At 33.5% G+C, this 72089-nt stretch overlaps 2 protein-coding genes and 1 long non-coding RNA gene across 4 annotated transcripts in view; all 3 read right to left on the bottom strand.

The window, feature by feature from the left end:
• The window catches only part of LOC107991050 (uncharacterized), a 2311-nt gene extending 599 nt beyond the window's left edge, over positions 1 to 1712 (bottom strand). Inside the window, exons 1-4 of one of the 2 annotated variants that reach the window (XR_007821786.1) lie at positions 1486 to 1712; positions 1295 to 1379; positions 1110 to 1209; positions 1 to 9 (exon numbers count right to left, since the gene is read on the bottom strand). The exon at positions 1 to 9 is cut by the window's left edge and continues 599 nt beyond it. This is a non-coding gene — a long non-coding RNA (uncharacterized LOC107991050). Of the gene's footprint in view, positions 1210 to 1294; positions 1380 to 1485 lie in introns of both variants that reach the window. The other variant, XR_007821785.1, reaches the window with a different exon arrangement.
• A 32120-nt stretch (positions 1713 to 33832) lies between these two features.
• LOC103491814 (glutaredoxin-C1-like) lies at positions 33833 to 34505 on the bottom strand. Its single transcript, XM_008451918.3, has one exon. It carries the CDS (start codon positions 34426 to 34428, stop codon positions 34045 to 34047), a length of 384 nt encoding a protein of 127 aa, XP_008450140.1. The 5' UTR covers positions 34429 to 34505; the 3' UTR covers positions 33833 to 34044.
• A 10662-nt stretch (positions 34506 to 45167) lies between these two features.
• On the bottom strand, positions 45168 to 47932 carry LOC127149923 (uncharacterized). The gene is made up of 7 exons (XM_051086319.1): positions 47805 to 47932; positions 46746 to 46859; positions 46420 to 46655; positions 46093 to 46308; positions 45826 to 46017; positions 45390 to 45744; positions 45168 to 45304 (listed from the first exon to the last, which is right to left on the bottom strand). The coding sequence occupies exons 2-6, from the start codon at positions 46852 to 46854 to the stop codon at positions 45397 to 45399; spliced, it is 1101 nt and encodes a 366-aa protein (XP_050942276.1). The 5' UTR covers positions 46855 to 46859; positions 47805 to 47932; the 3' UTR covers positions 45168 to 45304; positions 45390 to 45396.
• Positions 47933 to 72089: the final 24157 nt, after the last annotated feature.

The following is a 72089-nucleotide window of genomic DNA, read 5'->3' as shown; positions in this document are numbered from 1 at the left end:
GATCTCTATCTGGAAAATGGGTAAAACATTTTGGAAAGGGTGAGCTCTGAAGCTCAGTGAGTGACTCAGTTTAAAATTTTGAATTTAAAGAGAAGAGCACGTGAAAACTTTACACATATAAATCTGTTTATACAAGTCGTAAATGTAAACATGTAGTAGTAAGAATAGCTTTCTAAAATACTCAGCATGTTCGTCATTGAATTCTAGCAAGGCATATCAAGTATATCGAAGCATTTTAACTAACATGACAAATCTACGTTATGCAGGGTACACCCAATACAACAACGTTTACAAGCTCTACGATGTAGTGGGGTCCGCCCAGCACTCTCATCATCTTTGTCATAGTGGGGCCTGCCCAGCACTCACGACAACATCGTTGTTACGGAGTACACTCAACGTCAACAACAGAATCTAACCAATGTACACACGAAAATCTCTAGCCTCAGGCTCAAGATCTCAATCATGTAGTTAATGAAAATTTCATAAATCATCTAAAAATATTAAAACATGCCTGCTTATAAATTTTACATAAAACTCGAACTTTACTCAACTTTTTCGTGGAAAACTGTAGTTCTTAAAACAAAACTTCTTGCTAATTCATGCTTTGCTTAAAACATTGTGGTTTAAATACTTTCCAAACATTTAATATCTACGTGCTAGCATAAATTTCTTTAAGAAATCTAGTCTCCAAATGTATACTTGAAAATAGTCATGAAATTCAAATACCTTTCATGACTTCGTAAATAAACATTTATCGCATTCAATCATAATAACAGTTATGGAAAATATTTCAAAGTTGGTTTTGTCACTCACCGTCTTGGGCTAGATCCTTGGTTTATAAGCTCGGTTTAATTCTTCTTGACTTGCCAACAACCGAACCGAGTATTAGAACTCTAAACATTCTGGTTTTCTAAAGATATACATAACATGTTGCACCAAAGATGACGCTCACGAAAACAAAGCTTAAGAAATAAAATCCTATTTCAACAACTCTCTGAAATTTCCAGATTTCTAACATAAACTTCAAATGACTATAACTTTCTCAATACTTAACCAAAATGAGTTTTTTTTATATTAAAATCTTTATTTTGAGGTTCTCTAAAACTTACCTGAAGACATGTAAATGTGATTCCCTGTGAATAAACTCAGATAACCCTCGAAACAGAATAACTTCTAGAATCGCGTGCACACGACCCCTTTAACTTGTCCCTACCATTTAACTTGTTTTAGTCATTTTTGATTCATGATTTCTTCATGAAAGTTGTAGTAAATTGAATAAGCTTCCCAACCATACCAAATAGAGATCCTAACTTCACCGATACACTCTGAAATACAAGAAAAACCAGAGACCTCTTGAATTCGCGTGAAAACCAACTGCCCTGTTTTCTTCATCAAAAAGCACCCAATGAATATCAGAATTTGCTCCAACTTTCTTCATAAAATTTGTTTGAAAATGAGTTAACTTTCAGTAAATGCAAATCTCACCTCTTAATTCCTTTTGAAAAGTTCAAACCAAATTAAAAATCAGTGATGTGCAGAATGAACCAAGATTCAACCATGGATACACTTTGCTTGAGTTCTCCTTCTCTTCTTCAACCTCAAAATTCTAGTAAAATTCCTCTTCTTCTTCCAAAATATCTCTTAAATGTTCTCTGAAAATTGAAGAAGGAAAAGAATGGAAGATGGATGAGAACTTTTCTTTAAAAAATGTTTGGCGGTGAAGGGAAAAGAAGAAGAAAAGAAAAAGTGAAATTTTCTTCTTAGTTTTTTCCATTTATCCTTTATTTTCTTTCTTTTCTTTCTTTTACTTAACAAACCATTAAATATATAAATATATATAAATATATATATATATATTTACACTTAATTTCCATTTTTTCCACATTTAAATAAATTAAACCAGGAAAATATCGGGTTTACAAAACCTCTGCTCAATCTCCCATAAACATACTTCCTTTTATTCTTCTGTAACTTTAGGTGGGAGCTTATAGTTGTGAGAGTATAAAGGGGACTACAAAATCTCATTCACCTAACTTTGCAAAAATAGATAACTATAGAGACGAGAAATAAAAGAGATTGCATTATGAGGCTTGGTGCATCTCTCTAACTTATCATCTTTTTCTTTTATTTATATTTAATTTTTATTATGAATTCAATGATTGAGAGGCCTAAATTTTTTAATATAAGTGAAATGCACTTATATTATCATTCTCTCACTCGTTTACTTACTTTGTATTTTAGTTTCTTACATTACGATTGATATAAAAAGCTTGAATGTTTTTTTTTTGTTTTTTTTGAGAAATTTGGATTGCCACAATATTTAGTTTGTTTAATTAGAGTTATATTCAACATCTACTTGTATTTGAGAGGAAGTGTTAAGTATTGGAAGTCAACCACTCGAGAGAGCAAGTAACTAAAACTTCATTAAATAAGTGTAGAAGTGATTTAAAAAAATAAAATTAGTTATACGGTTTAAACCTTATCATACATATCAGAAATGCAAGTGTGTATGACATTTAGAGGCCGAGAGGTTGCTTGACTTATATAAATGTTGAAACATGAATAACACGTTTAAAAGGATTTTGATACAAATCTTGTGTTTGACTTCAGTATATGGATACCGAAATGTGAGTATATGTAGCAAAGGTAGCGAGTGGTTGCTTGCCTTAACTTGAAGTTAAATATGAAAGTTGTACTGTCTGAAAGGAATCTATCTTCTTTTCATTTCACATTACTGCATAGTAACTTTTCCTTTATTATTTCTGAAGTCTCTAATCAATGAAGTTAGTTTAACAACATTAATACCTACCCATTTCCGTAAAATGTGCCATGGTTTATTTTAAGGATAGGAGAATAGTAGTTTCAGACTCCATTTCTAATCTCACGAATCTCGAAGCTTTCACCTAAAGTTTAACGAAAGGAGAAAATAAAGGGAAGGACAACGGAAGATTGGTTAGAGATTTAAGAAGATAGTCTTAACTCCAAAGATCTATGTCTAAATTGTTAACTCCAAAGATCTATGTCTAAATTGAAGCTTTGGATGCCTATTTATAGGCATTGAGGGTGTGAATGTCATGCCTTGCCCTGCACGCGTCTTCAACTTTGCTATTCGACACACGATACGACTTGAGTAGCCTTGATGCCTTAATATGAAAAGTTAGAATGCTCAATTTAAGTCTTTGAATCTTGAATTTATCGCCTAGTTCAACTTAAATCCTTTAACACAACTTAAAACTTAAAGTTAGGCTATAAGAAATGACATAGCACAATGGAAAATAACAAACAATTCATCTTTTATTAACTTAACAATATGCAATCTAAATACATTTACAAGCTTCCTTAAGTATATAAATTACGAAATAAAACTCTAAACGTCCGATCTAGCTTTAACGCTTAATAGTTCGACTTACTTAGCCCAACTTAGCCTTAATGTTTGGTGACTTGGAGGAGGGAAAACTTAAAGCATAAATAAAAACTTAGTGAGTGATGGTTTTTGAAAACCTTTTTGGGCATTCAATACATAAAACCATTTCATAAACATGGCTTTCATTGCGTCATTGCATAAAACAAAGATCTCACATTAGCCTTTCATATTCCTTTTGCCAAGAACATGAACCGTTCCTACACATGGACTACTATGATGTCCTTTACATCAACAACATCCCTTGGATAATTTCTTGATTCATTTCTCGTTGCTTAGGCCACTAAGCTCAACACACTTCTTTTCGCATTGGCCAGCTTCACTTCATCATGCAGTCATTTTCTACATGGTTGCCTTTACTCCTTATGTGCACATAATAGTTAGGTACTTTGAGAGGAATAAGACTAATGGTTTACATACAAACATTTCATACATTCAACATACATAAAACCTTTAAAACATAACACAAAACTTTCTTGAGAAATCATTCTCTTTATAAACATTAACATGTAAACAATTATTGGAAAACAACAAAATTTAGAAGAAAGCTTTAAAGTCTTAAAACATTTTTTATGCTAGTTAATACGTTTCTGGGGCTACATGGTGATGAGATGCTAGTTAATACGTTGAAAGGAGCGTGTTACACTTAGCAGCCTGAGTAACAAGGATGAATATGTAAATCCACGGATGGTGTTGTTACAGTAGTCTGAAGGCGAAGTTATATGACCTAGCGTAGAGGATGATTTGGGATCCTTGGCGAAAGGAATGTTGGTAACTAATGGGCGTTATGCAAAATGAATGTTTACATATGAAATTGTTATGTTTTATGTAAAGATGAATTTATATGTTTTGATATGATATGTTGGGCGAAATGATGGTTATAAAAGATATTTGCGAAAAGGTTTTCATAAAACCTCACCGAGTCTTGTAGACTTATGTTTTAAAATTCATCATCTAGGGGGCAGACGTTAAGGCCAAGTAAGGAAGGTGGATGGGCTAACTAGGCAAGAAGGCTGCCAAGGCGTTTTAAGTTAAATTTAATTTGTTGTAATTATGTTTATGTATGTAAAGATCTTGTATGTACTTGGACAAAGTTTAATAAAGATTAGTTTGGTTTACTTTTTCTATGTTATGTTTCATATCGCCTAAAGATGTGTTGAGTTATAAGTTAAGATTAAGAAAGGTCATGAGGCGATTACGCAAAGCTTAAGAAACTCAAGACTGAGAGTCTTGGCGTTTAGACACGTCAAGGATGCACATGTCGTATCATGTCTTGCGTACCAACCAAGGACGTGTGTGTGGTGGGGTGTGACAACTTCTGTTTGCGTTGGTTCTTTACCTACTCTAGTTTTTTCTTAGCATTCTCTTTTATAATGTCTTGTCTCTCCACACTTGAAAGAAACTATGCTCTTTCACCTACATGCCTGGGAATGTCTCTTGGCACATTCATTACACCTTTGCTTTGGATCGCCACTCTAACACGATCCTTGACTGAATTTTGGCTTGGACCTTTTACAGTACTTTTTCTTCTCTTCTTCTTCTTCACTAAATTTTGAACTTAACCTCTTTCCTCCCAGACTTTTCTCAACTCGCAGAACTGCAACTACTAAGTTCGGGTAAGCACATTGTACTGATATTGCTGTGATTGGTGTCTGATAACTTGTAAAAATACAAGTTATTATTGCCTCTTTTACAGAATAACGAGGTCAAAATGTAGAAGTGTATTAAAACGCCATGATTATATTGAAAAAGCATAAGCATTTAGAAATACACTTTATATAAATATCCATACCTATTTTACTGCATTTTTAGTGCCTTAACGCTGAAATAAAAACAAAAGAAGAGACTAGTGAATCGTAGAGGATCTCATGCTAGAGCTATCCGAGAAGAGCCTGTCAGACAAGAACAACTACTAGGCGAGGATCTACGTCATCACACGAGAAGGGTTCACTAAAAGACAAGAATAGTAGTTGAAGTTGATGTGACTTGACAAGGGCTGCAATTGGTGCTGACATTATCAGAAGAATAGAAGTTTCTCATAGAACGTTGCTTATGAAAGAACTCCTTCCCTACCAAGAAAGGAGGCTGACTGTGTGAAGAGCCATATATTTATGTCTGACCGAGTTCGAATGGGCCAAACCCTAGAGAAAGGGGCACCGTCTGTAAGAAATATTCTTCTTTTTCTTCGGTTAATCTGTAAGTGAGAGCTTAGAGTATAAGTGGAGAAGAGTCACTTTTCATTTTCCCTAACTTGTAATGTTCATTTCTATACTTGCCATTTCTGTATTTCTTTGCAATATATTTGTTTATATTGTACAGTGGCCTAAGGCCTACATTCTTTAATATATTGCATGATTATACGTTCTCAATCTATCATTTCTTTATTGCTCATCTATCAATGTGTTATTTGTAGTTTAGTCTTGTGATAAAATCTTGATAAAAAGCTTAACTTATAACTTTTATCGCATTACTTGAGCTGTAGTCATCACTTGGCAAGTGCTTATTGTCAACTACCCGAGAACAAGTGTTATGTGTAGCAATAATATTGCTAACGCACGCAAGGAGGAGTTTGGAAAAACTCCACCTTGGCGAGATAGCTTCCATCATTTCTATCCTAAGAGGAGAACAAGTGTGGGTATTGGGGCTCGAGAGGTTGTCACCCTTAAAAAGAGAATTTCTATGTGCCTTATAAGTGAACTTTCTAGATACATCTCACTAACCAAGTTTAATCATTTGCATCTCGAGAGGTGTGCAAGTGTGGCATTAAGACATCGAGAGGTACTTGCCCTAATCATAAGTTAGTTATTTGAGACATGTCCCATAAAGCCTCTCGCATAGTCTAGACGCCTAGTAACACGGAGAATTCCTACACTTTCAATTATACAGGTTAGTTCGTAATTCCATCTTGCCTCCATATTTATCATTTTTTACGAATTCTCTAGTGTAGATTGGTAAATGTAGTTTACACTTATACATCGTCATACTGTATAGATAATTCTTTTATACTGCCTGAATGATGAGTGAATCTTAGAACTAAGCTTTGATACCAATTCCCTGTGTTCGACTTTGGATCACCTAGATAAACCTATTGTTTTGCTTATACTTGGACAAGCAATAGAAAAACTTATAATCAACGAGAACTTAGTAATTACACGAGTCGTGAGACATAGAGAGCATATCGCATGCCATGACCATGTCTTATTGCGTAGAATAAGGAAGAAAACACACAAAACTACACTGAACGTTAAGTCTGAATCAATTGAACTTCAGTGTCCTTGTTGAAAGAAGTAAAACATGCGCAGTGGAAATAGGATCCAAAATATACCCTAATTGTATTTAAAAAACTAGAAACCCTAAACCGTAAAAACTTTTAAATTAGGATTTTTTAGAAAGCACCTATATTTGAAGCTCTGATTGAGTTTTGAACTACCACTGAGGTTGACTCGCTATACTTTGGATGAAGAATCGGGTTGTGGGACTCGAAAGAAGAAGAATTAGAGAGAGAGTTATGAAAATTATACAAAAGTAATTGGGATAAGCTTCGGTAATTTTAATTATTTTAGGTAAAAAAAAATGGCAAAAAGTTTTTGCAAAAATTGAAAAAAACTCATTTTATAAACAAATTACAGGCAAATTTTACATGTAATTGAACCACTAATGCCCAACACCTCACAATCCATTAACCATTAGTGAATTTATTCACCATTCCATTTTCTCTTAGTAGGATTGGTGTCATCATCATGAGTCTCCATTTAGCCCACTAAGAGTTAGAGGGATTATCCAACAAAATATTGGATTTTCCCACTAACTTTGGCCAAGGGGTAAAATGGTCATTTGACCTTTCTAGTCAAAGTGAAAAGTTAACATTTTGACTTTTTACTATTTTGACCTCCTTGACTAAATCAAACCTCTCGAGCATGAATCTACATTCCTTTTCCCAAGATTCAAATTACATTTGAATATATTGCCCGTCAAGGTTTGACTTTTCAAAGTCAAAAGTCAACATTTTGACTTTTTACAACTTTGACTATTTCATTCTTTTTCAAGCTTTCGAGTATGAATCCAAATTCATATCTTTAATATTTAAATCCTATTTAAACATACAGCTCGATCTGTAGTCTTAAATTCGATGATTATATCACATATACTTGTTAGTTTCTCCACTACAAGAAATCTGGCCTTTAATGTCGGTTTAAAACCGACATTAAAGGCCTTTAATGTCACTTGGTGATCGACATCTTTGCGAGCGTTATTAAAGGTATTTAATGTCGGTTGGGCTTTAATGTCGGTTTATAACCGACATTAAAGGCATCTTTAATGTCGGTTACAAACCGACATTAAAGCCCTTCAATGTCGGTTATAAACCGACATCTTTGAAGGTGTTATTGAAGGCCTTTAATGTCGGTTGATCTTTAATGTTGGTGGATAACCGACATTAAAGATATCTATAATGTCGTTTACGAGATATCTTTAATGTCGTTTTTCCACCGACATTAAAGATGTCTTTAATGTCGTATTTACACTAGTTTTTATGACGACATTATTTGGCTTGAATTATATATAATAAAATACAATTAAATAAACAACCAACAACTGTAAGTGAAAACTAAAAAATATAAAGATAATATATAAGATCGTGATTAATAACCAATGTATATGTACAACAGAAAGTTCCTCCACTAAATACATATTCATATTTGTAAATGTAGCGACCTCAAATTCAAGGACTAACAATTAAATACAGAACATCATTCACAAAAATGAACAAACATACAAAAGTACTCATCAAGCTGTTTCAATTCACGAAGCCTGCAATACAAAAATGGGTCAAATAATCAGACAACAACTTACAGAGTTCATCTTCAAAACTACCAAACAAGCCATGTCTGAACGGTTTTTCTCATATTTCTTTAGAATCTACAAATTCAATTCAATAATAAAATAAAAAAATCAAAATAAACACAAGCCAAAGGATATTCTCCTCCACAGTAAAGAAATATCACCACTCCATCGTCTCACAACAACAACAATAACAAACATGAGTCTTCTTTGAAAGCATACATATGTGAAAGGAAATGAATGGATTCTCACAAATGAAACAATAAATAAATAACAAAAGAATCATCCATATTAGTAATAATTAAGGAGTTGGATCATCTAAAACAAAGTATTACAAAACAGTTCACAACAAAGATGAACCAGAAAATGCTAAACAACAGTGAAACGAGAGACTAAAAGATCAAGAATATTTTGAGAATTACAAAAAAACATGGACAAAGGAAAGATATTTCTAGAACCAGAAATTTTAATTCAACTCAAGTACAGAAATGTTTTCAAGTTGAGAAACAATATCATTATATCATCACTGTGCTTCATTTAGGATGTAAGAAAAATTACCAACAACGTCAAATTCGTAAGCCGAGATTCTACCAATCCTTTTCAAGAGCACAGGTCGTCGGCATCAGCTGCTACTATATCATCTACTATACGACTGCACAAAATTTCATAGGAACATTCAATTAACATAACTCTCCCACCTCTCTAAGCTATCAATGCATTCAAATATTTAAATATATACAATTACGAAGGGAAAATGAACATGGAAAGCAGGAAGAAACTATTGAGGATTATATAATTAGCACACTCGAGTGTTTTGAAAATGGCCAAAGAAAAAACTTTTAGAAGTTGAAGGCGACCAAAATGGGATGAATCCCCTGAAAAAGACTAGAGCGGAGACATGACTTACCAATACATAATTTACCAATACCAAGACTAGAGCACAGTATATCTTGTTTACGACAAGAAGTATAGGAGTGCATGATTCATCTGATTTCTGCATTTTCAAAGCGTTTAAAAGAAATAATAATAATCAATAAACACCATTTTTTAATAATCTTTATGGTGGTGGAGCTTTGATTTTGACCAGTAACTCATTAAAGAATAATTCATAGCAGGAAACATGTGGTCGAATTTTGCTAAACCTTTTTTGAAAGTATCTTATTGAGAAGTCTGGTATCTTTTGAAAAGTCTCGTATCCAACACTAACAGAAGAAATAATGCATTCAGAGCATACGATGTATATTTTGAAAAAAACAAATTTTGCGTTGGAAATAGGTTTACTGAGGGGATAGCTAAAGTCTTCAGTTGGCAATTTCAGTTGAAAAAGTAATGAAGTATAAGGATTTCCAAAAGCATACCAATCCTTGTGCTCGCACTGGGTCGTTGCCCCAAAATGACTGGCTCTGTAGAAAGCAGAAAACCAGCAAACAACGTTTAAGATTCAGTTTCTAAAACAATCGACAATCGGCAAATACCCGCATCGATATATTTTCTTTTGAAGGAAAAGAAATGGATATGGTATATTCATCAAAAGAGCCAAAAAGAAAACAACCCAAGAGCAGAGCTAAGAATCATGAATATATCAAGAGAAGTCTAAAGAGATAAATGTAGACCAAAGAGATAAATGAGAAAGACTTTTTTAATTTCTCTCACTCGTCTCCCCTGAGAAAGGGAATTAAACAAAATTGATTTTCTTAGGTAATCAAAATTTAAACTTAAAAAGATTGCAATCCATCGATTTTTGTAATTAAATTTCAAAGATACTATGAGTATCTAATATTTTTCCCAAATATATATACGAATAAATAGTAATAAATCCATATTTAAATATGAAGATAACAATCGTTTCTTTTTTAAAGATTTGATGGATATCTAAATGAAAAAATATATCAAATTTAATCTCAATATATATATATTACTATATATGGGGGATCACAAGAGAACTCTTAATTTAAATTTAAATAAATTGAGTAAAATAATGCTGCCAAATAATCCTCATTTTTTCTTCTTAAAATCTAGAAAAAAGAAAAGATTTGTTTAACTACGAAATCTTGCTACTCTTAACAAAAATAATACATAATAATCACAAAATGAAACGGGAAAGAGGAGGAAAAATAGACCCAGAAATTTTGCATCATATCAAAAGCAGTTACCTTTCTACGACCCAGAAAATTTGCATGATGACTGTCACAGAAATTTGAATGAAGGAACTGAGCCATACACACTTTGCATACCTTTGAGGACGATGCTTGGAATAGATGATGCGCCAAGTAAAATGCTGACCCACCAATTGCTCCAGCCAGATACAATTTCAACAAAAACTCAGAACCAAATACACTACCGATCTGTTAAAGGCAAAACAGATAAGATCAAGTATCAATGCTAAAAAGGCTAGGGAAAGTTTCAGTTTTAACACTAATGGGGTATTATCATATTTTGGAAAAACCGAGGCTAAACAGTAAAGCTAACGTCATAAGTAACATATAAACTCACTAGACAAACGGAATGGATTGGATTATAGTTCACAAGTAGACTAAGTATGAGCTTGGGATGAGCAATTCCTTGGTGAAAATGAGAGTTTTTTTTTAAAATACTTTTGACTATTTAACCACTTAGCACTCTATGTCCACAACATATCGAAATTTTGAGGGAAAAAATCTTTTAACAGGTTTGAGCACATTTCACACATCCAAAAGCCATCTCAAGCTCACCTTATCAAAACCAGAATCAAAATGTATTACTCCAAATCCAGTATGAACTCTAAATTAGCATCCAAGAAACTCATAATGTTCGTTTATCAATATGTATTGAAGCAAAGCAAGTTCTTTCAAAAGTCTTTTTCAAAAGTCTTTCAACCAAAAAGCAATCACATTCCAAATATCCTGAGAATCTATTTTCTGTTAATCTTGTACAATATTATTGAATAATATCTTGAATAATCAGAATAGAGAGTTCCAAAATTATATACTTCCAATAATACAAACAAGGAAAATAACAGAAAAGGAAAATACTAGAAATGAAAATATTGATTTGATCATAAACCCTAATTATTTTAACAGCCTCCCTCTTTGCATTACAATCGAAACAGATCTGGAAAAACAAAAAACATACAGAATTAATCTAGCTCAGGATTAAGATTAAGTTACCCAGGTCATCAATAATCGAGATAGTCAGTTTTATATAGTAAACGACGTTATAACGTGAAAGTGACTATTTCATGGTTCAGTCTTATGTAAACCCTTTACATAGGATGTCCCCACTTTCATGTCTCTACATGAACAATTTAGGATTACCTCGTTTGTACTAACTATAAAGCGGGCCACTCCATAGTTTCTCTGAATAAGGTGCCCAACCTTTATTCATACATTATAGATTATTTAAACTATATACTCAAACTTAATACATGTTAATGTCTCTACATAAATTCAAGTTTACTCAAAATAGCCTCGGAACTTTAGTTTATTGGATTTAAGAATACAATACACTAAAAGAAGAATGGGGTATGCCGATGTAGAGATGCGTCTGCTGAATCCAGAAATGTGTCAGGAGTGGCAATACCGATGCAGAAACCAATGTCGATAAGGACATCGTGAGAAAGCGTCAACGTAGCCTCACCCGATGTGAGAACGGGACGACATCGACAAAGGGTTACTGCCGACATACTTTTCGTCAACATGGTCAACACGTCGGCAGTGGGAAACTACCAACGTGTTTGGCGATGTCGCAATACCTCACTGTTGATGTCGCCATGTACGTCGACATCGTCTAGTACGCGACGTTGGTAGTGTTATCTGATTTAATTTTTATTAATTAACATAAAATTAATAAAAAGTTATTACAATTCTAACTTTTATTAATTAATGTAAACTTAATAAAAAATTATTAAAATTTTAAATTGAATTAGAATTAACATAAAGTTTAAAATTACTAAAATACCAAATCGAATTTATTATTAATTAAAATATTTAAAAAGTACACGTTCATAGGTAATTCAACTATAAATTACATGAATAATACAAAGTAAAAATGAAAACTTAAACATAATTCAAAGCGCCAACGCTAGTTTCTCAACTTCTGCACATTGCCTCAACATCACTGTAGCTAGTATGATCATCAGGGCATAGGCAGAATATGCAAAGAGGAAAGTTGAACATGATTACGAGTTGATTAGAAGAAACACGAGGTTGCTTCAAATGGAAACAACCCTTCATTTGGTGGTTCTAGAAAATTGATTGCGAAGAGAGGAGCAGAAAAAGACAAGATTGAGAGCCAAACAGGTAAGTCATAGAAAATTAATATGCAAGTGAGGAACTTTTGATGGTTTACCTGTTAGGTTCTTAATCTTGTCATTTTCTGCTCATCTCTTCCAAATCAATTTTCTAAACCACCAGAGTTAGGGTTCATTTTGTTTCAAGCAAGCTTGTATTTCTCGGGATGTCTCTTTACACATGTTGCCCATGTCTCTATGATCATACTAGCTAAAATAATGTTAAACTTCCCTTCTTCTGTTTAAGTTCCTCAATTGCACATAATACTGAAATACCCAACAAGTTTGATATAAAAAATAGATACAATATACATATAACAGAACATATATTTGTAGGAAATAACATAACAACCATCAATAGACATTCAAAAGCATCAATATACATACAAAAGCATCAAAATACAGCCGACACTACAATAGAACAACCATTTAAAAGGGTACATTGGTTGAATATAAGATACAATATACTTAGAAGAGAACATACATTTGTAGGAAATAACAGAACAACCGTCAATATAAATTCAAAAGCATTAATATACATACAACATAACAATCAATATACAACCGACACTACAACAAAACAACCATTCAAAAGCATATGTTGGTTGAATATAAGATACAATATACATAAAATAGAACAACCATTCAAAAGCCTCAATATCTCTAATCTTAAAGCTGACACTGTTATTTTGTTGAATATAAGAAGAAATCTTACCAAACTCAATCATAAGATGTAGAAACTATTTTCGAAGATTTATCATTGGTTTGAAACTAAAATCTAAAATCTAAATTAAAATCTAAATGGTTTGAAACTTACAAAAAATGGAAGAACGACGGGAGGCAACGAGGGCAAGGCACGGCAGCCGCGGCAGACGTCTTCTCCTCTCCTCCTCCTTCTTCTCCTCCCTTTCTCTTTGAAATTTCAGTTCTGTCTTTTAGAGAACTAAAATGAAATATATATGGGAACTCCCAACGTCGTTATCAATTTGTCGGAAATAATTAGAAACAGCCCCGACGAATCGCTATCGATGTTGGGAGTAGGTAAACCATTCCCGATGTCATGCATGGATCGTCGAGAATCTTGCTCTAACACATAATAAATGTTCAAGTTTATCTCGAGGTCCCATGCAATCCGTCGGGAACTATATTTCTATTTTCGATGCCATGTATGGAGCATTGAGGATCTTGCTCTGACACATAATAAACGTTCGTATTTATCCATCAAGAACTATCTTTCTATTTTCGATTCCAGTTGAGAACCATCGAGACTGGCTTCTTTTTTTCGACGTTGTTCATGACATGTCGGGAAAGTTAATATTAAAATAATATTTTCATCGTGTCCTAACATATGGATCATAGAGTCGGAAATAGCCGTTTGTCCCGACATTTCGTCTTCCGATGCCGTTTTGTGCATCGAAAACCCCTTAATTTCTTGTAGTGGTATTCAATTTCTCAATGACGACTTTATTGAATAAAATATGATTACAAACTACGAGTTTTACGACATAAATTCCAAAAAACTCCCAGTTGGACTAAAATTCTTAGTGGGATAAATAATGTTTGAATTTAACTATGAGAGAGAATAATACATATAAGTACAATAAACATATGAATATAATAAACTAAGGCACATGCCCAATAAGTCTCCCACTTATCCTAGTTTACAAACATCATAGACCTAAACTTTGTAGGTGACTCTCAAACACTTTAGCCGTGAGGGCTTTTGTAAAAGGATCAACAATGTTTTGGTTAGAACAAATTTGGGTCACTACAACGTTACCACGACGTACAATTTTCCTGATAAGATGGTACTTGCGTTCGATATGCTTTCCCCATTTATAGCTTCTAGGTTCTCGTGAATCTGCAACTGCACCACTATTATCACACAATAAAGTGATTGACAGATGCATATTTTGAACAACTTCCAGATATGTCAAGAATTTTTTTAGCCATACTGCTTCCTTTGCTGCTTCGCAAGCTGCTATGTATTCAGCTTCCATTATGGAGTTGACTATACAAGTTTGCTTTACGCTTCTCCATACTACTACTCCTCCATTTACAGTGAATATTGATTTTGATGTAAACTTTCTAACATCTTTATCAATTTGGAAATTAGAATCAGTGTATCCAGTAAGGATCACACCCTTAGTACCATACATGAGCATGTAGTCTTTTATTCTTTTAAGATATTTTAGAATATTCTTAAAGGCTGTCCAATGATCACGTCCGAGATTGGATTGATACCTATTGACTATCTCTACTAAGTAACAAATGTCAGATTTAGTACGTAACATTACGTACATCTCCCAATAGCGGAAGCATAGAGAATATTTCTCATATCCTCAACTTCTTGAGGTGTCTTAGGACATTGTTCTTTTGACAAATGGATCCCATAACTGTACAACAACATACCCGTTTTATAATTCTACATCTTATATCTTGACAACATTTTATCTATATAAGATGCTATAGATATGGCTAGTGTTCTATTCTTACAATTTCGAACTATTTAGATCTCGAGAACGTATTGTGCATCTTCCAAATCTTTCATTAGAAATTGCATAGCTAGTCATTTCTTTATACTAGTAAGATAACCTACGTCATTTCTAATGAGTAGAATATCGTATACATATAAAACTAAGAATGCTACAATGGAATTGACGACCTTTTTGTAAACACAAGGTTCGTCAACATTTTGTTCAAAGCCATAAGACTTTATCGCAATATCAAATCTTATATTCTAGGATCTAGATGCTTGCTTCAAACCATAAATGGATTTTTGAAGCTTACAAATCTTTTGTTCTTGACCTTGTTTTATACACCCCTCTGGTTGAACCATATAGATACTCTCCTCAAGATTTCCATTCAAAAAGGCTGTCTTGACATCCATCTGCCAAATTTCATAATCATAAAAAGTGGCAATGGATAAGAGTATTCTAATCGACTTAAGTATGACAACGGGAGAGAAAGTTTCTTCATAGTTTACTCCCTCTCTTTAGGTATAACCCTTTGCCACAAGTTGAGCCTTAAAAAATTGTACTTTACCGGCTCGGTCACGTTTTCTCTTGTAAAACCATTTATAACCAATAGGTTTTACGTCATTTGGTTGATCTACTAGAGTTCAGACAGAATTCAAGTATATAGACTCCATTTTGAGGTCCATGGCTTTGATCTATTGGTCATGATCTACATCATTCATAGCCTCTTTATAGGTTAATGGATCCTCTACGTCATCATCAGGTCTAACGACTTGAGTTTCACTTAAACCCAAGTTGCGATCAGGCTGATAAACAACACTCCCACTACATCGAAAATTTCTCAACTCTTGAGAAGGATGTGTTTGACCAGATTTCCTAGGTTTATTTGTAGCACTTTTGGAAATCTCATTTAATACTAGTTTACTGCGAGGTTGATGATCCCTGATGTGTTCCTCCTCTAAGAATGTGGCATTTATCGATACAAATACTTTATTTTCTTGAGGATCGTAAAATAGACCACCTCTTGATTCCTTTGGATAACCTATGAATAGGCATAATTTAAACGATGTTCTAATTTCTTTGAATTTTGCACCAACACATGTGCCAGATATCCTCAAATTCTAAAGTGGCGTAAACTTCCTTTACGCCTTTTCCATAGCTCATAAGGTGTTTCTGAAACACTTTTAGATGGAACATTATTCAAAATATAGACAACTATTTCTAAAGCATATCCTAGAAAGGAATATGCTAACTGAGCAAAGCTCATCATAGATTAAACACTGTCTAATAAGGTTCAGTTTCTTCTTTCTAATACACCGTTTTGTCGAGGCATACTAGGTGCAGAGAGTTGTGACTCGATTTCATGTTCTGTCAAATAGTCTTGGAATTGTATGTCCATATACTCTCCACCTCGATCTGATCGAAGTATCTTTTTGTTTTACATAATTCATTCTCAACTTCAGCCTTATGTTCTTTAAACTTTTCAAGAGAATCAGACTTGTGTTGAATTAGGTAAACATGATCATACCTCGAATAATCATCAATGAAACTAATGAAATATTCGTACCTTCCTTGAGCTTTGACATTCTTTGGTCTACAGAGGTCAGAATGTACGAGGTCTAAAGGTATTTTGGCTTTGAGACCTTTTCCAGTAAAAGATCTCTTGGTCACACGTGTCTTGAACCTCACTATGTGACATGCGACGCAACTTAAGTAGCCTTGACTCTTCAAGATGAGACGCCAGAACGCTCAACTTAAGTGTTTGAATCTTGAATTTATCGCATAGTTCAACTTAACTGCTTTAATACATCTTGAAACTTAAAGTTAGGCGATAAGAAATGACATAACACAGCGGAGAATAACAAACAATTCCTCTTTTATTAACTTAACAATATGCGATCTAAATACATTTACATGCTTCCTTAAGTATAAATATTACAAAATAAAACTTTAAATGCCTGGTCCACCTTTAACACTTGATAGCTCGCCTTACTTAACCCAACTTAGCATTAATGTCTAGTGACTTAAAGGAAGGAAACTTAAAACATAAGTAAAAACTTAGTGAATGATGGTTTTTTAAAACAATTTTTGGCATTCAATACATAAAATCATTTCGTAAACGTGACTTTCATCAACAATATCTCTTGAAGATTTTTCTGGTTCATTTCCCGTTGTTTAGTTTGCTAAACTTAATACGCTCCTTTTACGCATTGTCCAACTTCACTCCATCATGTAGTCCTTTCTACATGGCTACCTTTACTTCTTATGTTCACATAATAATTAGCTCTTTGATAAGAATAAGACTAATGGTTTACACACGAACATTGCATATATTCAACACGCATAAAACCTTTAAAACTTAACACAAGGCTTTCTTTAGAAATCCTTCTCTTTAGAAACATTAATGTGTAAACAATCATTAAAAAACACCCAGAAACTGAGAAGAAAGCTTTAAAGTGTTAAAACATTTTGGACAATCACTCACAGACTAATCCTCTTTCTTCAGAACGCCTAGTGAGTCTTGCTTTCAGCAAAGTAACTTCAAGAATTTTAGCATGACTTTCTTTTCTACTAACCCTCCAACCCCATTTATACTAATCCTAAATTGGATTAATTGTCCTTAATTCCTTGAAGCTTGCCAGCTATTTAAAGTAATACACATGTAAGCCTAATAGCTTTTCAAACTATGCTTAGCTTAAACTCTGACACGTGGCCCATTAAGCACAATTAATAAAATTTCCAGCATTTTCCTAACTCTTAATGCATGGCTTCAGTTTGCCTTGCATCCAAAATGCCTTCCTTTTACCTGCGTCGCCTAACTTCTACGCGAGCTGCCAATCAGAGTGCCTACTTCCAAAATTACTCTTCTCAAAACACCTTTTTCAAAACTTAATAAACAAACACTTATTTGTAATTGACCCTTCTATTTCAGACTGGGTGTTACAATGAAGTAGTGCATGAGATCTAAAATTAACATTAAATTCATTTGCATCACTGTATCGCTATACTTTTTCTCTTCCGTCATTCTAAATGTCTTCTTGCATTTATGCTGACATCTTTTGATTGTCTTGTAGTGATTCTTATTAAAGGAATCTTTTTCGTCGCATGGTTGGCAGACACGAGCTACTCTTTATAGCCTACGCTACTCTTTATTTCATAATCTTTTTCTTTTTATATTATATTGCATGTAAAACATGAAATTATCATAATAACCAAATGTTTTCTCATTTGTATCTCTTAGATTACATCTATTATCTTTTTCACGAATTTTCTCATATTTTATCTCACTTTTCTCTCAACTTTTCCTCATTATTCAAAGTGAAAGGCTATTATAACTTTTATTTCTACAAGTTATCAACAACCGTGGTGAGTAGGCTAGAAAACAAAGGTAAGTTGTCAGCTCAACCTGACCATACTAATGTGAGTGCAATTACACTTAAAAGTGGAAAGAACGTTGTTATTCCCATGTCCATTGTCATTCTGGATCCGTATAAAAAAGCCACTCAAGCCAAGGTGAAAAGCTTGAAGCAAATGACCTACCAAACTCACCTAAAGTAAGTAAAAGTCCCTTACCCTTTATTCCTCATTATATTTGTAATACCTGTATCTTCCATTCCACTAGTTTGTTAAATGTTGAAAAATAAGTTAAGAGTTAGCCTAGAGTCTCGGGCTAAGCCAAGTATCTTGGAAAACCATACTAAAGTATGTCGAGTGAGACGAGTACCCGAAACTAGAATCTCGGGACAAAAGTGTTGAGGCTCGTCCTGTTTGGCCAAGTGAAAAGATAGAAAGCTCTAGAATTAGAAATCTCGGGTAAGATGTAAAACAAAAAGCAAATCTCGATGGTTAGTTAAGAGCATCTCGGTGCTTCCTGGCCGAGTTGAAAGACATAATGTTTTGGAGATGTGTTCTCGGGCTATCTCGAGGTTGTGTTTGATCAGAATTGGAAGTAAAAAAGGAAAGTATTAGGGTTTTCGGGCATGGTTTCAGGAAAATTCGATTGAGAAATATACAGATCTCGAAGGATCTCGGGCCATTCTCGACCGAGATCATTATGGATGTACGACAAACAGATTTTTCAAAAATTTCTATCGCGCGAGGTTAATGCTTTTCGGATGCAATGAGGAACTTTAAGTGCATCAGACTCTTATTTCCCTCATTTCTCACCATTTTCACTTCAAGAGCAAAGTAGAGAGAGAAAGTAGAGTGAAGTTAAGATTTACTTGGAAGAGTTGGAGCCAAACAAGGGTGTTGTTCAGCCAAGCATTAATTGAATTTTCTATCAAGAGAAATAAAAAAAGTTGAGGGTTTTGGCAAGTTTAAGTTAAGGAAGAAGAGGTAAAGCCTAAGGTTTAGATTCAATTGTAATTCCAAGTTTCTTCTTCTTTGTTTAAGAAATTTAACCGCAAGTTCGCTATGTTAAGGTTTGTGGTAAGAACTCTAAATCTATACAGGAGCTCATTTTAAGCTAGGGCAAGTTGTAGAATCGGTCTTGTGCAAACTAAGGCCACCAAAGAGTTCAAAAGAGATCAAGGTTAGTCAGAAAAGAGTTCTCTTAAGTAGAGAAGGGACAAGGTGAAGATGTTGAAGATGTTTCCATTAATTGGAGTCCAAGATTGACTTAAGTTTTCTTGTGTTTTTCAAGGCAAGAGGAAATAGGGAAAATCTATAGATCGAGACCCTAGCCGAACGTTGTGCGTGAAAAAAATGAGTTTGAAAAGAATTTCTAAGCTTGATTTACGAATTTGCATTTCTAAGCATGCTTTAAGTTCAAGTATTGAATATACTAGATTTATGATTTCTTTACAAAGCATGAGTTTCAAGTTTAGAATTGAGTTTACGAGAAAGAATGTTTGAGTTGAATTCTTAAAGCATTCAAATTGAGAAATGTTTCTTTAAATATGAGATTTATGTGAATGGTTGAATGCTAAGTTTTGAAAGTATTTGAACAAAGAACTTATTTAAAGCAAAGCTAGATTTGTGACTTGATTAATGCAAGAGATTTACATAAGCATGCTAACTTAAGTGAGCCGATCCCCGCTAAGCATCCATGGCTGAATGGTTAAAGCGCCCAACTCATAATTGGCGAATTCGTAGGTTCAATTCCTACTGGATGCACGCCAATGGGACCCTTCAATAAGTCTATTGGAATTGGCTCTGTATCGATGCTAAAGTTTTAGCATCAGAGTTTCAAGTTTAGAATTGAGTTTACGAGAAAGAATGCTTGAGCTGAATTCTTAAAGCATTCAAATTGAGAATTATTTCTTTAAACATGAGATTTATAAGAATTGGTTGAATGCTAAGTTTTGAAAGTATTTGAACAAAAAACTTATTTAAAGCAAAGATAGATTTGAAACTTGCTTAATGCAAGAGATTTACATAAGCATGCTAACTTAAGTGAGTTAAAGTTTTAGCATCAGATTTTCGAATATGCTTTAGTCTATACCGAGATGTCTTATTCTAATAGCAATCCTATGAAGGAGATTGTCCTATGCATAGAGGTCGTGTTATGAGGGTATCCAGTAGATGCATAGAGTTTTCATCACATAGGCTAGATAAGAGATGAGGGCCTCTACGGACGCCTAGATTTTTCATCTCATGATAGCTATAGTGAGATAGGTGCTACTGACACCTAGAGTTTTGTCTCGCAGGTATCATATCAGGGGATAGGGTTTCCCATGCTTAGAGTTCGTCCCATAGATATATGAAATCTAAGGTATAGTAAGAAAGAAAAGAGAAGTTAAAAGCTAAGTTTAAGAAAGAAATTGCTTTAATAAGATTGTTTATTACTTTGCTCACGGTTTATTTAACATGTTTTGTTTGAAAAGCTGTCACTCATGGGGCTTTAAAACTAATCCTTTCAATGTCTATTTTTCTTACAGGTAGAGATCATGGTTCTGGTGCTTGCTAGAGATTTGCCTACTCTACTAGAAGTTGAATAAAATTTGTTACGACTCATTCCATTGATGCATACTAAGTTGTATTTAAGTTAGAAGAAATTTTATTGTGTTGAACGTAATAGATTTGGAAAAAGCTTTTGATTTGAGTTTTGTAATAGTGTTATCTAGTTGAGGCTTTGAAATTAGTTTTATCCATATAAGACTGTTAAACAGGTTATCCATTGGTTAGGAAGATGTTCCGTAAAGATTTAAATTATTGTTTCCAAGTTTAGACATTTCCTTCTGCACTATATGTCTAAGTTTAAAAAGAGATAGATGAGGGTACATGTTAAGCAAGGCCGACAGGAGTCATTAGAAGAAGAACGATGTTGATCGACTTCATGCCACATTTCGGGTCTAGTAAGGAGGTGCTCTAGGATAGGGTGTGAGAATATTCCTAAAACTCCTTTTCCTAGTAGGTTGACACCACCTAAGAAGGAAGTCAATATGGATGAAGAGGTTTTGGACATTTTGAAAAAGGTGCAGATAAACATTCCTCTACTTAACGTTATCCAACAAGTTCCAAGGTATACAAAATTTCTTAAAGAACTTTGCACTAAGAAGAGGAAGATTAAAGATAAAGAAAGGATGATGGTTAGTAATAATCTTTGGCTTTGTTGAATAGAAGCATGCTCGAGAAATGTAAAGATTTAGGCACGTTACTTTATCTTGATATCACTCTAAATTATTCCCTTCTATCGAATTCCTTTATCACTATAACTTATTCATTTCTATTGAATTCCTTTCTTTTCTCAGTTATCATGAATGACAATATTTCTCTTATCGAAGCCCTGAAAATTTTTCAAGTCCCAGAGGGTGAAACGAGCCCATCCAATGAGGCAGTTGAGCATTCACCATCTGACGAACTTGTGTTGGAGCACTATAAAATGGTTACAATATAATAGGGTAAAGGTTGGATTCCTCGAAAACCAATTAAACTGCCTCATCGCCCTAATATCTAGTAAAACCGCAAAAGATGAAGAGGGGTGAGAAAAGTCAACGAAGATTGAGGGAGAAAAGAGAGGAATAAAATAAATTGTAAGGGAAGAAGTATAAAAAAGTGAAAAGATAAAAAAGAATAAAAGAAATTGTAACAAAGAAGATGGAGAAGAAAAGAATAAAAAAGAAGAAAATGCGAGACATCCAGGTGAGGAAAGAGCAACAAATTTCCCACTAGAAAGCACTTCCCACTTGTTGCTGAATCTAAAGGGTTAGGCAAGGAAGGAGAGAATGAAAAATGGAAGGAAGAAGCTACCGAGGGTGGGTTTGAGAAGGAAAGCGACAAGATCAAGTCCCTCAGAGGAGGAAGTGCCGAAATGCAAGAAGAAGAGAGTTCAATGTGTGAAAGAAGTCCTTGGGGCATAACAAGAGGCGAGGCAAAAAGAAGAAAATCAAGCAAAATGCCTTAGAAAGGGGAAGAGGAACACGATAAGGAGGAAGCCTTAGGATCGAAAAAGAAAAGGCTAAGGACTCTAAGGAAATCTTGTTGCAAATGTCCAGGAAGAAGAAGAGAAGGTCAGCTGATTACCTCTACTCCACAATCAAAATCCTCCAAGGGAAATATCTCTCTACTCCACAATCAAAATCCGCCAACTCCCCCCCCCAAAAAAAAATCCAAAAAGTCCAACCTCCAAATCTAAATCACCTATTTTCCCCTAAACAATAAAAAACATTCTTTCGTGACAAGAGAGAAAATCCTCTAGTTCTTAGCGTCGACACAACCAGCCAAACAAAACTGACGGAAAGATGCGACATTTAGTTCAATGCCTTGTTGAAATATCAGCATATGTGAGTGTGTGCTGCAATCCCTACACCACAGGTTCTGCAGAGTTTGGCGAGATTTGTACTTTCATCTTTTGCTTATGTAGTTTGTACTTCGTTGTAATTATGTTCTCTTCAATATAAAGTACAACTTTTGATACAATTCTTTTGCGTTTAGTCTTTCTTGTTGCAAGTTTAGCTCCTCATATTTTAGTACTTTAATTTCTCCTTGTATCTCCATGATAATTTCAGTGAAATAAAATATGTGAAATAGGTTTCATTTGTTATTTAGGCGTTTAACTTGTTAGGGAAATTTACTTAGGAAACAGTTCTAAAGTTTATTAGGGGAGCAAACTTTACCTCAAACCTCTTTTGTAATATTTTTCTGCGAAATTCTTACCATTCATTTTTAACAATGAGGACATTGCTAACCTCTAAATTTGGGGGTGTGCAAGGTTCGCAATAAAGCTTTTGAAACTTTTTGGAAATCCCATCAAGGAATTTTAGAAATAAGTTATTTTAATAAAAGTTAAAACTGTGCCAAAAAGCGAAAATTTAAAAATTTGAAAAACTTTTGTATTTGTTTATTCAATTGAAATAACAACTCCTATATTGCCTCCCTCATAAAATAAGAAGCAAAGCTTAAAAAGTAAAAAAGTTTAGAGAGTTGAGTAATAAGAGGCGATAAGAGCTATAGTTTAGGAGAGAAACATGCTTATAAAGTGCCTATGATTTTCTACTTAACGCAAAACCTTCTGCAAGTATAATAAAAAGAATTCTTTTGCCCAATAAAAGGATTCAAAACACTTCGAAAACTTTAGCTATTTTTGATTTTGAAAATAAGATTCTTGTGGGAATGAAAAAGGATATTTTAAGTATTAAGCTTGCCGCGTTTTGAACTTAGAAATGTTTTCATAGCAAAATGTATGCAATGAAAGTAAACCTTGAATAACGAATAAAACTTGATCGCATTTTGAGAAGTTTAGAAATGCAAGGACGAAGGTAAGTCTTTTATGAGGATTTTTACTTAAGGACAAGCATGATACAGAGAGATGCTTGAGGACAAGCATTATTCTAAATTTGAGGGTGTGATAACTTGTAGAAATTCAATTTATTGCAGTCTCTTTTATAGAATAATGAGGCCAAAATGTAGAAGAAGTGTATCAAAATGTCATAAGTATGTTGAAAAAGTATAAGTATTTAGAAATACACTTTACATAAGTATCTATGTCTGTTTTACTGTATTTCAGTGCCTTAACACAAGATAAAAACAAAAGAAGAGATTAGTGAATCGTAGAGAATATTGCGCAAGAGCTACTTGAGTAGAGTTCGTTTGGCGAAAACAAATGCTAAGCAATAAGCTTCATCATTATGCGAGGGCGGTTCACTAGAAGACAAGAATGGTAGTTGGGGATGATGTGACTTGACAATAATAGTTTTTGACACTGACATGATGAGAAGAATAGAAGTTTTCCATTGAAAGTTGCCTATACAAAGGACCACATCGCCATCAAGAAAAAAAGGTATGAATGGACCCAAGAGGCCTGGAGAGGCCAAAGAGCTGGTTGTGTGTAAAAGTCATATGTTAATCTCTGGCCAAAGTGCCTGAATGGGCCAAAACATAGAGAGTGGCAGAAATGAGTACCCTTTCTGCCATCTGTAAAGAGATTCCTTCTTCTTCTTTGACCAAGCTGTGAGTAAGAGCTTAGGGTTTGAAGGAAAGAAAGTCTATTTCCCACTTCCCCTAACTTGTAAACATTTTCCATTCTCTTTTCTTCCCATTTTTGTATTCTTTGTAATATATGTTGTTCATATTGTACAATGGCCGAAGGCCTACATTCTTTAATATTTACATGTTTATATCTCTTCAATCCATTCATCTTTTTACTGTTCATCTGCCAATGCGTTATTTATAGTATAGTCTTTTGATAAGTTCTTGATAAGTTACTTTACTTATAACTCTTATTGCGTTAGTTAGACTATTTTCATCACTTGGCCAATGTATATCGCCAACTACCCGATAGGGCAAGTGGCAAAGATATGGTTAATGCACGCAACGAGGGGTTTAGACAAACCTCACCTTGGATAGATAACTTTCATTATTTGTACCCAAAAAGAGGACGAGTGTGGGCAATAGCGTCGAGAGGTTGCTGTCCTTAATTGCGAAGCTCTATAGGTTTTATAAGTGAATCAATCTAGATATATCTCGCCTAACTAGGTTGAGTCATTTTTACCCTAAAAGGAGGACAAATGTGCTGTATAAAGACTTTGACAGGAGCTTGCCTTAATCATGAACTAGTTATGAGAGACATATCGCATCAAGGCTTTCATGGTCTACTCGCCTAGTCATGCACAGACATTCCTTCACCTCTTCTTCATGCCAGTTAGTTCTCATATCTATTTCACATCCATCTAATTTCCCTTTACAGAATCTTTAGAGTACATAAGTAGTTTTAGTTCCTCTTACATTCATTTAATTATTATTCTTTTATACCGTCTAGTTGATGAGTAAATCCTAGAATTAAGTTATGATATCAGTTCCCTATGTTCGACTTTGGATCATCCGGATAAACCTATTGTTTCGCTTATACTTGGGCAAGCAATAGAAAAACTTTTACACGACAAGGACTTAGCTTTAATGCGATGAATAGAGACATTGGGAGCATTTTGCATTCATGATCATGTCTGAAAACATAATGAAGAGATTCACAAGGAGCACTTTGTATGCAATGATCTTGAATTAATGACACATTATGACAAATGAAATCTAGCTTACCTCACTAAGTTTGAACGCACTCAACATAAGTTGAATACCAACTAGCGCACCTTGGATTACCTTCATAAGTCCCTTTTGAACTACAACTTTGCAATTGAGATCATCAAGTTGGCCTAATGAGAGCAAGTTCTTTTTAAGGCCTTTTACATGCCGCACTTGTTGAATCATTTGAACAGTATTATCATGAAACTTCACAACTTGATAGTTCCAATACTGAAAATCTTCAAGGGAATGGTCATTACAATTGAACACAGATCCTCCAGAGATAGGTTTGTAATTATGGAACCATTCTCGACAAGAGGTCAGGTGATAAGTGGCTCCTGAGTCAAAGAACTATCTATCAGCCATTTTTTTCTGCTTTCCATAATTTTCACTGCTTCATAAGACAAGACACCGTCTTCATCTATGGTGCTTGCTACATTTCCCTGATGATTTGAATCTTTCTTGTTTAGGTTCCAACAATCCTTCTCCAGATGTTCCTTCTTTCCACAATTGTAGCACTTCATGTTCTTCTTACTTTGTGACATTGACCTTCCTTGGTTTTTTCGCCCACTTGAGTTGCATTCTGATGGTTTGCCTCTTGTCACCTCTAAGGCTTTTGCTTGTTTTGAACTTACCAACTTATCTTCTTTGTTCTTGTGCTGATTTTCTTCTTCTAGAATAGTAGCACCAACATTAATAAAGCTTAGATAGTCAGTTAGAATATTATTTGTCAGATTGATGACAAATTGATCATACGAATCAGGAAGACTTTGAAGTAGAAGTTTTGTACATTCATTTGGCTCTATTTTATAACCCAATGATGTGGGTTGATAAAATAGAGTATTCAATCTGTTCATGTGCTCTATCATTGATATGGATTCAGACATTCGAAGAGTGTACAACTTCCTCTTAAGGAAAATATTGTCATTAAGTGATTTGGCCTCGTACAGTTTTTTGAGATGGTCCCAAATCTCCTTTGCAGTTTTCTTCTCCTCAATGCTTGATAACACATTATCAACTAAATGCTAGATGAATGTTTGCCATAACATTTCCATCCATCTCGTTCCACTTATTGTCATCTGTGATTTCTGCTGTCCTCTTATCGATAGCTTCTAGGCAATTATCTTTGCTCAAGACAACCTTCATCTTCAACTTCCACAATGAAAAATTAGTTCCGTTGAACTTCTCAATCTCGAACTTTGCCATCATTACTTCTATCACGAACTATAAACAATCTTCAATCGTGCCATTTAATAAAGGTGAAAAGCATTTTACTTATTTTTTGATATGGAAGATCCACCTACTATTGGCAACCATAGAGCATATGATAAGTATATATTAACACCCACAATTAAACTACACTTTGATACCCAATTGGTATGAAATCAGACTATGATCAAATAGAGTAAGATTGCAACTAAAGGAGATTAAAAATAATAATAATGAAGAAGAAGAAGAGAGAGGATAGAAAACAAGGATTTTACATGGAAAACCCTTAAACAAGGCTAAGGTAAAAACCACGGGTAAGGATAGAAGAATTCACTAAATAAAATAGGAGTTACAAACTTTCTTTCTTACTGAGAAAACAAAGCTCTATTATAAGAAGAATTTTTATTTTATACCTCATTCAACTTGTTGAAGATTTTGGAATGGTTTGGCACCATCGGTCCTTACTATTTATAGCTAAAAAATACTTGGCCATCAAGCAAATCCAATGGCTCCAAATATTCTAAAAGGATGTGAAAGATCCAATAGCTATAAATTAATCTTGGTTCAAAGTGTAAGATCTAATGGTCCAAAAATTATCTTCAAGAAACTTCTTGAATCTTAAAGATAATTCTTGATAATTATCCAACATTAAGTAATATGATCTTCATTTTGTCAAAGAGCAACTCTGATTCCAAAAATATTGTGCACGAAAAAGGCAAGAAATCTTAAAAAAAAAAAAAAAAAAACCCTTGCAGACAGAGTTTTCAACCTGAGGAAAATATATTTTGTAGGATCAACATTTCTAGAAACAAAAACCCTCTGTTTGGTAGACACAGAAAACAAAGACAAATTGAGAGTCAACAATCGAACTTAAACAAATATTGTTAACAGTATAATCCTTAATGAAGCCAAGAAAACTACATATATGGATGCGATGATGCTAACCAAATGTTGAAGAAATTGGCACTAAATAAAGAGACACTCACTTGAAAGAAAGAAAGTTTTATTAAGATAATTTACAAATGATGAATACCTCTAGAGAGAACACTCACTCACTTTCGCTCAAAGTTTCTTACTAACTCTCTTTCTCTCTTCCTCATTTTGCTTACTTGATTTGATTTTTGATTGGTCCACAAATGAGGATCACACCTCTATTTATAGGCATGAATTCCTTGGAGCCCAAGCCAAAAGAGCTTTCTAGAATTCTACCTATTCTAGATATTTATTTACATAATTCTAGATATTTCTTTCTTATCCTTATTTAAAAGAATTCTCTAGAATTCTTTATCTTAAAAAAATCTAAGATATTTTTAGGTCTTTTTTCTTTTAGTTTACATAATTCTAGAATTTTAATATACTCTTTTAATATCTCTAGAAGATTCTAGTTAGTGTTGGTATATACTTTAACACTCCCCCTCACACTAACTACTCTTGGTCTTTCAATCATCCCGAGTTGCTGCAGAAACTTCGTATGCTTGGTTGCAAGTAGACCTTTCGTAAAAATATCTGCAATTTGATCTTCAGTCTTTATTGGCTTCATTTCAATTTCCTCTTGAAGTACCTTTTCTCTTATGAAGTGATAATGTACCTCCACATGCTTTGTCCTTGCATGGAAGACTAGATTCTCAGTTAAGCAAATTGCAGATAAGTTGTCACAGTATAAAGTTTCTGCATGATTAATCTTTTGGTGCAAATCCTTTATATGTGGATAAAGTTGCTTTATTCACATATTCTCTTGTGCTGCCATGGCCGCTGCTTTATACTTTGCCTCTATGGTAGGTAAGGCAACTGTTGGTTGTCTCTTGCTACACCAAGAAACTGCTCCACAACCAAGTTTAAACAAGTACCCAATAATTGATCGTCGTGTATCATGATCTCCTACATAATCAGCATCAAAAGCCTTCTAACTTGCAATCCTGCCCTTTCTTATATAAAAGGCCATATTCAGTTGTTCCCCTAAGATATCTTATAATTCTCCGAATTGGTTCAAGATGAGGCTTCTTCGGTTTCTGCATGTAATGACTTACAACTTCGACAGAGTATAAGATATCAGGTCTTGTTAAGGTAAGGTAGATCAAACTACCTACCAACTGATGGTATATTGTTGGATCTGCAAGATCTTTGCCTTCATGCATGCAAAACTTTTTGTTAACCTCCATTAGTGTGGATATTGACTTGCAGTCACTCATACCGTACTTCTGTAGAAGATCCTTCACATATTTTTGTTGTCTAAGAAACAATCTTTTTTTTTAGTACTCAATCTCTAGTTTAAGAAAACGCTTTAGTTCTCCAAGTTCCTTCATTTCAAATCGGACTAGTAGGTTCTGCTTTATTTATCGAACCTCTTCTTTGTGGTCTCTTGTTATGATTAAATCATCCACATAGACTAATATGATTGCGACCTTTGAGTCTTAAGCTTTGACAAATAAACTGGAATCTGCTGAAGCTACTACAAAGCCACTTTCAATAAGAAATTTTGCAATCTTTCCGTACCAAGCTCTTGGTGCTTGCTTCAAACCATATAAAACCTTTCTTAGCTTGCAGACATAGACATGATGAATTTTATCCTCAAATCCTTTTGGTTGCTCCATATATATATATATCTCAATCCAACTCTCCATTTAAGAAGGTATTCTTAACATCTATTTGCCATAGCTTCCAGTCCTTATTAGCAACCAGTGCCAATAAGACTTGAATAGTGGTGAGCTTTGCTACTAGACTAAACGTCTCATCATAGTCCAGACCATACTGTTGAGAAAACCCTCGAGCCACCAATCGAGCTTTGTATCTCTTGATTGTTCCATCTGCTCATGTTTTAACTTTGTAAACTCATTTACATGATATAGGTTTAACATCCTAAGGCTTCGACACCAAGTCCCACGTATGATTCTTTTTTAATGCGTCAACTTCTTCTTCCATGGCTTTTCTCCATTGGATGCTTTGTGGCGCTTCTTCGTATGTTGCTGGCTCTTCAAATGTTGCTAATGTTACATCTACATACCTGGAATTTGGTTTTCTTATTCTGGTTGACCTCCGTAATTGTGGTTCTTGATTATGTATTTCCACTTTGCAAAGGACTTTGTGTTCTTAACTGTTCTTCTTCATCTTCGTCGTTTTCTTCTTCAGCTTTTGTTGGAGCCTATTGTACCTGACTTATCTCTTCTTTTGATCGTTCTTTGAAAGACTTCTCATCCTTGGTTGACTTTTATGATTCGGGTGTCCACCACGATGATGATTCATCAAATTTCTTGATGTGTAGCATCATCCACTAACAGGATCAAAACACCTCCACCCTTTTCTTTGGTTGTCATATCCAACAAAGATGCATTTGATCGCTTTCTTGTTGAACTTGCTTCTCAAATGTCTGGTACGAATACATAACATACACAACCAAAGACTCGAAAGTGTCCAACTGTTGCCTTGATATTCAACAACTTTTCATAAGGTGATTTGAATTTAAGCCTTTGTTAAGGAAGCTTGTTAACCAAATGGGTTGCTGGTTTCATGCACTCAGCCCAGAATCTTCCTGGAACATTACTTGCATGTAACATGCTACGACATACTTCTGCAAGATGTCTATTTTTCCTTTTTACCACTCCATTTTGTTGTGGATTGTTTGGAGACGTTAATTGATGACATATCTTATACTTCTGCAAGTATTGAGAGAATTCATTAGAGATATATTCTTCCCCGTTATCTAAACGTAACCATTGAATTCTCTTTCCTAACTCATTTTCAACTTGTTCTTTGAATTCTTTAATTTTATAATTGTTTCGAGATTTTAAAATTTCATAAAGAACACCCAAACATACCTAGAGAAGTCATCAATAAAGGTCACCATGTAGGACATTCCACTAATTGAAGATTGCTTGACATAACCAAATACATCTGAATGCACCAACTCCAATGGTTGTTTTGCTCTGAATTTGGACTCCTTGAATGACTGGTGATGTGCTTTCCCATGCTGGCAACCAACACGTACCATGTCTTCTTTGATACCAAGTTGTGGAAACGCCTTCAACATGGACTTGTTTATTATTGTCTTTAATTTATTGTAGCTAACATGGCCAAGTCTTGCATGCCACAAATCTGTTGTTTCATTCTTTCGCGTCTTGTTTACATAGGCAGTCTCCACTGACATAACATAGATAGAGTCCATCCTTCGGCCTTTCATCAATGGTGTACCACTTACTTTAAGATTATGATACACCTTGACATTGTCAGGTCCAAACACGACGAAGTTGCCTGCTAAATTCAATTGAGATACTGACACCAAATTCTTCTTCATTCCATGCACATCAAATAGGTTATCTAATTCTTCTTGATTGGAATTAGAATGAGGCACTATCATAGTTTTGCCAACGTGAGCTATTGGCAACTCCGAGTTGTTTGCAGTTACAACAACCCGACTTCCTTTGTACTCTATTGTATTTTGTAGCTTCCTCTTATCTCCTATTATATGGTTAGAACATTCCGAATCAACAATCCAATCATTTTCATAATTTACCTCTTCTGCATGGAGAGTTAACGCTTCATTCTCCACCACATTGGATGTTGACTGGGGGTTAGGATCTATGGTTGCACAATATGCTTCTGCATCCCATTTTTCTTCACTAATGCTTTCATCTTGGGAGGTGATTGCATTGCTTTCTGCTATATTCTTCTTGCGGCGACATTCTCTCGCATAGTGGCCTATATTTCCGCAGTTATAACATTCACCTTTCTTTCTATGGCCGTGTAGACGATCATTTTTACTAGCTCCCCATACTTGAGAGTCCTTTGGAGTCTTTTTTTTTAACTCTTTTTGACCCTACTTTCTTTCGAAACTTTGAATGACCTCTCCTTTGGCCACTAAAGAGTGCTTCTTCATTATTGCTCTTTATTGTGACCTTCGACATTTCCTTAGCCAATGCTTCTTAACAGGCAAGCATACTTTCTAGGTCAATCAAAGAAGGTTGGACCGCCCAACCTTGAATAACAGCAATGTAACTTCTATATTTTGATTTAAGACCATGAATAATAATTCTTCTCATTCTTGATTCTGAAATGGTTGAAGCAGGATCTAATTCAGATATTTCACGGCATAGAGATTTTACCTTGATGAAATATTGGTTGATAGTCATCTCCCTTTGAGCAATTGACAGAAATTCATTCTTTAAAAACTGCAATCTTGCATCATTCTTCTTTGAGAAGAGGGAGGCGAACGTGTCCCATGCTTTCTTTGGTGTCTCCATAATACTAATGTGCTCCAAAATTCTTCATCAACTATAGTTTTAATTGCAAACATGGCCTTACCTGCCTTGATATTCCATTTCTTCAAAGCAGCAGCATCCTCAGGTGGATTAACTTTAGTGTCTCTTACAACATCTCAGAAGTCTTGACCTTGGAGATATGACTTCATGCATGTGGACCATATTTTGTAATTCTGAGTGTTAAGCTTCTTGATTCCTCCAACAACTTGAAAGTCTCCTATCATCATGTAATGGTGAATGCACTCCACAATCAGCTGTGTCCCAAACAAAAAGCTTCACAGTCCCAAACTATACTTGATTTCCAAGAGCTTCAACACCGCAGGCTAAGCTAACCTTGCTCTCATACCATTTGTTGAAGAAATTGGCACTAAATAAAGAGACACTCACTTGGAAGAAAGAAAATTTTATTAAGACAATTTACAAATGATGAATACCTCTAGAAAGAACACTCACTCACTTTCGCTCAAAGTTTCTTACTAACTCTCTTTCTCTCTTCCTCATTTTGCTTACTTGCTTTGATTTTTGATTGGTCCACAAATGAGGATCACACCTCTGTTTATAGGCATGAATTCCTTGGAGCCCAAGCCAAAAGAGTTCTCTAGAATTCTACCTATTCTAGATATTTATTACATAATTCTAGATATTTCTCTCTTATCCTTATCTAAAAGAATTCTAGAATTCTTTATCCTAAAAAAATATAAGATATTTGTAGGTTTTTTTTTTCTTTTAGTTTACTTAATTCTAGAATTTTAATCTACTCTTTTAATATCTCTAGAACATCTAGTTAGTGTTGCTATATACTTTAACACCAAACACACCAAATACCTCCTAAGTCGCCATATACTAAGATTTATATAAACATACTTTTGCACTTGAAACTTATCCTATTTTTAAAGAACTAAATCTAGAGTTTGTATATATTTTTCATCAACCTTCTTAAAGTGACGTGTCATTCTTGCGAGTTTAATTAGCTCAATTCCAATTGAATCTTTCATTTCCCATAGCTCATTGGTCGATTCAACTTTTCAATATTTTACGTATTACAGTGTCAGAATGCAAGTGTAGTTGAATAAATAGGATGGTATTTTACCTATTAAAAATGAGGTGGTGTGGAGAGGATTCAAGCTTTTAACACATTATTATTATTTAATCCGAATCATTAGTGTAATTAATATATAAAAATCCACCAAATTAAAGTACGGCTCCCAAAACATATGTAGAATAACAAAAGAAAAAACAATGGTTAAAACAGGAAGGGTAGTGGGTCCCACTTTTGTACGGATGTTTCCCACCGGCCACCACCATAACCAAAGAAAACATAAACTGCCATCAGATTCCGACCATCTCCTTAGGGTGGGAGTGGCGGTGGCGGTGGCTGAATTTGAAACTCAAATCTGCAGACCAAGGAGGACCACAAAGCTCTCTCTTCTACCTTGTTTTAGATTCTGTCTGGTCTATTATTATTATTAAATTACCATTACATTAAAGAGATAAAAAAAAAAAAAAAAAAAAGCTTTAAAATACATTTTTTTTTTCCTTTACAATTTAAATGCTTAAATTATTTTGGGTTTCCATAAATTAATGTTTTAATTATATTCTTTAACACCTTTTTCCCTTTTTTTTTTCTTGGTAGTTATCCATTCTCATGGATAAATTCTTACCTTACTCAAAATATGTTCCTTTTTTTTTTCATTATTATTATTTTAATAACCTAATTTCCCATTTTTTGGCCATGCAACTATTTTCTCTGTATGCATTTTCGAATCCAAATCCTATCCATTTATATATGATGCAATGAAGAATAATTTGCTAAATGGGTTTTGAACGAAACCCGTCTCTTGAGATATAGAAAAGGCAAACAATTTTTCAAACTTCCAAAAACAAAAACACATAATAAACAAGAAAGAAAGAAAAAAAAACTGTTATTTTTTTCTTTTCTCAGAGGAGGGAGCTAATTATTACAAGTACCCAACATTCTCCTCTTCCTCTTTTTTTTTTCAACTTTCTTAATTCACATTTTTTTTTCTTTTACTGCAAAACACAAACATATCTCAATCGGTCAAGAAAAGATGCACATTAATGACATTTTGTAAATGTCAAGATGCATAGGTGGAAGACGTTTTAAAGCCAAAGCGCGCCGGCGCTTTTGAGGAGAGGAACGAGGGAGCCATTGATATGAGAGGCCATGACTCTATCCATAGAGCCAATGAGTTTCCCACCGATGAAGACGGCGGGAACAGCCGAAGAGCTTCCCATTAAACGCATCAAAGCCTTCTCTATCTCTTTTCCTCTCGGGTCCTCGTCGAGCTCGTACACTGTAGTCTTAACTCCCATTCCACAGAAGAGGCGTTTGACAGCGTGGCACATGCAACATGAAGTCATGCTGAACATGACCACCGCGTTCTCGGCCGCCATACGCTCTATCCGACGCATGGGATCGTTGACAGAATAGGAGGAGGAAGAAGAAGCGGAAGCTCCATATTGTTGTTGTGCTTGGTATTGCATTTTGTGGTTATCAATGGTTTTGGTGATATTTTGAAAGAGAAAAGGAAAGTTGGATTGAAGAAAGACGATGGAATAGAGCAAAAGCTAATGAGGAGAAAAGGGATTCGAGGGAATTGTATTTATAGAGAAGACTTTTTGTAGGCAAAAGTCCAAAGATGACTATACACACTATTTTTTTATTTTTTATTATTATTTTATATTTTAATTCTTTTATCATATAAACATTTCACAATCTTTTATTTTATTCTCTATATCAACTATCAGATTTTTTCTATTATTTGCCCTTCCAATTTTGAAGTCTCTCTCTCTCTCTCTCTCTCTCTCTCTCTCTCTCTCTCTCTCTCTCTCTCTCTCTCTCTCTCTCTCTCTCTCCCTCCCTCCCTCCCTCCCTCCCTTTAAAAAAAAAAAAAAAAGAAAAAAACATCACTTTGATGCTAAACTCCCCTCGTTGCGGCCTAACAATTTGAATAGAGTAATTTTTTGTTTTTATTAATTTAACTAATTCACTTATTAATTTAAAAGAAATGTAAAATTTTTCATAACCAATAGTTTCAAAAGCAAAAATCTGCACCAAATAAATTTTACCAACGCAGGAAGTAACTTCTGAATAGTATAGGAAATTGTCATGGATTGAAAAACTCAAATTATTTATAAAATTTTGAACAAAATTAGCTATACAGTTATTAATTTTCTTTAAACTCGATCATCAATAATGTACAATATGTGTGTATATTTGATAATTTACATGGGTAAGTGCTTTTTTTTTTTTCTTAAGTAAAAAGGAGAACTTTTGTTTTGAAAAATTTATTTTAAATGGTAAAAACATTTAAAATATTTATAAATATAGTTAGTAAAACTTACCGATAAACTATAGTGACGTTAATGGGAGCTTAAATTTTAAAATTTTGTCAATGTTTATAAATATTATTATATATTCTTTTATTGTATTGATAAGAACTTACTAGATTGAATGATAAAAACTGTAAGACTTTTTTTTTTTCCTTTCTCCCTGAAGTTATTTAAGTTTAAAATTGTAAGATTTGTATTTAAGTTTTAGGCTAAATAAATTTATGGAATTGAAAAGTCTTGGGCTAAATAAATTTAAAGATTCTAATGGGTGTAAAAAGTCAAATATTAAGAAATATGAGGAAGAAAGAGATATGGAGAAAATGACAGTAACATCTCACTACATCCATTATTTAACTTTTCCCTCTACGTTGTCATTTCTTATTTTTCACAAATAAAACATTGTTGGTGGCGTATATAGAATTAAGAATTTAAAATTTGTCATTTTCTTCAAAAGTTCAGCTTCACCTACTATTTTTTTTTTTAAAAAAATAAATTAATAATATAGTTTTGATTATTTTCATTTGACTTTATATGGTTTAATTTTAATTTTCTATCCTTATTTATATTAAAAACAAACAACGTTATTAAAATAAGCAGTGAGTAAGTCAGAAATAAGTCATATTAAAAAATAATTATAAAGTTTAAACACTACAACAACCATTTTCGGAAAAAAAAAATATTCTAGAAATGGGGAAATTTATCTCAAAATTTGGAAATCGAAAGAATACTAAAAAAAGGAGTTAATTTACAACTTTTTAGTTATTCTCAACTTTCATACTTGTATGTATTTAAATGATTTTTGGTTCAAGAAAAAAATGTCTATATGTTAAGAAATTTTTAATTTTGTATTCTTTTTAAACAATTGATTATGACTTTATGGTATGTTACATGAAAATAAACTGCTTAAATTGAATGAGAATAAACAAACTATGAATTCAACTTAATAAATGAATACAAATAAACTCTAAATTAAGTTTATGGATATTTCAAAATATGTTCAGATTTAAATCTACTCTTAATATAATCAAATGTCATATAAAAGCTTGCAAACCGCCACTGGTTTTAATTTGCTAAAAGTTAATGTCAAGCTCATTGTAAGGCAACTTCTTTATGAAAATAAACACCAAAAGTTCACTCTAACAATGTGTGCTTTAATTTGATTTTCCCCTTTTCTTTTTCCTATTTGTACGAGTTTATTTTTTGTCCTATATTTTCTAAATATATCACCACAAACCAAATAGAGTATGCACTCTTATGACTAATACACAACAACCTTTTCTCATCATAATTTTCGAACTCCTTTTTTTTTACTAAAGTTATCTATGATAAAAGAAAGATTTCATTTCAAAGTTATTTTGGATTATTTTCGTGTTGTTTATTTTGCGATGTTTGGTAGATTTTTTTTTAATTAATTAAATTAATTTCGTTTTAGATTTAGTTTTTTTTTTTTCTAAAAGCACATGAATTTATATTCACTTCATATATTTTTAACGAAACAAAAATTATGGATTAAAAATCAATCTCTAACACGGTTGTAGATTAAACACGTTTAAATGTATTGTACATGTGTGAAAACTTTTTTCTTTTACTTTCTTTTAGTTCAAATACTTTTAAACAAATAATCAAACTTTAAAATCTTTGAAATGATAAGGGGTGTAGTTTGTATAATGAAATATATCATGATTTAAAAATGTAGTTAGATATATGTAATTTTAAAAAGTGATAAGTTCAATACCCAATACCCAATGTACATTGTTCTTTGTAGCAAATGCTATTTATGGTGTCCTTTTAGTGAAATGATGGAAATGACAATTATTGGAGAAGAATATTTGTAATCAATCATTGATATTCTTATGTAATAAAGAAGAAAGGTTTGATTATCTCATTGATTATGTTTACACATACAAATTTAATTAAGAGAAACTGTGTATTTGGACATGCACAATTGTTTTGAATCCTCCTGGTCCCAATTTGACAAGACAAGACCACCCCCTTTCCTTTAACCATACATTTGAAAGCTCATGAAATCATCAAAAATATACTAACCAAGAGAATATAATGTAGAGGGAAATAAGTCAAATAGGATGTACAGAAATTAGGGACGTTCAATTCAATAACATTGGTGACAAAATTTCAATCAATCCAACCCAAATATCAATTGAAAGTTTTGATTGGACTTCATACATGATTTGAACCAATTCATAGAGTCTTTAGTAGGAACTAAATCAAAAATTTAGTGATTTTAAAACGAAATATCACTCTAGATTTTAATTTGAAAAGAAAACCCACATTATACTCCAATCAATAATACAATACACAATGGACTAATAAGTCAAATATAGCATCATATTACTAAAACTTAATAACTTTAAATTTAAAGTTACAAAGGGTAAATATACGTATAACAATACACATGTTATATTTTACAAACTAATATGATGAATCAAATAACAATATATTTAATAATTATTGTCTAATCCAACTCACATATTACAAAATTAGAAATAAGTTCAATCGCTTTTAACTTTACCTATATATATATAGTTGATAACATTGTAGGATAGGGAAAAAGATGATGAAATACAATAAAATATTTGAATGTAATCTAACTGGGTGGGTCGAGAAATTCTAATGGGAGATAGAAGTAGAAAAAAGGTGAGGATGATGAAGAATAAAGGAACAATATTATTGTGTGTTTTGTTACGAAGAAATGGAATGAGGTTAGTGAAGCGATTTAGTTGCATGAATATGCACAAGATTTGGTGATTCCATTGATTGAGAGATGCTTATATACTTTGGATTTGGGCGGTTCCTTTTTTTAAATCAACTAACGAAATAATATTTCCAAGTTCAATAGGAAAGAATATATGTCTAATAAACAACCATTAATAAAAATCAATTATTCATTCTATTTTCTTTATTCTTAAAAAAAAAATAGTTAAAAGTATTAACTAATATAATACAATTTAAATGAATTTACTCATATAACAAAAGTTAAATTTTCCTCTCGAAATCTATTAATAATAGATTATAACATTGATAGAAGTTTATTACTAGCACAAATTAAATAAAAATAAAATTTATATTGATAGATTTTATTACATTTTCATTTTTTTTTAAAAAAAATATTATACATCTAATTGTTAATCCGAAAATTTTTACTTATTAAAATTGAAAAATAACACATCATAATTTCGATTTATAAGCTTTTATATCTGTTTCATTTTAGTCTAGATTAAAATGACAATTTTCTATCTTTACAATTTAACTATGACTCTAAATATAGTTATTTATATGTGTATGTGGTTGATGGACTTATGAACCTTAAAAGTAATATATAGGTGCCCAGTACTTTTAGGTGTGTTTAATAGGGTTAGTTAATACTCAACATTATCTCTAGTAAATTAAGGAATCTATCCTGATATATTAAATTGAATTTTGTATCTAATAAAATATTAAACTTTCGATTTTTTTTTTTTTGAGAAAATATCAAATTGGTCAAATAAAGTTAAACTTCTTAAAGTTTAGAGACATATTAGAAATAAATAATTAAATGTTTAAGACCCTATTAGAAATATTTATGTTCTGTTTGTTAACCATTTTGATTGTAGTTTTTTGTTTTTGAAAATTAAACATGCATATAAACACTAGTTTCACCTCTAATTAACTTTCTTTCTTATCTACAATCTACAAATAATTTTAAAAATAAAGTGAAATCTTGAAAGTTAGAAAAAAGTAACTTCTTGAAGATTGATATTTGTTTTAAAATTTTACTAAGAATTCAACTATTTTATTTAAAGAAAATTTAAGTTATTGTAAGGCATGAAAAGAAAATAAATTTAATTTAAAAAAATTGAAGTGGTATTTAATAGACTACCAACCTAGTTTAACCTTAAACTTACCATTCCGCCTATGTAAATATAGTAAAGGGCGGCAGATAATGATAAATTTAAACACTCTTCGGCGGATGTAAATGGTAAAATTTTAAAGTTTCTTAAAGTAAAAGGTAGGGTTCTTAAAAAAGTATGATCCCGTAGGATTGGTATGTGGGGATGCTGAGTTGGTGTGGGCGTGTCATGTTAATTAGTAAAAGGTTGGGGAATTCTAGTGTTTTAAAATATTCTTTTTCCAAAAATATCAATCAAATTGGTCAATGGTTTTATTTGATTTTTTGATTGCTTGAGGTCTTTGTTGGTTTCTTTATTTCTTTGTTGGTCTTTTGTTGTTGCAGTTTTGGTTTGGTTAGCGTTGTACTGATTTTATTGCTTTGACCGTATTATACTATGAGATAACTTTTTTTGTATTTTGATTTGATACATTATATTTAGAAAAAAGAAAATTATGACGTTAAAATGAGATCAATTTAAAAGGTTTATAGATAGAAAATGAAAATGGGATATGTTAAAGAAATAGAAAAGAGATGCGAGAAAAGGAGTGTGTGTTATGTTATCCATCCATCCACATTTGTTTGTTATATGCTTTCTTTAATTAATTTCCACCAAAAGCTATTCCCATTTGCCACCTCTTTATTTCATACAAAATTCTTTGTTCTTCAGATATGTTATTTTATGCGTTCTTGGGGGTTATTTGGGATATTTCCAGAAATTTTAATTTTTTTTTTTAAAAAATACCGATTAAAGAAATTATTCATTGGCATTTACAAAAGAAAAATATTGAAAAGTTGTTCCTTTAAATGATAGTTTGGATTCTCTATCCTCACTTTATAGCCATTGATTTGATTCCATATCTTTGGATGACTACGATTATTATAATATTTCATTTATTTATTTTTAATTTCATTATACCACCGTTTTTCTTAAATAACCCGTAGGAACTACGTGGTTTGCATGTGTTTCATAAAGTTGAAAATTAAGACTATTCAGTCTTGCTTTCAATTTCAAACTACTAAATCTAAATCTCATTTTCATACCAAGATTAAAAAAAAAAAAAAAAAAAAAAGAAGAAGAAGAAAAACACAATTTTGAAAAAATATAAAAAAAGGTAACTTACTTTAAATGTAGATGGAATAACTATGAGAAAAAGAAAACATAAGTTAACAGATATGGAACAAAAACGAGGGAGGAGATATGGAAACTAAATAATTCAACTATTTAAAGAAATTTATATTTAAAGTTCGAATTTAATTTTATAAGAAGTAATTTTGATACATAAATTTTTTAAGAAAAAATCCTTTTTTTAAGGTGAGGCAGATATTAGTCAAACAAAATGTATTTTTTTTTTAAATAGAAAATCTAGAATAAAAATGTGACCTTTAAAAAAATATATTTTCTCGTACATAGCTATAACGCAAAGTATATACCATAGATTTCTAAAAAAAAAACAAAAAGGGATATATTACATATATATTATTATAAAATAAGGAACAAAGAAGCTAAACAAGAACAATAAAACAATACAGAAGAAGAGAGAAGATAGAAAAAGTATAGAAAACAATTGAACAATTGTAGTTTCATAGAATATGTTACAATATGAAATTCAATAGGATGAATGTTAGAATATGGATTTGAATGCGAGTTATATCACAATTGGTAACTTAAGTATGTTATGGATATCTACACATTTATAATATATAATTATATTTATAATACTCCCCCTTAAATATCCATATTATATAAAATAAATGGTTCATTAAAACATTACTAGGAAAAAACCCATCAAAAAAAACTCTAGTGAGGAAAAAAAGTACATTATTTTATCGATAATTTACATAAGTGTAATAAAACCAAAAAATATTTACGACCAGTGTAACAAAAAACAAATGCCCATAAAACCCATAAAATATTTTCATAATTTTTAGATTTGCCCCTAATATTTTGTCATTTCTCTTTCTTCTTCTTCCTTCTTTGTGATTTCTTCTTTTCCAAATTTCTTTATCTCCCCTTCCAGATTTTTTTTTTCTATTTTAAACCATTAATTCTTCTGTTTAAATCTCTTGTTCCATCTTCATCATTTTTGGCAAGATTATTTGAAACTATTTCACGATTGTTTCAATATTCATCTTCATCTTCCTCATATTCGACAATATCAAGATCATTTAAATATCATTTTAAATGATCAACATGATCATTTACCATGGTTAACACTATTGTTTAAAAGAACTACACAATTGTGTTCACATGATCAAAACAATTAATTATCGTAGTTTACACTATCGTTTAGCATGGTTAACACGATCATTTAGCATGGTTAACACGATCGTTAGATTTAAAGTTTTTAACGATCATTTACATTGAACTACATGATTGATTATCATAATCAACACGATCATTTTTTCATGAGCAACACAATCGTTTACCATGGTCAACACGATCATTTAACATGGTCAACACAATCGTTAAATTTGAAGCATTTTTTCCCATTGTTATAAAGAACTACATAATCGTGTATCATTGCCTAAACGATTGTAGATCATTTGTTTAAACTGTAGTACATGATCATCTAGAAGAAGATTACTTGTGCGCGTGTGGCCAAAATCACGTGGTAACTATGGTATTTTTTGTATTTACTATTGTGGGTATATGAACTTTTTCCGTTTTTGAAATTGTTCTATATAGTATAAATATTTTACCACTTTGTTATATTTTTCATAAAACCCAATATTTTATATACTTTAATAAATGACTTAGTAAAAACCTTACTAAAAAACCTAATGGAAACATCAATAGTCAAAGGAAATAACTGCAATATTTCTACTCACGCTCAGAAATACATCACTTAAGTTCTTTAAGTCGTTGTATTTCAATGTTAGGCCCCAGCTTTTCAAATGTTGATGTGAGTAATGCCTTTGTGAATAAGTCTGTAAGTTGTCTTTTGATGAAATTTGTTGAACACTAATGTCACCATTTTCTTCAAGGTCATGTGTGTGTAGAAGAGTTTTGTTGAGATATGCTTTATTCTATCTCCTTTTATATACCCTCCTTTGATTTGTGCTATACATGCAATATTGTCTTCAAATAATATTGTTGGTAAACTTTTACCGAAAGAAAAACCACATGTTTTTTGAATATGATGAGTCATCGACCTTAACCACATACATTCTCTACTAGCTTCATGAATTGTAAGAATTTTTGTATGATTAGATGAAGTGGTTGTAATGGTTTGCTTTACAAATTGTTTTGTATAGGTCAGATAAATATAAAACATCTACATAACCATCTAGATCAAAGTTTGATTTGTTTTAATAAAATAGACTCATATCAATCGTCCCTTAAAGATAACGAAGTGCGTGCTTAACTTTATTCCAACGTCTTTTTTCGGGGTAGAACTATATCTTGTTAAATTATTACTGAGAATGCTTTATCTGGTCTTGTGTTATTGGCAAGATACATTAGTGCACTTACTGCACTAAGGTATGGTACATTAGTGCACTTATTGTGACCTAGGAGAAACTGTATTGACTGTTTTACTAGATAGTGGAAATTAGGTCACGCCTGGTTGTTTCGTTCTTTATTGTGAATATGTTCTAATTAGGTTCTAATTATGCAACTAGAGTTGGTGACTAGGTTAGGTTCATGTGGTAAAAGGTGCATATTCATACCTAAGTGTTGCTAACTACAATGATTCATCGTTTTGAGTACAAGTTTTTCTCTCTCTTGTCCAAGTGTAAGCGAAGAGCGAGATTTTCTGTGTAAGCCAAGGTTGAACATGAGAAATTAATGATTCTAGTAGGCTGATCATGCATCCTAAGGTCGTGCGGTATCTATACAATATAAATGATATGAATAGTTTGATGTATCCTATATATTTACATTATGTGCGATGGAGTAGAAAGGTATACATGGCTATGAGATGTGCTGGAATGTGAACTCGTATATGTTGGCTATGATGATGCAGGAATGTCTAAATAACTAAGTGTAAGGTAAGGGGAACTAATGCATCGAGGCGATACAAAGCATTTGTTAACTTCAGATTTATGGTGAGCAACCTCTCCTTGCCTTCTCCACACCTGCTCGGCTTTTGGGATCCAAATACTTGAAGTTAAAAGATGATTTGTGTTTAATCCTTCTAAATTAATTATGAGCAACATATCCTATGTTAAGAGGAGCAACCTCTTGGTGCCTTCGTCGCACACACTTGCATTTATGATATGTATGCTAATGATAAGTCCTGCGACAAGATTGTATTGCTACATTCCTTTTGATGCCTATTTAGCTAAGTCTAGGTCATCATGCGCCAAGTGACAACAATTAAGGCTTTATCCTTTCTTTCAAATAAGATAAGGCATTAATGGTTGCATTTAATTGAATAAGACAAATAACGCAGACATTTAGATTCTCTAACATTAACTACTCCTTACGTCATTTATCCCTACTTACTTAGACTTTGATAACTATGAAATGTAAAGAAATGGGAGAATGGAAGTAGAAACAAATTGCATTCATAAATAATGCTTTAGGCCTTTCGGCAGCCATGTAGTTTAAATTACAAATACAATTACAGAAATTACAACAGGAAGTATAAAAATAAGTGTTGAGCCGTTGAGTATGACTTCTCTCCTAAAAAGCTACAATAACTTGTATTTATACAATTTATCAATACCCCTCTCTAGCATCCTCTTTAGTCGAAGGAAAATGTGTGGAGCCAGTATATGTCAACTCTCTTCTGACACATACCAACCCTTTTACTACAAAACTTACTTTACATTAAAGACATGGTTAAATAGAAATCTAGTAAACTTCTTATTTTAAAACACAACAAAAAAACATACCGTAATAAAACTTGTTTCACAAAAATAACTCAATGTGACGAAACTCTTATACAACTCACACATACTCTATCGTGACATATAGTACATAAGTTCACTGCATACAATGACAAATTGAATTCTATCAGACAAATTAGACATCTGGCAGTGGTAGTCTGAGCTCTTAGATCATGATCATTACCTGGGAAACAAAAACATTTGAAAGAATGAGCTGAAAGACTCGATGAATGACTAGCTTTAATAAAACATGAACAATTTTAGCTTAAACTTTATTTCTCAGTTTTATAAAACATTCATATACTTTAACAAAAGATAAAACTCTTATTGTACTTTAAGAACTTGTAGAAATTAAATTTATTATAGAATTTTGAATAAAATAATGAAGTCTTCACACATGAAAAAGGAAGATAACGTGTAGTTAAATTGATAAAATATTTCAGTTACGCGTTACAAGTTACAAAAGAGCTTTATGATTGTTTATCATGTTTTTCATGTCCTTATGAATAATTTTAGGTGAAAAAAAAAAGAAGAAAAGTAGCCAAGTGACAAACATCAAGCAGGGATGCACGCGACCAACAAGGCAATTAGAAGAATAAAGTTAGGCATTCCATGTCACTAGTAGATGTTGGCACGAATGTCAGAAAATGACAAATGTGACGTCTGCGGTGTAAAGGAACTTTTCAGAGAATTAGTGAAATCCATACTATGACACGTCCAGTTAATCCTCGCCTATAAATAAAAGGCTACATCTTCAACACTACAAAAGACGTGGGTACTCCCGACGCACAAATACGTCGGCAAAAATGCAAAGTACGTCGGGAAAGGATATTCCGACGTACAAAACGGCGTCGGGAAGAACGTCGGGAGAAATGCGTCGCGAGAGGCTTTCCCGATGCCGTACCAAATCGGCATCGGGAAAGGCTTTCCCGACGTCGGGAGATGCGTCGGCATCGACGGCGTCGGGAAAACCTTTTTTCCGACGTTTTTTTTCCCGACGTAATGAACGTCGGGAAATATTTTTTATATATTTTTTAAAATATTTTATTTTTACTTTTTTCCTTATAATATTTTGCTCAAACATTCACAATGATGTTCGGATTGCTCAAAAAAATTTCACGACATTTTGGATTAAATTAAAATAAATTAATAAATATACAAACACAAATTAAAAAAATAGAATTAAAATTAATAATACGAATAAGTTGACTACAAGAAAATATAGTTCTCAATATAGAAAAAACATAAACATAAGACCCAATCTCCCAACGAGGTGCGTATGCGCGTCATTCTACACCTTCGGTCCTAAAAATGGTATAAAAATAACTAAGTTTAATACATAATCATATATTGCAAAAACTTAAGAATAATAGAGACATATACGACGTACCGCAGAGCTAGGGATCATGTGGTGGTCCCTGTTGTGCACGAGTTAGGTCTTCAATCATCTTTTTCATAGCTTCCACTTGTGAAGCTAATGCTTGGTGATTTCTATCTTGTACTTCAATCCGTTCCAAAGCTTCATGAAGTTTAGCTTGTAATTCAATCTCTTTTTGTGTGGACTGCGAACAAGATGTCGACGAACTGCTTGCACTTGCCGTTCTGCGGGCCTTCGGCTTGGGTCCCCAACCAAGGCGTTTTGAGTAGCCTGGTCGTCTACCCAACACCTGATCGCATATCTCATCCTCAGAGAGTGGCTGACTACCCTCTGGGGTAGGCTGGGATTGGAGTTCCAGCATTTGATTCTGCAACAAATTTAAAAATTATGTTAGGTAACGCGCAAAAATATATAATAAAAGTGGATAATTAATAAGGGTATAACTTACATGCGCATCCTCGGCGGCCTGCGACACGAATGTCCCAGCTCGAACGTGTGTTTCCCGGAACAATTCCACACGATCGACCGGATGCCCTCTTCTTTCAGCGAGCTCATACTGTCGTTGTAGAAACGACTTGGACCCGCTACTATGATTGTAAGGCTGCTTCTGTCTAGCAGCCTTGTTTGTCCGTGATTGCTCCTGCATTAAAACAATTATATTGTTTATTTCTTATACATATTAAAACTTGTTATCATAATTAATCATGACAAATACCTGGAATGCACGGCTGATATAATGGTCGTAGAGGAAGTGCCAATCCTCATCACGTCCAACCAATGTGTTTGGTGGGTTGGCACGAGCCTTCTCTGGGTCGCTGTACTTTTTGAAATGTCTATGACAGTCGGCCCGGAACTCTTTAAAGGTCGTGAGCATCTGATGCTCAACAAACTTGTTCATTGCTTGATCATTGAAATCAAGCACAAACAATCGCTGCACATTACAAACATAAAACATTAGATTGGTTAAAGTTAGATATGTTTCAAATGAAATCATATATAAATGTGTAGTGCATTTAATTATCTGGAGGTCGCCCTTGACGACCTCAATGTATTCTCTCCCAACATCCGCCCACTTAAGACAGCGGACAGGAAATGTCTTTCGCACGCACACGCCTATCGCTTGGCTGAAGCGAACGGCGTGTGGAGAAATAGGCTTCTCCGCTCCAGGGGCGATCGTCATCGGAATGCGCCCATTTATTGCAACGTGGCGCTCTAACTCCAAGAGTCGAGACTGCGCACGTCTCCTAGGAGTCGGAGTCGTTTGTTGAGAAAAAGACCCTGCTCAATAAATAGACAATAACATATAAAGTTAGGAACCCCTACATGAAATATTTGTAAGTTAAAAATGAATAAAATTCTTAGACTCACCCGTATTGTCGCCCACAGATGACGACCCTCCCGCAATGTTATCTAAATCCTCCTCAAACTGGAGGAACATATCGTCCGTCTCCATAAAATTTGATCGTCGATATGACATAATGACTATGGACATATAAAAAACAAACATTCAATAACCAAATACAAATACATAGCTAAAAATTGGGTCACTCCATGTCTATACTCAAGGGATAACTTATTTCTAAGTTTCATCCAACCCTTATCCATAACTGCAGAATAGCCAACACAACCTAATTATTAACAACAAAATACTTCAAAATATCTTCGCATCCTACAAACCCCTCCAAACTACAAAGGCTACCATAACTGCAGGATAGCCAACACAACCTAATTATTAACAACAAAATACTTCAAGCTATCCTAACTACCACCCATTGATACCAGCAAATTCAAAACAAAAAAGGCTACCATAACTGCAGGATAGCCATCCCAAACATAAAAAAATTCAGAACAAAAAAGCTACCATAACTGCAGTATAGCCAAAACAAATCTTAACACACATATTACATTCCCAATTCAATTTAACTATTAACTCCCCCCCTCCAATTTCAATTTTCCATTCAACTATAAATTCCCCTCCCCCCCCCCCCCCCCCAATTTCAATTTTCAATTTAACTTAAACCCCCTCCCTCCAATTCAATTTTAAATTTAACTATACATCCCCCCTAATTCAATTTAACTATTAACTCCACCCCCCTCCAATTTCAATTTTCCATTCAACTATAAATTCCCCTCCCCCCCCCCCCCCCCCCCCCCCCAATTTCAATTTAACTTAAACCCCCTCCCTCCAATTCAATTTTAAATTTAACTATACATCCCCCTAATTCAATTTAACTATTAACCCCCCTCCCCTCCAATTTCAATTTTCAATTTTCAATTCAAATATAAAAATACATTTAACAAACAAAAATCTATTCCAAAAGAAAATCCTAAACTAATTTTCATCAAAAAAAAACCCTAAACTAATTTTTATAAAAAAAAAACCTAAAACATAAACTTAAACTAAATAAATTTACATATTTCACTTACCTAAAGTGGCAGACGGCGACGAGGAACAACGGCGAGGGCGGTCGGCGACGGACGGCGGCGGAACAAAAGGATTATGCACGACGGCGACTTCTTCTTCTTCTTCTTTCTTTTTCTCCTCCTCTCGGTTTCGGTTCTGTGAATACAGAACTGAAACGAATTTAAAGGGGATTTCCCGACGCAGTGACGTGGCGTCGGGAAATCCCTCAAAATGCGTCGGGAAAAGGGGAATTCCCGACGCTCATTAAACCCCTTTTCCCGACGTTTCACGCGGCGTCGGGAAAAACCCCTATTCCTGACGCCGCTCCCGACGCACTGTTCACGGCGTCGGGAAAAACCCTTTTCCCGACGTATTCTTGCCGACGCCTTTGTGGTGCATCGGGAAAGATGGTTTTCCCGACGCAGCTCCCGACGCGTTATTGAGGGCGTCGAGAAAGCCCTTATTCCCGATGTTCTTTATGCCGACGTGCTTTTCGGCGTCAGGAATGCTCCATTTTCTTGTAGTGCAAGAACAATATGTGAATTCTACCATAGAGCAAGCTCATTTCCAACTTCCATTTTTCCCTTCTTTATTTTAGGTGAGAGCTTAGAACATAGTCGAGAGATCCCCCCTTCCGCTTTCCCTCAATGTATAGGTAAAAACAAAGTCAAAGAGTATGAGAAATCATACTCTACGGCTCGATACACATCTTTGTACTTTTATTTGTAAATTTTTTTAATTATATTTTTAATTTAAACTCCATGGCCAAAAGGCCTAAAACTTTAAGTTTGAATGCAATTTCTTTCGACTTCCATTCTCCCATTTCTTTATCTTTCATAACTATTAAATGTAAGACCTGCACCTAAATTAAGAACTAAGAGGTTAAAAATTTGGCTAAGTGTTCTGGATTAGGCGAGTTGAATAAAAGAAGGCGTTTTGAAGCAAGGTTTATGCGAAAAGCAATAGATGTTTATGGTAATTCGCAAGATAGGTTATAGTTAAGTGGTAAAAATTTAAAGACTCGGTACTACTTTGAGATTAAGGCGTAAGGCCAAGTAAAAGGAATTTGAAGAGTTTACTAGGCGAGAAATCTGTCAAGGCGTTTTACTTTTTAAGTTTTAAGAGGTATGTTTAAACATTTGTTGTAAAGTTACTGTAAAACGCTTAGTGAAGTTTAATAAAGTTTTAGTTTGGTTTACTTCTTTGTGTTAAGTATTCTTATCGCTTAAAAGTACTTGTAAAATTATAAGTTAAAACAAAGGAAAGTCATGGGGCGATTAAGCAAAGTTTAAGAAACTCAAGACTGAGTGTCTTTGAAGTTTAAACGCATCAAGAATGCTCAAGTTATACCACGTCTAATATACTAAGCAAGGACGTGTACTGATAACTTATATGTTATTTGTATCATTTTAAGTAAACTAATTAAGTCTTATCGCATGAAAATAGAAGAAAATGGAGGAAAAAAATAGGCGATTTGATTAATTAGCGAAATGCATGATATAAAAGAACCTTATCCCTATTTTACTATGTTTTAGTACTCTAATTACAGAATTTTAGGTAAAAAGGAGTGAAGCTCGGCGATATCATATTTACGCGACAAGGCATGTTCAACCTTTGCGGTGAAAAGCAGTAAAAGCTAGGTGATCAAGGCACTAACAAACAAAATTGGTTGGCGGAAAATTCAGAGAAAGGATAAAATGACGTCTACGCAGCGTTGTTGCAGCTTTTCAGAGGCCTTAATGACGCGTGGTGTCTTGTCAACATCAACTCTTGCCTTTAAATAGAGCATCTCACTCTAGAATAAGGTATGCACATTTAACCGGAGAGCAAGTTCTTACATCGTTCGTCTTCTCCCTTCCCATGAGTTTTAGGTGAGAGCATAGAACAAAAGAGAGAGAGAGAATCATCCCCTCCATCTTTACCCTCATCAATAGGCAAAAATCAGAGCCAAAGAGTATGAAAAATCAGACTTTGCGGCGTAACATCTTCTCTTGTACTCCAGCTTGTATTTTTTTTTGTGTTGTTTTGTAAGACTAATACCATGGCCGAGAGGCCAAAATTGTTTTTATTAAAGCAATGCATTTCTTCTTTCATTCTCTCATATTTCTTATTCTTTCCATGTTCAATCTATTTGGTTAGCTAACTAGTAATGAAATGTGTTTTTAATGCTTAAATAATTAGAATGGATGTACAATTAGTTTTGTTAAGTTAAACGTGAATATCTTAACATTGTACATTCGAGAGAAGAACAATGATATTGATCGTAATCGCCTAACAAGTGAGAACCACATTTAGCTAAGCAAGTGGTGAGAAGAATGTAGCAATACAATCTTATCGCCAAACTCATACATTATCGAGAGGATACTGTGTGTGGTGATAGCACCGAGAGGTTGCCTGCCTTAATTAATGATAAGTTACTAATAGCACATTCAAGATGATCAGATAAAAATCATAGCTTAACTTTGTGTATTTGCATCCCAAAAAGCAAGCAAGTATGGCAAAAGCGCTGAAAGGTTGCTCGCCCTAATTCTGAGTTAGTAAATGCTTTGTATCGCCTTGAAGTATTAAAGCATAAATTATTGCGTTTAGACAATTAAACCCTTCCTTTCTTGCCATATCTATAATGAGTTCACATTCAATTTTTCCATCTCGCTATGCTTACCTTGCACCGCCAAGCACAGTAGTGTAAATAGTTAGGACATGATTTAGCACGATAGGATAAATTCGAAACTTAAATTTTATGTGTTCGACCTTGGACTTACCAGAAAACCTTTCTTTGCTTATACTTGGCAACAAAGAGGAAAACTTGCACGATAATGTTTATCTTTAGCAATTTAGCAACACATGAATAGGAGTGTACCTTTTATCGTATAATCCTATTTAGTCGCTCAATTATAGCCCCTCATGTTAAATCTACGAGTATAACACTTGTAAAAATATAGTACATAAACAAACAAGCATGTACGGGACGAGGTGTGAAAACTTGGTATCAGAGCATGGTTTTGGGAAGCCTCGTAGTTTTTAGTGTGATTTTGTATGGCTAAATGCTTAAATTATTTTTGTATGGAGTAGTGGAAGTAGACATGCCACCCAGAAGAGGAAAGGTTGGAAGAAGTGGATCAAGAGAAACTACTAAGCCCACAATGGACTCAGAAGTGCACTCCGTTAACCCTGATGCGGCGAGAGAGCAAAAAGAAGCGTTATATGATAGGGTTGCTTAAAGATGTGATAGAAAAACAACTTGAGAAAAAGTATGGAATAGAAAGATTAAAAGCGTTAGGAGCCACTAAGTTTAATGGGACAACTAGACTGGAAGAAGCGAAAAAGTGGCCAAGGACACACTAGATAAGTGTTTTCACATTATGCAATGTCCAGAAGAGAGAAAAGTAGACTTGGCTGTGTTTTCGCTACAAGGAGAGGTTGAAGATTGATGGACTCTAGAGGAAAACAAAGGAAGAAGAGTAGACTGGGAAGACTCCAAGGAGATTTTCAATGGCAAATACTTTTCTGAGACTTATAGAGATGATAAAAGAGATGAATTTCTACACTTAAAGCAATGAGAGCTCTCCGTCGCAGAATATGAGAAGAAGTTTACGGAGTTAGCTAAGTATTTATGACGCTAATTGATTTAGAAGCTAAATGATGTAGGCAATTTGTGAATGGACTAAGAGGAGAAACCAGAACTTTGTAGTATCTATTATGGCAAGAAGTGACTATGTGCAATTAGTAAATGCAACTCTATGAGTAAAGAAAAGTCTGGGAGTAAAAAAACCAAGTTCTGAATTAAACGAAGAAGGAGAAAAAGGAAGCGTCAGAAATAAGAAGGCTAAGACCATTGTTAGTCAAGGATCGCATTGGATTAGCGATAAAAAATCTCAATGTAAAGATTGTGAAAGAAATCATACAAGAATGTGTAGAAGGAAAAATATTACTTGCTCCCTGTGTGGCAAGAAAGGGCATTACAAGAATGAATGCCAAAATAAGATGAAGATAGACGAAGAAGGATCGATGCAAAGACAAGTGGCCTCTCACTCAGTATAACAACCTATGCGAGGAGGCTTTACAATTGATAAAGCAAGTGGTAGATGTAGAGTTCAAAGGGAAACAAGAAAAGAAAATGGTGTAAAGTTTTTTGTTTGTAATTTTTTTTATAACTTTTTTACACCATGTAAGGATGTATTTACAAAGTCAAGTAATGAAGATAGAGTTTTTGGAAAGCGTGGAGTTATTTTCTTGTTACTTAAATTTCGAGGACAAAATTTCAAAAGAGGAAAAGAATTGTAAGACCCACATCTAAATTAAGAACTGAAAGGTTAAAAATGTGGCTAAATGTTCTAGATTAGGCGGGTTGAATAGGAGAAGGCATCTTGAAGAAAGGTTTATGCGAAAAGCAATAGATGTTTAAGGTAATTCGCGAGATAGGTTATGGTTAAACGACAAAACTTTAAAGACTCAGTAACTACTTTGCGATTAAGGTGTTAAAGGCCAAGTAAGAGGAGTTGAAGAGAAATTGCAGTACACACAATTCACAAAACTATTCCGTTCTCACATACCAGTATCTCCCTCCTCCTCAGTTTGAAGAAGAGGAAACTTGAAGAGTAAAATGGGGAACATGGAAAATCTACCCACGTTCTCTATTAATTTAACTAATTAAATTAATATTAAAATTAAATAAATAATTAAATTATTCATTAATTAAATCATATTTAAATGAACATCTCTCACATAACCTATAGTTTAAATTAAATTAAATTAAACTAAACTAAACTATTAATTAGTTTTCTAATTAATTAATTGCTAAATTAAATATCATATATTTAATTTAATCCAAATTTGAATCATATTCAAATATAAATTTCTCTCATAACCTATAGTTTCAATGTGTATCATATATGCATTAAATTTTAACCTATAGTTTAACATGAATCTAATTCACATTAAATTAATATTTGAACTCATTCATATATTTTATTCTCTCTTAAATTAGTTTTGAATCATAACAAGAATTAAATTTATACAATAAAGTTTAATTAAAAAAGAAACTTTATATTATAATGTATCACCATACATTATATTAATTCCCAAAGTAGAATTGGACATTTCAAACTACAACAAATATAAATAAATCTCATTACCCTTTACGAGCTAGGAAGGGGACCTAATGGACCTATAGATTAAAAGCTACAACGATATGAGATTAATTGGCTAAACTCATTAACCACATTAATCAATATTCATTAACTGTGTGTACACTTCACTAAAGACTCACAGCTAAACTCTTCTCACTGTAAAGATATTTCTATGTCCATGGATATAGACCAATAACAGTAAGTTAGTCCTTCACAAGTGTTCGTAACACCAGTTAGGTCAAATTACCGTTTTACCCCTTGGTTACTTTTAATCCTTAAATACCAGTGCTCCTCTAATGAACAACCTGTTTATGGTCCAACAACTAAACAGAAACCCCTCTCATGCCATAGAGAGGGTAGGGCTCTTTGTTCAAGTTCCAAAGCCGCTATTTAAGTGAACACTTATCTACTTACCTTAAAGTCGGAAGGAGTGAATTCCATCTTATGTGATTATATTCTCAACTACGTACTCAGTCTTGTCCCCAAAATGATAAGTATATTGAGTCGGAAATCTGGCCACTCTCACCCGTACAAATCAAAGGACAATCCCTCACGAATAGGAGTCCATAATACACTCAAGATTAAGACTAAGTTACCTAGGTCATCCTAATGAAATAGAAACCTAACTAGTTAGCAGAGTCACATCTACTGGTTACTATTTTGTGGTTCGGTCTTATGCAAACTCATTACATAGAATACCCTCATTCGCATATCACCTACATGAACGCGTTGGATCATTGCGTTTGTATTAAATACAAAATGAGTTGTATCCATAGTGTTACCAGGATAAGGTACTCAACCTTAACCCTATACTATAGACCCTTTAAGCTGATCTTCAGCATTAATCGTTGTATGTCTCTACATACTATTCAAGATTCATCAAAGAGCTTAGGATGTTAGTTTATTGGATTTAGGTTATTAAGACAAAACTAATAATATAATTAATAACACTTATTGAAATTATAATAATAAAACACTATTAATAATGGTCAATGAGTGATATTTACTATCTACGAGTTTTAGTACATAAAACCCAACATATTTAAGAAGCATTTGTTTCATCCATATTAATTGAGTACAATAGCTTCCTGCAACAATATATCCAGTTTCAGCTGTTGATGAGGAAACATTATTTTGTTTTTTACTAAACCATGAAATTAGATTGATTCCTAAAAAGAAACATCCACCTAATGTGCTCTTTCTATCATCAGAGCATCTTACCCAACTTGTATCACAATATCCAACAAGTGTTGAATTTGTATCATATAAGTATATAATACCAAACTCACATGTGACATGAACATATTTAAGAATTCTTTTAACAATGATAAGATGAGATACACGTGGATCAGATTGACAATAAGCACAAACATCGACTGCATATGCTATACCTGGTCTATTTGCAGTTAAATATAATAGAATTTCAATCATACTTCTGGTAAGTTTGTGGTCTACAGCTGTTTCAGAATTTTTGGTTAATTTTAAATGAGTGGCAGCAGAAGTTCTCTTGTGTTGAGATTTATCAAGGCAAAATTTCTTGACAATGTTCTTGGTATGTTTTTCTTGAGAAATAAAAGTTCCATTCTTCTTTTATTTTATTTGAAGACCAAAAAAGAATGATAACTCACCAACCATACTCATCTCAAACTCGACTGCATAATATGAATAAAGTTGCCAACAATTTCTTCAGGAAATCTTCCAAAAATAGTATCATCAACATAAATTTGAGCAACAATTATGTCTTTGTCAGATTTATTTACAAATAAAGTTTTGTTTGTACCTTCTCTAGCATAACCTTTGTGAATAAGATAAATAGTAAGACATTCATACCAAGTTCTAAGGGCTTGCTTTAGACCATGTAGAGCTTTATTCAATTTATTCACATGTTGAGGATGAACAAGATCTCTGAATCCTTTAGATTGAGCAACATACACTTCTTCATTTAGGTATCCATTAGAAAGGAACTCTTGACATCCATTTGTTATAATTTAAATTTCTATAGGCAGGATATGCTAAGCAATAGGTCAATGGATTCAAGTCTAGCTATGGGAGCAAATAATTCATCAAAATCAATGCCTTTAATTTTATAGTAGCCTTGAGCAACAAGTTTAGCTTTAATTTTTTGTAACACATCCTCTTTCATCAATTTTATTTTTGAAGATCCCTTTGGTTCTAATAATATTTACATAATCAGCTTTAGGAACCAACTACCAGATATTATTTCTTTTAGACTGAAAAAGCTCATCTTGCATAGCATTAATCCAGTATTCATTTTTGAGAGCTTCATTAACAATAGTTGGCTCAATATGAGAAGTATAACACAAATTTGCAATTAATTTTGCATTGTCAATTCTATCCTTCTTTCTAGTTGTAACTCCTATGTTTAGATGACTCATGATGCTACTGGAAGGATGATTCTTTTGAACATGAGAAGAAGGAGCTCCTTCTTTTAAAGGGGTTTGAGGATTGCTGACAGAGAGATCAAAGTTATCACTGTTGTTATTAACTTCAGAATTAGCTAGAGAAGCTTCTGTATCTTTCTGCAAACAAGCTAAGTTGCATCTAAATCTTGCAAATATGAAACATTATCATTTTTAGAATGTTTAAGAAGAACTTTCTCATTATCATTAATAACTATATCGATAGTTTCCATAATAGTTCTGGTTTGTTTATTAAAAGCTCAATATGCACGACTATTTTGAGAATATCCTACATCAGATTTTACATCCCATTTTTTATGATATTCTCGATCAGCAAGAATAATATAAATATTTCCTTTCACATTTGGGTTTCTACACTTCCATTATTCATAAATAGTAAACGAAGTTCATGCACAACGGTAATTCTGTTATGAACATGACAAGCTGTGTTCATAGCTTCAGCCCATAAATGTAAAAGGATTTGTTTAGCATGTAGCATGACCCTAGTCAATCTGTTCTTTCTTCAAACTACTCCATTTTATTGAGGAGTTAATGGAGTTGAGTATCATGATAAATTCCTTCTTAATCATAAAAATTATTAAACTCTTCGTTTTCAAATTCTTTGTCATGATCACTACGAATTCCTATAATATTTTTTCCTTGTTCACATTGTAAATGCAAACACAGATTTATACAAACTTTAACTGTTTGAAATTTCCTTTTAGAAATTTGACCCAAGTGAATCAAGAATAGTCATCAACACAAACAAATGCATACTTCTTCTCTCCAAGACTTTTAGTTGGCATTGGACCCATAAGATCCATATGAAGCAGTTTAAGAACTCTGTTGGTATAATATTCACCAACACTTTTGTGTTAAGATCTTATTTGTTTTCCAAGTTGACAGTCACCACAAAATAAATAAGAGTTTATATCAAGAGTAGGTATCTCTTGGACAGATTCTTCTTTTAAAGCCTTACTGATGGTTCTCAAACTAACATGCCCAAGTTTTCTATGCCAAAGTTGAGTTTCTTCTTTCTTGGATAAATTGCAAATAGGCTTACATTTATTTGATACCCAGTGATAGCAATTATCTATTTGTCCAATTCCTTTCATAAAAACAACATTATTCTTATTTGTCAGAATACATTCCTCTTTACAGAAATTCACTATATAGCCTTGGTAACATAGTGGACCGATGCTGATTAAATTTGCAGTTAATCCTTCAAAAAATCTACCATCTTTCATACATGAAAGATAAGACTTAATAATATTTCCCTTTGCGAGAATTCTTCCTTTAGCTCTATCACCAAAAGTTACGTGTCCTAAAGATCATTCTTTCAATTCAAAAAAATATGAACGATTATCGATTATATGTCTTGTACAACCACTATCGAAATATCAATCTTTAGTTGATGTTTGGATAGTAGTAAAGGTAACATTGCATGTAGTAGAAGACTGTTTTATCCTTCACTCCATCTTTAATTGTTTTGGCTTGTAAATAGGAATATTTGATTTATGATGAGAGGAGGCTGATATTTTCTTGGAAGCGTCCTTTTGACAAAGGAATATATATTCTTTTGTAATTTATAACATAATGATCTCATATGCGTATGTTTACCACAATAGTGATAAACCCAGATTTTTGACTTCTTGTGAACAAATTTACTTTTGGTTTGATTTCCTTTTGCAGTAACAACCTCTCTTGACACTTCTTCTTCTTTCGTGTTCTTGGCTGGAACAAACACAGTCAAATTGTTCTGCTTGCCCTTTTTATCTTCACAATCATATCCAATTCCTTCTTTATTTGATCTGTTTTTTCCTGTTTTAAGAATTTGATTAAGGTCATCGGTACCATAATTAACATTTTAACTGATTTAGATATATTATTAAACTTAGTCTTCATATCCTCCGATTCATATTTTTTAAGAAGAGATAATGGATAATAGACGATGATTATCTTTAATTAACTCATGAATTCTTTCTTTCTAAATCATAAGTTGTTGGTGAAAATTTGATCATAGGTCAAAATCTTTCCATTTTTATAGTAGATTAATCTTCAATATTTGATTATGAGAAATTCTTATAGAGAATAATGACAAACGCTCGATTATATTCTCCTTCAATGTCACTGCCATCCAATTCACCATCCGATAGGGTTGTGCAAAAGCTTCTTTTTTGTTTCTTTAGATAATTTGGGCATTCAGTTTGATAATGACCATATCCTTCACATTCTCTACATTTGAACGTCCTGTCAATTTTGACAAATGACTTATCAGAATCCTTTTTTCTATAATTGTTCTGATCTCTATTACTAAAGCCATATTTATTAGAACTCTGGAACTTTTTAACAACTTTGGAAAATTGCTTTGTCAACATAGCTATTGACTTATTAATATTGTCGTTTGAAGACTTATCCATATCAAGATTTTCTTCCTCATGAACATATTGAAAAGCAATCCCTTTACATTTTTTTATCTTCTTTATCAGATTTTGAAATTTCAAAGATATGTAGAGAGCCAAATAATTCATCTAACTTTAAGGATTCAATATCATGGGCTTCTTCCATTGCAGATACTTTCATATTAAATCTTTTGGGCAAAAATCTTAAAAGTTTTCTAACTGGTTTGGATTCAGAAATCCTTTCTCCTAGAACAAAGAATTCATTTGCAATGTCCAAAACTCTAACATTAAATTCAACAATGGTTTCATCTTCCGTCATTCTTAAAGATTCAAAGGTAGATATACCTTTGTATATACCTTTATACACAACCTTAAGTATTTTCCAAGCTTCTTTTGCTGAAGAACAGGTATTTATTAACTTAAATACGTTTTGATCAACTCGATTATAAATAGCATCAAGAGCACGAGAGTTGTCCAAAAAAGCTTGATCTTCGGCATCAATCTAATTTGATTTAGGTTTTGTAGTAGATTTACCTTCCACAGTGATTGTTGGTGGTTTCTAATTAGAGATAACAACTTCGCAGGTCATACTATTAATAGATTTGAGGAAAGCAGTAATGTAGACCTTCTAATGAGCACAATTTGTTCCATCAAGGACTGGTGGTTGAGTAATGGATCCACCTTCTTTGATCATATCCATTGAATTAGAACCTTGCTCTGATATCAACTGAAAAGGTAAAATAGTCGTAAATTTTCTTTATCTTTTCTTTCAAACACTAACAACATATTTTATCTTCCTGTTAAATCAAAAGAAACTATTTAAAATATTTGCAAAAGATGCAACAAAGATAAACAAATTACCAGCACCTCCTACTTATTGAATGCTTGCTAAACTCTTATTAAACCTTAAGCTGCCACATGACACTCCCTCAATTAGTATTAAGTGTCCTTCAATGCCTAGTTAACACTGTAGACATTTATTTTCACTCTTTTCTTTCCCCACAACCTAACTCATGGTTTTTTTTTTTTTTTTTAATTAACATACGCTCGATAAAAACCTTATTAGAAATCCTTCAAACCTAATCTCTTATGTCAACTAGCACAAAAAGTGGGGTTTACACGTCAACCATGAAAAAGTAATACAAATGTTAACAAAAGTGGATGGAATTAAAACACCTTAACTTGTTTGAATTATAAAGATTAAACATGCATATTAAAAGAGAAAAACTAAGAATTGAGAGCTATACAACCTTTGTAGATCAAACCAATCATGAACAAAAGTCGTAGACTACCATAAGAGCCTTTCAAACTAATCTTTGGCCTCAAAACGGGAAGGTGGAATCCGATGCGTGCTTAGTTTCAGAGTGTAAGATTATAAGAGTTTTTGAGTTTGCTCGAGTGAGTGCAAAATTTCAGCAAAATTTGCAAACATCGTGAATAACATAAATCCTATTAACCCTTTGGTTATACTAGAATTTTACATGTGCGATTTTTTCATTTATAAATTAAATGTAATGATATTTGTTGTTATGTATAAATGATAATTGTATTAATAAATAGGGTATTTTTCGAAATAGCAAAATAAATTAAAATATTTATAAGCTATAACAAAATTTTGGATTCTACCAAAGATAGAAACTGATAGACTTCTATCACTGTCTATTAATGCCACTGATTGAAGCATATCAGTATCTATCAATGTCTATTATTGATAGAATCTGAAATTTTGCTATATGTTATAAATATTTTGTCAAATTTTTTATTTTTGATAATTTTCCTATTAAATATGATAAAACTTAACAAATAAAATGAGTACAGTATTCAAACTTCTTCAAAACTTAGTTACTAATAAATAAAGATACTTATGAAAGGTTTTTCAAATATTTTGCATTTTATGGCGAGAGAAACCACTATACAATTTTTTCAAATAGTTCCTAATAAATAAAGATACTTATTGAAAGAATTTATTCTCGTATATGAGTGATAAATATTCATGAAACAATACAATTTTATTATTAATAAAATTAGAAATGACTCTTTTTTTTTTTTTTGAAAAATACAGAAACAATTTTCATTAGGGGTGCTCAAATAAGTCGAAAAATTTGGACTACCCAACCCTAAGTTGGGATGAGTTACTTTTGTTGTCAGGTTGGATGGTTTAGTTAAATAGTTCTATCTTCGTCGAGTTAGATTGAATTGTGGTTTGGTTAGATTGGGTTGAATTGTAGGTTGAATAAAAAGAAATTTGGGTTGACCCAAACCCCGCACATGCACACACACACAATAACGTTATTGATAAACTTTATAATTGTTATTATATGTTTAAACTTGTATTAAATATCATAGATATTTAGTATTTTATTTTTGAACTTAGTGATCCAATTTTAGTTATTAATTATGTCAATTGATAAACTTTCGTTGTACTTATGATATCCTTTGCCAATGTAGATAGTATTACTAGCTCTTAACTTAAAGGGTTGTAAGTGGTTCACCAATTTGGGGTGTACGCAGTCTGGGGTCTAACTGGAATCATGTTTTCTACAGTAGTATGGTATATGTAACATTGTTGCATGGTTCCAGGTTGCTAGTCTTGCAACGAGGCACCTTGCATGAATTGGGGAAGCAGCAATTTACTTATTGATCTTTGGGACTTAGGGAGTTCTTAAGTCATGGCATGTTGTATGCTCTCTATGTCTCGCATTCTCATGTAATTACTTAGTCCTCGTTGAGTACAAGTTTTCTTATTAGTTACTCAAGTATAAGCAAAGGAATAGGTTTTCGTGGATGATCCAGGGTTGAACACATGGAATTGATATCAAAGCTTAGTTCTAGGGTTCACTCTTCATTTAGGTGGTCTAAAAGAATAAACTATACACTATGAGAAAGTATAAGTTTAAATTATACTTACTTATCTACACTAGAGAATCTGTAAAGGGGGATTAGGATGGATGCGAGATGGAAATGTAAACTAACTTGCATAAAAGAAAGAGTGAAGGAAAGTTCATGCATTACTAGGCGACTAAGTAAGAAAAAAACCTTGAGGCAATATAACTCAATTAACTAGCTTATGATTAAGGCGAACACCTCTCGGTGTCCTTAAACATCATACTTGCTCACCTCTCAGGATCCCAACGTCTAAGCTGAGTTAAGTAAGAAATATCTAGACCGCTTCACTTACAAGACTTATAGAGCTTCGCTTTTAAGGGTGACAACATCACGGGGCCATATACCAACACTTCTTCTCATTTTGAGATACAGATGATGGAAATTATCTCGCCAAGGTGGAGCTTTTCTCCAAATTTCCCCTTGCACGCATTAGCCATGTTCTTGCTACTTGCTCTCTCGGGTAGTTGGTGATAAAAATTGGCTAGATGATGACTATAGCTTAGCTAACACATTAAGAGTTATAAGCTAACCTTCTTATCAAGTACTTATCTTAAATCTTAAACTACAAATAACAAATAGACAAATGAACAATAAAGAGATGATGGATTGAAAGGTATAAATATGCAATGTATTAAACAATGTATTAAAGAATATAGGCCTTCGATCACTGTATAATATGAACAATGTATTACAATGAAATACAAAGAATGGAAAGAATACTAATGACATTACACGTTCGAGGACATTAGGAATGAGATCTTTTTCACTCAAACCTCAAGCTTCCACTCATTGGCTGGCCAAAGAAGATGAAGAAATGCTTTACAAATGGTGGAAATGTTATTCCTTTTCACCACTCTCTAGGTTTTGGCCGGTTCTGACATTTGGCTCTTCATAAAGTCGGCCTGTTGGCCTATTTGGGCATCTTAGGTCCATCCAAATCTACCTTTCTTGATGGAGATGGAGTCATTTATATAAGCAAAAGCAGAAAATCTAATCTTTTGAACATGTCAACACCGAAAGATGCCTCTATGTTAAGTCACATAATTTTCAACTACCACTTTTGTCTTCTAGCAAACCTCTTGTCACCTACTATCTTGTGTAATCTTCAGGTGAGTTCTTCTGCAATTTGCTAGCTTCTTCTTTTGTTCATAATCCTATGTTAAGACACTAAAAATAGGGTGAAACAGGTATAAATGCTTATGTAAATTATATTTTAAAATGTTTATGAATTTACAACATAATCTACGCGTTTTGACACATTTCTTATACATTTTGATCACGTTATTCTATCTAAAAGGCTATAATAACTTGTATTTCTACAAGTTATCACACTTCCAAATTTAGAATAATGCTTGGCCTCAAGCATCACTCCATATCATGCTTGTCCCCAAGCATAATTCCTCCTCAAAGACTCACCTTCCTCCTTGCATTTCTTAACTTCTCAAAATGTGAGTTAGTGTTATTCGTTATTTAGAGTCTACTCTCATTGCATACTTCTCACTGTGAAAACATTTCTAAGTTCAAAATGCGACAAGCTTTATACTCAAAATTTCCTTGTTCATTTCCCACAAGAATCTTATTTTGGTAAAGAATGCTTTTTATTTACTTATTTTTTTGGCACTTGACGTTGAGTGGGAAATCATAGGCACTCCATAAGTTCCTTCCTTTCCTCAACTATAACTCTTATCTCCTATTATTACTCAATTTTCTACTTACTTTTGAAGCTTTGCTTCTTATTTGGCAAGAGGAGGAAACATTGGAGTTGTTATTTCAATTAATTTAAAGAATGACAAAAAATTTTAAATTTTTACACTTTTTAAAATGCCTTATTTTTAAATTTTGTCCAAAGTTTTAGCTTGGACCTCGCAGACCCCCAAATTTAGAGGATAGCAATGTCTTAATTGCTAAAAATGAATGATAAGATTATTCGTAGAAAAATCTTACAAAAGAGGTTCGGGTAAACTATTTTTGGCAAGAAGAGGAAACATTAGAGTTGTTTGGAGGATAGCTTGCTCGCCTAATAAACTATAGCATTGTTTCCTCAATAAGTTTCCATAACAAGTTAAATGCCTAAATAAAAAGTCAAACTTTATGTCACATGGTTTATTTCACTAAAGTTATCATTAAGATGCAAGAAAAATTAAAGTTCTAAAATGCGGGGAGCCAAGCTTGTGATAAGGTAAACTAAACGCATAATCATCATGTCAAAGTATGTACTTGTATTGAAAATAGCATAAATACAAGGAATATAATTTACATAAGAAAAAGATAGGATCTGAGAGAGAGCCTTGGAAGATATCCTGATTGAAATCTTTAGGACTCAGGGTTTTATTTTGGCTAGTTGGCTAAACGACAAGGGTAGAGGATTTGTCTTTTGTCGCGAGGTGGAGGTTCTTTCCATGGTATGTACAACAATGACAAGATTTGTATTAGTTTCTTGCCTGAGGGAGGAAGAAACATTTTGGATTTCTTAGTATAGGATTAGCGAATTGGATTTTTCGGGAGGTGGTGGAGGCGTTTTGGACTTGGTGGGAGTTTGAGAGCTGGTGGCTTTGAAGGATTTGGATTTATCAAGTGAAGGGAGATCAGTGGTTTTAGGCTTCTTCTTCTGACGCTTCGAGGACGTAGACAACAATGTTTCCTTGGAGTCCTTAGCGTTAGAGGATTTTGCTCTTTTTTATTTTGAGGCCTCATCCTCGCTTTGCCGTTTGCGTTTCAGGGGGACATCATCTTCCTCTTTCTCTTCTTCATCTTTATCATCCACTTCTTTAACCTCTGACTTACCATCTTGTTTGGCTTTGAGGTATTTTAGCTTAGCCTTGTTCCTATTGATAGCAATTATACGGTAAAGAGTTGCGGAGGACCAAATCCCATCCTTTACCCCTATCTGAGGAAGGTTGTCTAACGCCAAACATGCCTTTAAGCATAATTTTTTTATTAGTTGAGGGAAAGGTCTTGTTCCACGAGGGTGCTTAACCCGTGCTATGATGTGTTTGCTTATTATCTCACCAACGTTCTCATGTATCTCCTCCATTATGTAGTATACTAACATTATTCGCTCCATAGAGATGGTGCTATCATGGCTAGTAGGCATGATCTTCTTCTTCACAAATATGTACCAACCAGATGCTGGCTTCTGTATTTAGATTATATGGAAGAGCTGATACTTCTCTATTAGTTTATGTCCCATTTTGTCCCAGAACAAGCAACTCTCTTCAATGCATCTTCTAAATCTCGCTCTTGTGAGTTTTTGAAAATTATATGTCTTATTTCGTTTGCTTCTAATCCATAGAGCTCATTAACTGTGTTTGGTCCAAAATCTACTTTGTGCCCTTTGACCATGGCATAACGTTCTTCTTCTTTAATGTACCCTTTGTAAAACATTTTCACTATGTTTAGTCTTATTGTAGTCACCCTTTGGACCTTAAACCTTAAACCTTAAAAATATTTTCCATTTGTGTGCACTAATGGGTGACACAAGGAACCCTGACATGGTTCCTTGGTAAGGATAAAACCCCTTCTCTATCATAAATTGTTTGCTAACTTAGAAAGCAGATAGTGGTTCTTCTGATTCACTTTCCTCACCCGCTTCCCCTTCATCTTCTTTAGGCTTTCTTTTTGCCTTTTTAGCTCACCTATTCTCTAACTGCTTTCAAGGCCTTCTTCTTCATTGTAACTTTATCTCTTTTTCTTAGGTTTTGATGCCTCATCCTTCAAAGTACTTAACTCCTCAATCTCTTTCTCAAACTCCTCGCAATGCTCGCCAAATGTCATTTCTTTGTCTTTGTGCTTCTTCCCAGAGAGGGCAACTTTCTCTATCTAGCTAAGGAGCTTTTCCCTCTCCCTTAGCTTTGCATCCTTCTTTTCCTCTGTTAGGGCCCTAACGTCCTATGCCTTCTCTTTTATTTTTAACAGTCTAAACTTCACCATCTTTGTCTTTTCCTGGGCCTTCTTCCCCACCCTATCAAATTCAGATTTTGTGATAGGTGAGGAGGTTCCTTCTTTTTGCGTATTTTCTTCTTGTACATCATTACACTTACTTTCCTTCCTTCTCGCCTCATTCTTTTCCTTCTTATTCTTCTCATATTCTCTTATTTTCTTTTCTTCCTCCTACTTCTTCTTTTCTTCCTTTTCCATCTCCATTCCTTCCCTTTCCTCCCTTCACTTTCCTCCATTTCTTTCTTTTCTTTTTTTTTTTGCTCTCTACTCCCTTTCTTTCTTCTTTTTCTCTCTCTTTCTTTTCGCTATTTCTTAACCTTTTCTTTCTCTACTTTTTCTTTCTCTAGTCTTTCTCACTCTTCTTGTTCCTTTTATTCTTCTTCTTTCCTTGAAGTCTCTAGAGACAATTGTGAGAAAGTCACCCAACTTATCCTCAGGGAGTTAAATTGGTACTCCATTGATGACTAGTGTCTAGGGTGGCCTTGCATCCGTTCTTTGCTCCAAAACAGGACCGCCAGATAGAGTTCTCTCAGCTCCTTCATTGGACGGGCTTGCTTTAGCCATAGTTGCTTTCCAGACATAATTGGTACAAAAGATATGGGAGATGAAACGAAATTTAAAGCTCGGAAAAAGGGAACTTATGGATTTCGCTGGAGAAGGTGATTGAAAAAATGCAGAGGTTGAGGATATTGATGATCATTTAACTAAAAAGTTCAAAATAAGGGTTTAATGAGGGTTTATATAGGCGTGGTTAATCGTGGTTAGGGGTTAGGTTACCGCGTGGTTCATATCATCTGTTTTAAGTGGATGTGACGTTCTGACACAGACAGTTCATTTCTCAAGGGCGGCGTAATTATTACTTTTAAAATTTTGAATTTTGAAAAGAATTGAAGTGTATCGTATTCCAAGAAACTTTAATTATTCTTAATGAAACCCTAAGCTCAATCACACCTTACGAGAAGATCAAAATAGCTAATACGTTTTGACGCGAACCCTTCTCGCGATGTGGCTTCATCGCGAAAAACCCTTATTAGCCTAAAGATTTCGTGAGATAACTTGCACTCCCTAACTTGTCAAAAATTTTAAATTAACAAAATTAAACATGAAAATAAATACAAGTATAAATGAATTACAAGTATATTATTCATAATATACAAAATTTATGGATGCAATTTATAATAAAGATAGGGAAAGTTTATACGTTACAAATGCATCCTTGCGTTCAGGCTCGTTGGCGAGGAAGAACTGTGGCCTCATTGCATATTACTTCGCCTAGCCTTCCTAACCACATTGTTTTCTTCTAAACTTTCTTGATCATTTGTTGCATGACTCTCTACATCACTATCGTTCATTGTAATAAGCCTCTACTCCCAATTGTTCATTGCAATGTTCAAATGAACTTTCTTGGTCCTCTTACCGTATAATTAGTTAAGTTACATATCTTACTAATCTTATTGCATGGACACTTTCTTTGACGCCTTCATATGGTTTCTTAAATTGAACAAATTAAACCTTATAGATTTCAGGCATTTTGAGGTTCTTAGCTTTCTTTGCTATTAAATGCATCCATTGAGGTTCTTTTTTACTGAAAGATCCACTTAATCATGTGTTTGGTTCACGCAAGCACATATTACTCAGGTACCATGAACCTCCTTATGCAATCTTTGGCTAAACGTATAATTCACCAGAATCAAGTCCTTTGCCCAAAATCAAAGTAAAACTCCTACTCTAGTGTTTGAAAAAATCAATTCCTCGACAATGACACCAAAAACTTACTTGTCGATCTTCAGGACTTAGGAAGTTCTTAATGCAGTGTTGTGTATTGTATATCTTATTCTATGTGATGAGACAAGGTCATGGCATGCTGTATGCTCTCTATATCTCGCATTCTCATGTAATTACTAAGTCCTCATTGAGTACAAGTTTTCCTACTACTTGCTAAAGTATAAGCGAAGCAATATATTTTCCTTAATGATCCAAGGTCAAACACAGGGAATTGATATCAAAACTTACTTCTAGGGCTCATTCTTCATTTAGGCAGTCTAAACGAATGAACTATATAGTAGGAGAAAGTGTAAGTTTAAACTATATCTACTTATCTACACTAGACAATCTGTAAAGGGGGATTATGATGGATGCGAGATAAGAATATGAACAAACTTGCATAAAAGAAGGGGTGAATGAAAGTCCATGCATTACAAGGCGATTAAGTAAGAAAAAAGCCTTGATGGAATATAACTCAATTAACTAGCTTATGATTAAGGCGAGCACCTCTCTGTGTCCTTAAACGCCATAGTTACTTACCTCTCAGGATCCAAATGCCCAAGTTGAGTTAAGTAAGATATATCTAGAATGCTTCACTTATAAGACTTATAGAGCTTTTTTTTAAGGGTGTTAACCTCTCGGTGCCATATACCCACACTTGTTCTCCTTTTAGGATACAAATGATGGAAGTTATCTCACTATTGGGGCAAATATTAAGTCGTTTAAATATAGCTTATTCTCAATCCATATCATGCATAAGTTCATTATTTTGATATATTTATGAAAAATATGAAAAAATACTCTCATATAAACCAAATGCAACGAAAATCACTTAAAACAAAGTTCAAATGAAGGAGAATGGTCAATTTGAAGTTTAGGGGTAAATTGGTAAATATTCAAAAAGTCGTGACACGCATCAGCCATTCACACACACGAACAACCCGGGCGTCATGAGTTCAAATCCCAAGTGAAGCGTTCATTTTTTGGATTTTTCAAAGCCAAAACGACGTCGTTTTTTATCCTTCCTTTCGAATCCCACTAGACGCGAAATAAAATCAAATTTATTCGAATCCATCCATACGCGTGTTCTTTCGTTTGCCCACCTCTCTCTTCGCTCCATGTGTCAAGCTTCGATCACGCGTGCCTCTCCCTCATCCATGATTCGATACCCAACCGACGTAAACAATTTTTCTCACATTTTCTTAGTAGCATTATTGTAATTAATTATTTGCCAACTTTTTGAAATTCTGCCATTTTTGGTTAAAATCACGCGTGTCAAGGCCTAAAGGTGATGGATTCGAGTCCAGTTGAAGGTTACTTCTATTATTTTTTATATAATGCCTTATTAACCCTTAATTGTTTTTTAAAAAAAATCATCAATTCACCATTTTCCCCCAAATTCTTTATAAACTCTCCCAATTTCTAGATTCCTATCCATCATTCTGTTGGATTTTTTGTCCTAAAACTCGTTGTTTATAGTTAAAACTATATTCTATTCAATAAAGTAGTTATTATGACTTATTAGTGAAAATAGAATACTATAATTTTAAATCCAATTAACTAAGGTCCCGATGCTATCTAATGTATACTTGATTTTTATGTAGAGACATCAGCAATGATCAAGTTCGAGTTTATAGCCCAAATGGTCTATAGGATATGAATAAGGTTGGGCGCTTTATTCTGGATACGCTATGGATGGGGCCCATTTTGTAGTTAGTACAAACGAAGTGATCCTAAATCATTCATGTAGAGACATGAAAGTGGGGGCATCCTATGTAGAGAGTTTACATAAGACTAGAACCAAGAAATAATCACTTTTAAGTTATAACATCGTTGACTATAACTGACTATTTCGATTATGATGACCTAGGTAACTTAATCTTAATCTTGAGCTAACTATGAACTTCTGCTCAAACGATATTATCCTTAGATATGCATGGGTGAGGGCAGCTCAATATCGATGACCCAACAAGCCTCCCATTCCAGGGGTAATACCGAGTGAATGGCTAGGGACATAGGTTGCAAGATGGAATTCGCTCCTACCCGATTTAGGGTTAGTAGATAGGTTTTTTACTTAAGAACTGAATCCAATTCTTGAACAAGGGATTTCGTCCTTTCATTGGCCCGAGAGGGATTCGGTTTATAGGTTGGACCTTAAACCAAATGTTCAATAGTGGATCAATTGGACTTAAGGAACAAGATGTAGTCTCGGGGATAAAACGGTATTTTTACCCAACCGAGGTTACGAACAACCTGTGAAGGATTAACTTATTGATCATGGTTATATCAAATGGACACAAATATATCTATTGCGAGGGGAGTGCAACTACGGAACTTTAATAGAATGACCCATTAGTTAACAAATGTTGGTTAGCTCGGTCTAAAACGGTTTAGCCAGTTAATCTCAGATCGTTGGAATCCACGATCTATAGGTTCATTAGGTTCCTCTGCTAGCTCATACGGAATTAACTTAGAACAATATGTTAGAATAATTCGAATTGTTCGAATTAGGTAGATAGAGAAATCGACGAATATATGTGATATAGCCATCGGTTATAGGGCTTTATGCTTAAATGTGATTTAAATGTTAAATATATGAATTTGGATTCATATTTGGGAACTCGAAATTGATGGAAATGGTCAAAGTTGTGAAAAGTCTAACTTTGACCGGCTTTATATTCAAATGTGATTTGAATTTTAGAAAAATGAATGCGGATTCATGCTCAGGAGGTCGAAATTAGTCAAGACGGACAAAATGGTAAAAAGTTAAAATGTTGAGTTTTTCTTAAAAAGTCAAAGTTTGACTTTGACTAGAATGGTCAAATGATCATTTTGCCATTTGATCAAAGTTAGTAGGAAAATCCAACATTTTGTTGGATAATCCCATTAACTCTTAGTGGGATATGTGGAAGCTTATGGTGATGACACCAAGCCCACTAAGAGAAAGTGGAATGGTGAATCAATCCACTAATGGTTGGGCCTTGGCGATTCAATTACATGCAAAGTTTACATGTAATTAGTCTATTTAAGAAGCAATTTTCATATTGGATTTTTTTTTTTGCAATTTTTGTAATTTGGAATTACAAAAATAAGTCTTTTTCTCTCCCAAATCTCACACAAAAAATCTACAACCAAATTCAATCTCTTTCTCAAAATTTCCTACTTTGAACGGGTCCTACAACCCAGTTTCAAGTCCAAAGAATAGCGGGTCAACTCTAGTGGTGGTCTTGCTCCAGTTCGAGGGATGATTTGGAGCATCGGGAAGCTACAAAGGCAAGTGTTTCTTTGTATGTTAATCACTAAATTAAGTTTAGTTGCAATTGGGATAAAAATCTGATCTTTTTTTCATTGCGTTAGTATGCTATCCATCACATTCTACCATTTTTTTCTTTCTTCAAATCAAATTCCAAATTTCTTGATGATGGAGGGGTATATTCTTGAGGTAAATGGGCTTAGGTTTAATAATTTCTGTGAGAATTTCTCTTCTTTAATTTTTCATGTAATTAGGGTTTGATTCAATCTTGATTTTGATTTAAATTTTTGTTGAAATCCTTTTTTTTTGTATCAAGAATTAAACCTATGTCTCAATTTCAATAATTCTTATCAAATTCATTCTTGATTTTAATTTTGATTCAATTTTTGTATGCAAGATACTTAGGTACGGCAATTAATGCAAGACTAATTGGATTACTTTTCTCTACACAAAAATTTACTTGATTCTTGATTGTTTCTCACCTATTCTTGAAATTGAATAATGCCCGATGAATTTTCCTTGCTCTTGGCATTTTTCTTTGAAATTAATTTCATTTTCTTTGAGTGCACAATTAATTCTTGATTTGCCAAAATTGTGAAGGAAACTTCGCTTTTCTTTAAAGAACAAATTAATGCCTTTAGTTAATATTATAAGAATTAAGCTAATTCCATATGGAAATCATCTGTTTTCTTGTCTTGATCAAAATTATTCCAAGATCAAGCAAGTTTATCTTTTGAAGAATCTTGAATCAAGAACCCCTCTTAATTAAGCATGATTCAATTCTTAATCATTTTTTATTTAATGATAAGAATAGATTAATAGCCTAAGCCCATTCCTCACCTTTCTTATTGAGTTTTCAGTCTTTAATTTCTTTTTCTTGTAAATTGGCTTGCAATTTAAAGTTTCCCTTAATTCTTGGTCCTTATTGATTTCTCCCAAATTGTTTTCAATGTTTTTTTTCTTTCTATTACTAATCTCATCTCTTTGAAGCTTTTCTTCAAGAAATTTTACTTAGCCTCACTCTCTTGGGTTCGACACCCGTGCTTACACCTATCTACGGTAAGAGTAATAAACTAAAAATATTTTTTTTGTCAAAGCGAATCTAGGTAAGCACCCGTTTTCAACAATTTTCAAACGTACTCGTGTTTAATAACGACCTTACCTACATTTCATAATTCTTTACGCATACAAAATCGTCTTTGTCACTCTTCAAGGTGGAGTTTGTCTCCAAACTCCTCCTTCTACGTATTAACCATATTCTTGCTACTTGCCCTCTTGGGTAGTTGGTGATAAACACTAGCCAGATGATAACTACAGCTCAACTAACGTGATAAGAGTTATAAGTGAACCTTTTTATCAAGAACTTATCATAAATCTTCAGCTACAAATGTCACACCCCCTCTCGGACTACCTGCTACCTTAGACCAAAAGATGGCGTGAAGCCGACGAACAACGCTTTTCTGTACCTGTATCTGTCGACTCTGTTTAAAACTTTCATGTGATGAACTTGCCAATCTAGTATATAAACTATTATACATGAAACAAAACACAGCGGATCCTAGGCTAGTCAAACACAGCTAGTCAAACACATACATGAAGTGTACCTCAAAATTTACCGATTTCACGAGTAAACCTAAAGACACCTTAATCAAAATATAACCAACAAAATTTACACAACTACAGCTCCTAAAGCTTATACAAACTGTGGAGTATCTATAACATACAAGGGTGTATATACATCACAACACAACAGACTCTATGCCCAACTGAAAACACGTACTGGCAATCGATAATGAAGCTTCCGTAGACTAAGGCAGTCTATCAGGCACCGGGAACTCGATCTCTATCTGGAAAATGGGTAAAACATTTTGGAAAGGGTGAGCTATGAAGCTCAGTGAGTGACTCAGTTTAAAACTATGAATTTAAAGATAAGAGCACGTGAAAACTTTACACATATAAATCTGTTTATACAAGTCGTAAATGTAAATGTGTAGTAGTAAGAATAGCTTCCTTAAATACTCAGCATGTTCATCATTGAAATCTAGCAAGGCATATCAAGTATATCGAAGCATTTTAACTAACATGACGAATCTACGTTGTCTAGGGTACACCTAGTACAACAACGTTTACAAGCACTACGATGTAGTGGGGTCCGCCCAGCACTCACGACAGCATCGTTGTTACGGAGTACACTCAACGTCAACAATGGAATCTAACCAGTGTGCACACGGTAATCTCTAGCCTCAGGCTCAAGATCTCAGTCATGTAGTTAATGAAAATTTCATAAATCATCTTAAAATATTAAAACATGCTTGCTTATAAATTTTACACAAAGCTCGAACTTTACTCAGCTCTTTCGTGGAAAATTGTAGTTCTTAAAACAAAACTTCATACTAATTCATGCTTTGCTTAAAATATTGTGGTTTAAATACTTTCCAAACATTTAATATCTACGTGCTAGCATAAATTTCTTTAAGAAATCTAGTCTCCAAATGTATACTTGAAAATAGTCATG

Source organism: Cucumis melo, chromosome 6 (genome assembly GCF_025177605.1).
Source record: "Cucumis melo cultivar AY chromosome 6, USDA_Cmelo_AY_1.0, whole genome shotgun sequence".
Taxonomy (NCBI): domain Eukaryota; kingdom Viridiplantae; phylum Streptophyta; class Magnoliopsida; order Cucurbitales; family Cucurbitaceae; genus Cucumis; species Cucumis melo.
Note: the sequence above shows the minus strand (reverse complement) of the source record. Positions and strands in the feature narration are given on the sequence as shown.

Bases quoted from the DNA above. Each gene is read 5' to 3' on its own strand.
- LOC103491814 (XM_008451918.3), bottom strand. From the start codon at position 34,428: ATGCAATACCAAGCACAACAACAATATGGAGCTTCCGCTTCTTCTTCC.
- LOC127149923 (XM_051086319.1), bottom strand. From the start codon at position 46,854: ATGTCATATCGACGATCAAATTTTATGGAGACGGACGATATGTTCCTC. The intron at 46,656-46,745 runs GTGAGTCTAAGA...TTTATTGAGCAG, and splicing joins ATCTGTGGGCGACAATACGG to GGTCTTTTTCTCAACAAACG. The intron at 46,018-46,092 runs GTATTTGTCATG...GTTTTAATGCAG, and splicing joins ATATCAGCCGTGCATTCCAG to GAGCAATCACGGACAAACAA.